At 38.7% G+C, this 72,089-nt stretch overlaps 2 protein-coding genes and 1 pseudogene across 2 annotated transcripts in view; 2 read left to right on the forward strand and 1 right to left on the reverse strand.

Annotated features, from left to right (window-relative positions):
- The first annotated feature begins 19,191 nt into the window (after positions 1–19,191).
- LOC148864752 (ELMO/CED-12 family protein) lies at positions 19,192–54,927 on the forward strand. The gene is made up of 10 exons (XM_088978163.1): positions 19,192–19,533; positions 21,470–21,642; positions 21,782–21,884; positions 35,370–35,482; positions 40,908–40,976; positions 42,289–42,404; positions 42,489–42,543; positions 51,226–51,346; positions 54,366–54,508; positions 54,600–54,927. The coding sequence occupies exons 2-10, from the start codon at positions 21,502–21,504 to the stop codon at positions 54,699–54,701; spliced, it is 963 nt and encodes a 320-aa protein (XP_088834289.1). The 5' UTR covers positions 19,192–19,533; positions 21,470–21,501; the 3' UTR covers positions 54,702–54,927.
- Positions 54,928–59,089: 4,162 nt separating this feature from the next.
- Positions 59,090–60,555, forward strand: LOC148864753 (tyrosine decarboxylase-like; annotated as a pseudogene).
- A 3,107-nt stretch (positions 60,556–63,662) lies between these two features.
- LOC148864754 (ER membrane protein complex subunit 8/9 homolog) overlaps positions 63,663–72,089 on the reverse strand; it is a 14,289-nt gene continuing 5,862 nt past the window's right edge. Inside the window, exons 4-5 of the mRNA XM_088977236.1 lie at positions 64,180–64,346; positions 63,663–64,056 (exon numbers count right to left, since the gene is read on the reverse strand). Of these exons, the coding sequence (XP_088833362.1) occupies positions 64,026–64,056; positions 64,180–64,346 (198 nt within the window). The 3' untranslated portion in view covers positions 63,663–64,025. The remainder of the gene's footprint in view (positions 64,057–64,179; positions 64,347–72,089) is intronic.

Below are 72,089 nucleotides of genomic sequence, written 5' to 3' on the forward strand. Positions count from 1 at the left end.
TCACGTATGGGGCGTCTTTGATCGTCATTAAGATCTCGGTCCGCCTTGTGTTTAATGGCGTGTAATCCGTCCGAACTACTAGGGGAGCTCGGAATGACTGGTTCGGCTTCGGCTCCCGGGCTGGGTTTTTTCTGTCGACCGGGTTGGAGAGCTCGCCTTCCCTTTTTCTTTTCTCGTTTCCGCCTTTGGTTCATTGGTTGATTTCTTCCTTTGTCCTAATGAACTTGTCCGCGAGCTTGAGGAATTCGGCCATGGTTGCGGGCTGGTTAGCCACCATGTGCCATTTGAATTCTTTGTGCGTTACCCCTCTTTTGGTCGCCGCGAGCTGCACTGCGGGGTCCAACCGCGGTATCTGCAAGCATGCTTCGTTGAATCGCTTGATGTAGCCCCGGATGGATTCTCCTTCCCTTTGGACTACTCCGAAGATGCTTTCCTCTGTTCTGGGGCACCGTTGGCTGGTGACAAAGTGTGCGGTGAAGACCTGCACGAACTGGGCCCAGTACTTTATTGACCCGGGGAACAGGTACCAAGTGCGGGCTACCCCCCTGAGGGTGGTGGTGAAGGCCACGCACATGCACGATTCGCTGGCCCTGGCGAGGTGCATTTGGGACTGGAAAGTGTCAACGTGGTCGTTGGGGTCGAAGGACCTGTCGTACTTGTCCAGAGGTGGGTGCTTGAAGTTTCTGGGTAAGGGGACCGCCAGGAGTTCTAATGCGAGGTGGGAAGGAACCGAGAGAATCGGGGCAGCTCCTACCTCGTCCGAGCTCGTCTCTTTGCCTCTGAGCTCTGACAAGACACGGGTGGCGGTTCGGCGACTTCGCCAGCGCTTTCGTTGTTGAGTGGGCCTTGTACTGGCGCTGCTGGCTTCCGTGTTACCGAGCTCGATGGGCCCGGAATGCTGGTAGTCTGCCGCCAGGGTGCCGAATCGGTTCTCCGTGAGCGGGAACTCGGGCTTGGAGCGCCGGGGTGCCGATCTCGCGGGCGAGGTTCTCGACCCGCCTGCGAGTTGCGAGGCGGGGATGATATTGTTCTCTCTTCGGCCTGGGGATGAGGCCTGGCTGTTAGGGGGGTTCTGGGGCCAGGAGGCCTTTCCCTGGTGGGGGCGTCCATCCTGCAAGGAGGCCTTGACCGGCCTCGGAGCGGGGTGGCGAGGTGGAAGTAGTGGTTGGTTCAGTGGCAGTTGAGGAAACTGCTGTTGATAGTGATACTGGGAGATGTTGTGCAATACTTGGTGCTGGTGAAGCTGGTGCTACTGGAACTGTTGCATTTGGGCTTGCATTGCCCGCATGCACTGCATCAGGTCGTCCAACCGGTTTTGGCTGGCTGCCAGGGGGACAGCAGTCGGTTCAGTAAATGTTGTCCCAATAGGGGGAGGAAAGGGGATGCTTGTGGTAGGAAGGTTTACGGGCGCCACTGCTTGTGGCGCGTTCAAGCTGGGGATCCCATCCACCGAAAGGGGGATGGTGAACTGTCCAACGCACACCACGGGGACTTAAAGTTGTTCCCCAGTGGTGTTTGTCTCCGTGCCACGTTCGGTGTTGCTGGAGGAGGCCATGAGTGTTGGGTTTTTTGAAGAAAAGGGGTTATGGAAGTTTGGAGGGAGGCTTTTTGAAGCGTTCCCACAGACGGCGCCAATTGATGAAGCGCGATCCGGTCGGTCTTAGCTGTCAACCACCTTGTTTCTGAACTGGGTAGCAGGGAACCTGAAACGGAGGAGATGAGGAAGCTCCGGGGGGGAACCCGGTGTAGCGGCTCCGAAGCTCAAGTTAGAATCCTTCAAAAGCAAGATAACACCAGATAGCGCAAAGTTTGCATACCTTCTTTGTTGGGGGGCAGGGGGCTCTTATAATCACTTTGAGCACTCGCTCCGAGGCCCTTGTCAGGTCGAGTATGATTACCCTTGCGCTTGTCAATTCGGTCGTCGTCCTTTCTACTGGGACAGAACTGTCACTGCCTAACCGTCTCTCTAACTGGAGATGGCGGTGTCAGTGGCGGTGGCAGGTGGCCGTTTAGAGTGTGGCTGCCAAGCATCAGATCCCAAGTCAGTCAGGTGCGGCACCCTCGGGCACAGACTTCCTCAGTGTCAGGCATGGTACGACTTGCTTGGTTTTGGTGCCCAGAAGGTGATGCGGAGTGGTGAGCGAGGCGAAGTCTTGAGTTCGGAGGTATCTATAGGGCAAGTCAGTTCGGCGAGGTATATCTCGAGTTGTTACAAGGTCAGTTCGGCGAGGTATATCTCGAGTTGTTACAAGGTTGGTCAGTTCGGCGAGGTATATCCCGAGCTGTTATAAGGTTGACCAGTTTGGCGAGGTATATCCCAAGCTGTTACAAGGTTGGTCAGTTCGGATTACTCTGGTTTTGGGTCAAGGGTGAGTTCGGGCCCCCCGTAGGGACTTCGGTCCGCTGGTGTCCCCTTATTCACGCCTTAGGTTTAACTCTTTTGCCGAGCTGTTGTTTCTGCCACGTGTCGCATAACTGTAAAGTCAGGCCAAATCTTCCTTCATCACTAATAAACCGCTTTATGGCTTTGTTATGGCAGATGGATGGATTCAATGGAAGACGAAGAAACGCCGGAAGATGTAAGAATGCAAGAGAGCCACATCGAACAAGATGCGTTGGCGCATAACATTAACCCCCAACTGTTGCATGGGTTCAGGTCCCACAATAACCTGAAGAGACGTCGGCCACCTCTTTAAATGTTATTCAGACTACTGAATTGGGTTATTTTGGAATGGTAATCCAATTGGAATCTTAGAACGACTAGGTGTAAAAACCTGCGCCAAGAAGTTAATAACCCGCCATGTCCATCCATGAAAATGTTATTTTGGAATGCCCACGATGCGGGTAATGATAACTTCAAGAGAGATTTTCTTGACATTACAAGAATCCATAAGCCAACTATCGTCATTATAGTCGAAACTAGAATAAATAACAAGAGCTCCTCAGCAATTGTATCTAAATTGGGGTATTCGGGTTCTTATAGTTATTGATCCGAAGGGTTTTTCTAGAGACCTATGGCTTCTATGGAAAAGTGAGGATGTTGCTAGCAAGGCCACTAGCAGCTCAAACCAGTGCAAAACAACAATGAGAAGCACGGTGGTAGACCCCTAAATATTCAGAAAATGGAGGCTTTCAAAAACATTCAAGCTTGTAACATGATGGACTTGGGCTATTGTGGCCAATACTTTATGTGGACTAACAACCATGGTTTTTAAAAACGAAGCAGTGATCGAACCGGTCAGGGGTTTGGTTATTGGTTCGAATAGTCTGATTCGATCTGAACGGCCAGCCCATTCTGACAAAAAAATATAAAAAAATTTAAAAATTAGAAAACAATCAAAACCGTTTAAAAGATTCAAACAATTAACCGCCCGGTTCAATGGTTTGTTGACCAAAATCAATGATTTTAGAAGAAAACGGATGACTGGTTCCCATTTTTCCGGTCCAACCATCCGGTCCGGTTTTGAAAACAGTGCTAACAACCAACAACGTTTGAGAAACGTGAAAGCTAGGCTAGACTGAGCAATGGCAAATCATGAGTGGCGTACTATCTCCCCAAATGCAAAAGTTGTCCACCTCCCCATAACCTCCTCGGACCATTGCCTGTTATTGTTGGACATCTCAAGTATGCCCTCGAAGCCAACTCCTTTGTTTCGCATTGAACACATGTGGCTTACTAAATATTCTTTCTTAGAGGTGGTAAGAGAGGCACGGGGATTTCCTTCGGTTATTTCGATTAAAACCAAATTTTATTAATATTATATCAATACATATTATATATATATATTATAATATATATTATATTATGTATATAATAAATTTCAGTTAATTTAATTTTTTCGATTAACTGAATTTCTAATCTTAAAAACCAAAATCAATTTTTTTAAAATCAAATTAATCAAATCAAAATAATCAAAAGCCGAGAAAATGAACCAAATAAACCGAAACAAAAAATTTCAATTTATTTTTTGGTTTTAACCTAACAATGCTCGTCCATCCCTAGGGATAAAAACTCTCTTGCATCCTATCATTGACAATATCCCTAGGAATTCTAACATCCGGTTCCACCAGATTTCAGACCAAGAAATCAAACAAACAAACAATCTGGTCCCTCCCAAACAACAAGAGTCCAGGACCAGGTGGTATTACGGCTGAATTCCTCTAGAAATATTGGAACATAGTTGGACCTTCCTTGGGGCTGTTAACGAATGTTTCGAAAGTGGCGAAATTCCAGTTGGCTTTAACCAAACATCCCTTGTACATATTCCCAAAATCTCCAATCCCAAATCCATGAGTCAATTTCGGCCCATTAGACTTTGTAATTCAACTTACAAAGTTATTACAAAAATAATAGTAGCAAGGTTGAAGCCGTTATTACCCCAAATAATTTCCCCAAAGCAAACCAGCTTCATCCTCGACAGAAGACTCAGGGATAATGTAATAATTCACATGAAATTCTGCACTCCTTTAAAAAGAGGAATGCCAATGATAGTTATTTGGGTACGAAGCTGGATTTTGAAAAGGCATATGAAAAAATTAAATGGCCTTTCATTTATGAAACTCACAAAAAAGTTGGAATTCCCTCCTCTTTAGAGCAAACTAATCATGAACTGCATCACCTCCCCATCTATCGCTGTTAGGTTCAATGGTTCAAGTCTTTACCCTCTTAAAGGGGCCTTCGACAGGAAAGACCCCCTCTCTCCCTATATTTTTTCTATTGTTCCTCGAATCCTTATCTGGCCTCCCTAATCAAGAGGCTCAGATGGGTCGGACGAATCACTCCCCTCAACACCTTCTAATCTTTAACTCGAGGGTAGATGGAAACACCTTTAAACTTCTAGTGGATCAGATGAATCAAAATTGGCGGGATGGAAGGTCTCCTCTCTAAATCTAGCAAGTAGACATACACCGGTTCAAGCAACCCTTTCCTCCAATGCAGATCTTTCACATACCTAATGCCACTTGCAAGAACTTGATAAAATTATAAGAGACTTTTTATGGGGCTCTAATCAACTCAAGAAAAAAGTTCACTTGGTAGCCTGGAATAACCTCATTCAACCTAAAAGTTTCAGCGGCTTGGGTATCAAGTGTTGGGGAAAATGGGGTCACTGTAGCTTTGGAGGAGAAGCTCTGAGGCGCGTTTGAAGACACTGTCTTTAAAACGTTATTTGTCCCCACTCAGTTTTACTGAGTTTGCTGTTGGGTTACAGGCAAATTCGTTCCCAAAATACAACAGAGCCTTGGGCGAAAATTTGCAACCAGCAAAGTTGAAGAGTCTCCAAATAAGCCTTCTATGAGACTGTAGCAGACCGGACTGAGAGAGAGAGAGAGAGAGAGAGATAGTGAATTTCGAAATTGTATATTTTGAAATCCGATTCATGCTCCTTAAATAATTTGTGAAGAGGTATGAAAAAAAGGTAGGTGCTAGTTTAGAGAAGGCACCTTGAACAGTCACAATTTCAACCATTGTGACTGTTTAAAAAGTTGTTAACAGTTGGTGACTGTTAACTTTGAATTGTGCCTCTTGATCACACCCGATCGAATCATGACCGTTGATCTCATCAACGGTGATCAACGGTCATCAACGCACCAAAACAAGAGCCGCTCATCGCGAGCCACGCGGGTGTGCGCGAATTGCAAGCAAAGTGCGCCTTTAAAGCGCCTCATTGCGCCACACACACGCACACACATGCGTACGCGCGCGTTGCGCGATATCGAATCCCCATACTCTCCTCTACTAATTCTAAGGAGTGTAAATCAGCTCCTATTGAAATACTGAAAACAAACCTTGTAATTATCCAATGTGGGACAAGTTCAAAACTGTGTTTTTTTTTGTAAGAGAAAAACTGATTTTTCAACCAAGTGTGCAGGTGCAATTTCTCATGTAATTGACCAATCAAACCCATTGGATTTAATCTCTTATGAGATTAAAATCCAACAGTCCCCCACATTGATTGATCAATTACATAGTTCTCTCTCAATCCAAACTACTATGACACAGTTATGCATACAAAAGGTGTTTATCAACTTAAACCTCTTGTTAGTATAGTTATCTCAGAGCCTTGTCAAAGTTATTGGTGGTAAGACCTTAAACCAACTACTCTCAAGACAGACCGGAGACACTTATACACATAAAAATGTTCATTCTCTGTAAGAGTTTCAAATTTTGCTCAGCACTATTATGACCATGTGCTTCTTTCATGGTTTCATGAACAATCCCGAGAGCAAACTCAAACCCTCATGAGAAGCGGCACCACTTCTATTTTCACATAGGTGAAGTTCCACTATGTGCTCCGTTATTTGACACATTTCAAAACTTCATTAAGAGTTTATCTCAACCTCTCATCATAATGGACAACATTATTTATGTTGTGATGGGAAATTTCTCAATGTCAGTGCTAACAGTCACATTGTTGTAACTTGTTGTTACCCATTAAACCCAATACTGATGGCTTTTCAGTTTAGGTTGGGTTACCATTACAGGTGACTAAGTAAAGGGTTTTAATCTCATCTCTTTGGTTGTCATTCTTACCAATTCTCTGGCTAAACCCTTGTAAGAGGATCAACCAAGTTTTTAATTGACCTCACATAGGTTATAGTGATGACTCCATCTTGAATAAGTTGCCTAACAAATTCATGTCTCAGTCTTATATGTCTGGACTTACCATTGTAGGTACCACTGTAGGCCCTTAACAGAGTTGCATCACTATCACAGTAAATGGAAATTTGAGGCATAGGACTAGGCCAAAGTTTTATATCCAATAATAAATTCTTAATCCATTCAGCCTCCTTTCTAGCAGTCGCTAAGGCTATGAATTCGGATTCCATGGTCGAGTGAGATATACAAGTTTGTCTCTTGGATGCCCAAGAGATCACACCCCCACCAAGGACAAAAATCCATCCAGATGTGGACTTGTTATCTCCATTATCGGTAATCCAACTTGCATCAGTGTACCCTTCTAGTACAGCGGGATAATCACAATAAAACAAGTCAAGTTCCAAGGTTCTCTTGAGATACCCAAAACTCTCCCAATTGCCTTTTAGTGCTCTGCACCGGGATTACTTGTAAACCGATTGAGTTTACTTACTACAAATGCAATATCAGGTCTGGTATAAAGCATAGCGTACATCAAGCTCCCTACTACACTAGCATACTCAAATTGTGCAATTGCTCTACCAGTATTTTCTACTAACTTTATACTAGAATCATATGGCGTGCTATATTCTTTAAACCCTAAATGCTTAAATTTTTCAAATAATTTCTCAATATAATGTGATTGGCTTAGTGAATAGCCCCTACTATGCTTTTTAACTTTTATTCCCAAAATGGTATCTATTTCTCCTAAATCTTTCATCTTGAAAACAGAGGATAAATAGTTTTTAGTTTCGTTTATGCCAACCATATTTGTACCCACAATAAGCATATCATACACATAAAGACACACAATTACTCCATAATTTTCAATGAATTTTGAATAGATGCATCTATCAGCACTATTATGTTTAAAACCAAAAGTTAGAATGCAAGAATCAAATTTCTCATGCCACTGTTTAGGTACTTGTTTTAATCTATATAGTGATTTAACCAGTTTACAGACTTTCTTATCGTTTCCAAAAAGAACAAATCCTTCTGGTTGTTTCATGTAAACCTCTTCATTTAAATCACTATTTAAGAAAACAGTTTTAGCATCCATTTGGTGAATAAATAAGTGATAAATGGATGCTAATGCTATAAGTGTTCTAATATAAGTTGTTCTAGCCACTGATGCATAGGTGTCAAAGTAATTAATCCATTCCTTTTGACTAAATCCTTTGACTACCAATCTAGCCTTAAAAGTTTGCACAATTCCATCAGTGTTGTATTTTCTTCTAAACACCCATTTACATTTTATTGGTTTTGATCATAGAGGCAGATCTACTAGTATCCATGTGTTATTTGACATTATTGAATCCATTTCATCATTTATATCTTCCTTCCAAAAGGCAACATCTCTAGAGGTCATGGCCTCACTATAGGTTTTTGGATCATTTTCAATATTTAGGACAATGGGTATTTTATTTAAAATCTTATCTCTATTAGCTTCAACCAAAAATACAATTGACAAAGTAGAGATAAAATATGAACCTAAGTGTTTCTCTGTTCTTTGTCATTGACTTCTTCTAAATCCTATTGTAGGTGTTATAGTTGTTTCATTTATTCTTTCAGTCTCATTATTATCAACAGGTATTGAGATCTGAGTTTCTCTATCATTTTCTGTGGATTCATTTTCTACAGATTCAGAACATAGTTTATTTTCAAAGAATTCAAATCTCTAGTTTCAACTATTATGTTGGACTCTAAGTCTTGAAGCCTATAGGCCTTGCTATGTTCTGCATATCCAACAAACATACTTTTCTTAGTTTTGAGTCATAATTTGGTTATTTTAGGATCTGGAACTCTATAATATGCTAAGCACCCCCACACTTTTAGATATGCTAAATTAGGTTTTCTTCCTATCCATAATTCATATAGGCATTTGTTATTAACTCTAGAAACAATTTTGTTATGTAAATGGCAGGCTGTTAGGAGTGTTTCCCCCCACAAGTTTATGGGTGCATTAGCTTTTAACAACATGCAGTTTATCATTTCTGTAAGTGTTCTATTTTTCCTTCCAGCCAGGCCATTCTGCTGAGGGGTATAGGGAGCAGAACACTGATGTATTATTCCAAATTCTTCACAGAAAGAATTAAACTCATATTTAAAGTATTCAGCACCCCTATCACTTCTAAGGATTTTAATTTTCTTTTCTAGTTGATTTTCAACTTCAGTCTTATATAATTTAAACATGTCAAAGTCTTCATCCTTAATTCTCATAAAGTAGACATAGGTGTACCTAGAAAAGTCATCTATAAATATTATGAAGTATCTCTTGCCTCCTCTCGTTAATACACCATTGAGTTCACAAATGTCAGAATGGATTAGTTTTAGAAGTTGAGAATTTCTCTCAACACTAGGGAAAGATTTCTTAGCCATTTTAGATTTTACACATATTTCACATTTTTCAGTTGATTCATTACTGTAAGCAATTATACATAGTTTGCTCATGTTCTTTATGGATTTAAAATTCAAGTGTGCTAATCTATCATGCCATAAAGAGAAAGAATCAACAATATAAGCAGAAATTTTTCATTCATTAATACTTAATTTGAACATACCATTACAACCATATCCCTTTCCAACAAACATCCCATTCTTGGATATGATTAGTTTGTCGGATTCAAAGACAACTTTGAATCCCCTCTTACAAACAAGACTTACTGAGACCAAGTTCTTTCTAATGTCATGAACACGGAAAACGTTCAGGAGAGTCAGTGTCTTTCCGGAGGTGAAGTTCAACTCTATGTTGCCTCTTCCAGCAACTTTGGCACATGTTTGGTTTCTCATCTGTACCTCCTGGCCATCAGTCACTTCTTCATATGTCTTGAATAAGGACTTATCTTTACAAACATGGACTGTGGCGCCTGAATCAAACCACAATCCAGAAGACGATTCTGCCATGTTGACTTCAGTAATCATGGCCATGAGATTGTCTTTTACCATGTTTGCAGACTTGGTTCCGCTTTTCCGATGTCGACAGACTCGAGCATAATGCCCCTTCTTTCCACAAACATAGCATGATCATTTATTATTGTTGCTCTTTTTGAAGTTCTCATCCTTCTTCTTTACTTGTAATGCAGGGTTAGTCTTCTTCGATCCGTTTTTCACAAAATTTACCTTAGAGTTCAGCAAACCGGTCAGGGTCTTATCCCTATTGTTTCTAATTCGAGACTCTTCTTCAATACGAAGGTATTACTGAATTTGCTCCAAGGTAAGTTCTTCAGCTTTGTGCAGAAGCTTCTTCCTGTAATCCTTACAAGAGGGTGGAAGTTTGGCAATGATTGCTCCCACTTAGAAAGATTCAGGAATGATGATGTTAAGGGATCAAATTTTATTGACTATCACCTGTAGTTCATGAACTTGCTCCAGTATAGGTTTATGGTCGTTCATGGTAAAGTCAAAGTATTATGCAAAAAGATACTTATTTAAACTTGCTTTTTGCACCTTATATTTGAATTACAGGGCTTTCCAGATTTCTTTTGGAGATGTAAGTTCCTTGTAGAAGTTGTAGAGCCGGTTTGATAAGGCATTCGGACCCATTGGATTTAATCTCTTATGAGATTAAAATCCAACATCAAGGATTTGGGTATAACCAATATAACCTTTCTAGCTAAATGGCTTGGGACATATTTGAAAACCAAACAGCTATGTGGACCAAAGTAATGCTCTGCAAATACAAAAGAAATCGGCATTTGTTGGATCCTGTTTCCAAAAATGGTGATTCATGGGTTCAGAAAGGTATGATTAAAGGTTTTGAGGTGCTAAAGGAGAGATTAGTAAAGGCCATTGGTAATGGTGAAAATACGAAGCTTTGGGAAGACCACCGGATTGGTAGAAGGGCTTTGAATGAGGTTAGATTACCTAGGACCCTCCTCCAATTAAACTCGGCTAGGGTTAGTGACATTTTGTCCAACAAAGTGGATTGGGATTTAAGTAGTATTGAGTCTATAATCCCCCAAATTTACAAAGACCTAATTTTTTTGGCCCCAATTAGTGTGAGTAATCAAAGAGAAGACTATTGGGTGTGGCCTGACACTAGAGGTGTAAATTGGGCTATGCCACCCGCTGCCCGGCCCGATTTTGAGCTGGCCTGGCCCGATGGTTCACGGGACATGCTATGGCACGACACGATTGTATGAGTCGTGTCGAGCTTGGGGTTTCAAGTCTGCAAGGTAGTGTATAATATATTAATAAAATAAAAAATTGTATATATCAAAATTCATATAAAATAAAAATTTTAAGATTTTTTTTCAATTTTTAAATAAATAGCTTTAGCCCGGTCCACGGCCCAACCTGGCCTAAGGCTCGGCCCATGGACTTGCCTAAATATCCCAGGGGAGGGAGGCATGGCCCGTGGGCCGGGATAGCCCAGGCCGCAAGCGGGCCATGCCATGTTGGCCTAGCACATCCTGTATTATAGCATTACCTGACACAAAAAATGGCAAGGTATATTCCAAATCTATTTATAAGTTTTTAGTTAACTCAAATCTAAGCCCTTCCAACACTGCCTTTAAACCCACTAGTAAATAAACACGTGCTTTGTACGTGAAAAGTTTTTTTTTATTTTTTTGCGATGATGATGATGATGTTAGTAAAAAATATGTTTCCAAAAATTTTCACAATTTTTTTATATTTCCATATCTATAAAATTTATTTTTATTTGTCACATGATGAAATATTTTTTACATTTTTTTGTATTTTTTATACTTTTGTGTGTTTTCATATTTTTAAAATTTTTATTATTACTTAACTATGACATGAAAGGTTGACATATTTTGATCGAAAAGGTTGAACTTTTGATTCTCCACCAAATAAGAAATATTCCACTTTTAGGTTAGTTTTAAATTTGTATTTTATTTTATCACCAATAAAACAATTATTCTTTATCACACATATTTTTCTTTAATATGGTTAATTAATATAAGACTTAATGAAAGGAAGTTGAATGAGGAAAAATGTAGTAGTTCAAATTATATTTTGTGCCCTCATAATTAGAGAGTAGTATAAAATTTAAATATAAGGGCATTCTAGTCAAGAATAATATTAATGATTGTTAATAGGAGTTAATACCTTAAATATAAGACTTAATTATAGAGATTTGAATAAGGATAAAAGTGCTTGAATTACATTTGTGTACTTACAATTATAGAGGAACCAAATTAAAAAATTAGGTTGTTTTAGTCAAACAAAAGTTTTACACACTCATAATTAACATTTTTAATAGTAAGTGTGCATGTGCTTTACACGTGACAATTCTAGATGATGATGATAATGTATCCAAAACTTTTTATAAACTTTATGTATTTTTTATTTTTTTGTTTTTTTGTTTTTATGTTTTTTCTTATTAATTAGAAGCAAAATGCACAATCCAAGTGTAATTACATATACATCTCATCAAAATATGTGATAATCAAATTGAGTTCTAAAGTTTCAAGTATCATTGACAAGTCTTGCTTGGTTAAACTCTTCCTTTTGTAATATTTTATCTTTTTAGTATATTTTTGTTGTTCATTTATAAAAAAAAGTAAGATTTAAATAAAGGGAATTGAATTTGGTGAACAGTGGTAGTTTAATTTACAATTTAAACCTCCCAATTAAAAAGGGAGTAAATTTAAAAATGAGTACTTTAGTCAAAAGAAAGCTCTGCATTCTTATTCATATATTTGATAGTAGTGTAAATATAGAATTAAAGATGTATTCATTTTTGTCTATAATTTTTTTGTATTTCTGTGTGTAAAAATAATTCCGATATGTCACACTTACTTTTTGTTTATAAATATATGATATTATACATGTTTTTGAATTTTTTCTTTGCAAAATTTATGCATTATTTTCATTTTTATACTTTTATATTTTATTAATTTTTATTATTTATTTATGACCTCAAAGGTTAACACATTTGACCCAAATTTTGAACTATTGATCTTTGCCAAATCGTAAAATAATTTTATTTTTGGTCAGTTATAAAATATGTATTTCATTTTCATTATCAATAAAAATAATTCTTGTTTATTACACTTATTTTTATTTTATTAATAAAAATATCATAGATGTGTCTAACTTTTCTATTTTTTGTAATTATTTTATATTTATTTCTATTTAAAAAATTTTGTTATTTAACTATGACTTTATAATTTGATCAATTTGTTTGGGATGGTTGGTTTGGTTAGCCACCACTTGGATAAAAATTGGTTTTGTTTTTTAGTCAACTTTGAAACTTATGGAATTATATTATAAAAAATATTGACATAGATCTAATTAGTAGCATTTATTAGTGAAAATAAATTTTAATAAGAGAAAATGGAATTTAACACCTTAAAAATAAGACTTAATGAGAGGGGATTAAATGAGGTGAAAAGTAATAATTTAAGTTACATTTTTCATCCCTTACAACTAGACATGGACTAAATACACAATTATAGGCATTTTATTAACCATTAAAGCTACCATTAAAAATATAATAAAATGACTTTTATAACCTTTCTCAAACAAAGAAATATAGGATAATTTTAGTCCAAAAAAAGTTTCACATTGTATACACACATATATAGATTTGGTAAATCCCTTGCTAATCAAGAGTCAAATTCTTCCTTGGTAAAATTTGAGTAAGAGATAAACTTGTAAAGAGAGGTCTAGCGATCCCTACAAACTGTGAGTTTTGCACTCATAACGTGGAAACTTTAGAACACATGTTCAGAAGTTGTGGATGTAGCATACACATCTAGATGGAGTTTGCTAGCAGGGGCGCTTTTTAGGACCGGTTTTCAAAAAAAAAAAGCCCATGCCTGTTAATCCGTTTTTCACAAATAAACACCATCTTATGTTTGGTATTGTTTCTGCCATGTAGGTAGTAAACAAAGCTTTTTAAGCGTAAATGATGTTTGGTAAGGTGATTTCCATCACCATTTTTCGTGTATGTGCACACATTAGTAAGCACATTAACTTTATTCAAGACCCCCCTTTAAGTCTTAATCTTCATCAACTTAGAACTAGTGATCTTTCTATCTTTTGTTATGTTATCTAGTTAATCTAGAATTCAAGGAACTAGAAAAAATTTTAATAGCAAATTTACAAGGCATATTGATTTGATATCTCTTGCAATCTCTTATGTTGATAAATAGACTACGTCTTTAGACTCTAATAATTTTATTGAGAATAGTGCTACCAACAAAGTCTGGAAAAGATATCAGGTGGAAACCTCTAGAAGACCACTAGGTTAAACTCAACACTGATGATGCTGCCAAAGGCAACAATGGAGTTCCGGTCAGTGGTGTCCTTCGTAATCAGCTGGGGAAGTGGAAAGAAATCTTCATTGCCTACATCGGCAGCGCTACCAATGATAAGGCTGAATTTTGGGCTATCCGTGAAGGTCTTAAGCTAGCTTGAAATCTAGGGCATAAGAAAGTCATTATGGAATTTGACTATCTTTCCATAACAACCCAACTCCTCAACCACACCGACAATTTGCCTTGGAGCTTAACCAGCCTTTAAGGAGGATGTGGACAATCTGCTTCAAAGATTGTCTGAATGCATCCCAGCTAGACCACCCGCCACTTGAGCACCACCTTGCATGAGAGTCTCACATGTAGCCTACCACCTTGCATGAGGGAATGTTTTCTGTTACAGGAGACCAAATTGGTTAAGAGTAGAATATTCTGTGATTCTCCACTACTAGTTGTAACGGATTGGGTTATATAAACACTTTCATCTAAGAATAATAGTATGCAGTGAATTGATATCCAAATTTATCGTCTAATCTTATCTCCTCTGTGAACAGTGCCGAGCACCATTGCTCGGGGAAATAAGAAGTTCCCTTCTCTTATCAAATATCATTTTGGTATCAAAGCCACTGAATCCTCGGCAACCAAAAATGGGGGATGTGGAACTTCGGCTCAGCAGCATCAAAAAGAGCCGGGAAGATCTAAGGCGGAGATTGGATGAGGTCATCCAGAAGCTCTATCTCCTGACCTCAGGCAAAGGTGGATCTAGACGGAGTGCTCCAGAAGCCTTGCAGACCCAAGACGGGGAGAATGATGGGGGTGGAAGCTCTCACGACGGCTTTCAGAGGCGACTTAAGTTGGACCTTCCCCGATTTAATGGTACAAACTTGGACGGGTGGCTCCTCCAGATTTGCCAATACTTTGAAAATTCAAAAAGTTTATGAGGAACAGTGGATAGAAGTGGCATGTTTGAGTTTTGAAGGAAAGGTGATGGAATGGTATTGTTGGTTCCGAAATCTCCATCCCTCACCCACTTGGAGACAATTTGTCGAGGCATTGAACAAGAGGTTCAACGGTCCCATGGGATTGAACTGCGCTGGTAGGCTATCCAAAATCACTAGGTGACCAGAGTTTAGGAGTATCTGGAGTATCTGGAGGACTTCCAGAGGTTGTCAAGCCACATGAAGGGGCTATCGGAGGAGTTCCTCGTTGACTGTTTTGTGGGAGGACTCCGAGGCGACCTTAGAGCTGGTGTCTAGAAATTCGAGCCCGTCACCTTGTCCCAGGCCATACGACTTGCTCTTCTCGAGGAAGAGGAGTGCAATGCGAGGAGAATCCGCCGGATAAAGTTCCAGAAACCCAAGGCTCCTGTAGCCAGTCCAACCACTACCAAGGCTCCTTGAAGGGGGAGTTGAACCCATAAATGTTCATCCATACAGGTACCCCCACTTCCAGAAGAAAGAAATTGGGGATCTTATTAAAAAGATGCTTTGTGAAGGTATAATCTGCCCTAATACTAGTCCAGTTCCAATGCTTTTGGTTTGGAAGAAGGATGGGTCTTGGAGATTATGCGTGGACTATCAGGCCCTGAGTAGGGTGACCATTCCCAATAGATTTCCCATCATGGTAGTGGATGAACTGATTGATGAGTTGCAGGGAGCATGCATTTTCACCATACTAGACTTAAGCTCTGATTATCACTAGATCCAAATCAAATACGACGAGGAGCACAAAACCGCTTTCAGAACTCACGAAGGGCACTACGAGTTTCTTGTGATGTCGTTTAAGCGTTAATGAATGAGATTTTCAGTGAGTACCTCCGACAGTTTGTTCTGTTTCTTTTTTTTTTATGATATATTTGTTTCCAGCAGATCCTACACTGAGCACATAGCCCACTTGAGACTAACCTTGGGAGTTTTGAGGAAAAATAAATTGTATGCCAGGATGAAGAAGTGCAGGTTTGCCATAGACCGAGTTGAGTACCTAGGATACATCATATCAGCAACGGGGTGAGCATGGATCCATACAAGATACAAAGCATTCAGAACTAACCCAAGCCTGAGACACAAAAAAAGATAAGGGGGTTTCTGGGTCTTATAGGGTACTATCACAAGTTTATCAAGGGGTATGGGCTTCTAGAAAGGCCACTTACCTAGTTGCTTAAGAAGGGAGGTTTGGGCTTGGGCAACCGAGGCTGATCTGGCTTTTCAAGGGTTGAATATGGCAATGACCACAACACCCCTACTGTCCCTTCTAGACTTTTCAGTTTGTTTCACCAGTGAATGTGATGCATCAGGAAATAGAATTGGGGTGGTACTCTCCCATAATGGTTGACCCTTGTCCTATTTCATTAAAGCTCTACAGGGTCAAGCTCTCTCACTCTCAACTTATGACAAGGAACTCCTAGTTGTGATGGCCATTTAGAAATGGAGGTCATATTTGTTGGGGAAGAAATTCACTATCCGGATTAACCACCGTAGCTTAGTTTATTTGTTGGAACAAAAAATCCACACACCAGCCCAACAAAAGCTCATAAGCAAATTGATGGGCTTTGATTTTGAGGTACAATACAAGAAGGGGAGAGAGAACCTTGCTGCAGACGCCCTATCGAGATGCCACTCTGAAGCTCTTCATGCCCTCTTAAAACCAATTCCTAAATGGATTGAAGCACTCAAAGAGGAGGTAGCCACTGATCTAGACCTATAAGTTCTCAAGGAGGGTATCCTTATGGGAGACAAATCAGGCCCAAGATATGAAGTGAAGCATGAGCTTGCATGGAAAAATGGGTGGGTGATGATAAGCCCAAATTCTTAGTTCAGGATCAAACTCTTTGAAGAAGCCCACTGTTCTTCTACAGGTGGACACTCGGGGTATCAGAATACACTACACCGCCTCAAGCGGGTTTGTTATTGGAAAGGTTATAGGAAGGAAATACAGGCATGGGTCCAAGATTGTGATGTTTGTTAGCGACACAAGGTAGAGAACCTCCCAACCCTGGGACTACTCTAACCTCTGCCTATTCTTGGAAAGGAGTGGATTGAAATCTCCATGGATTTCTTTGAAGGTCTTTCGACTTCAAACCGCAAGTCAGTCATCATGGTGATAGTAGACAGATTGAATAAGTACGAGCATTTTCTTCCTTTGTCTTACCCATATGGCCCAGGATGTTGCTCAAGCGTTTGTAGACGGGTTATTCAAATTGCATGGTATGCCAATATCTATAGTAAGTGATCGAGACCCGACCTTCACTAGCCAATTCTAAAAGGAATTCTTCAAGCTTTAGGGGACTAAGCTTTGTATGAGCTTAGCATACCACCCCCAAATTGATGGACAAACCAAGGTACTGAACCAGACCCTTGAGACATACCTCCAGTGCTTTACCAGTTCTCTTCCCCATCATTGGTCCAAATGGCTCTCTCTAGCTGAGTGGTGGTACAATACCACACACCACTCCTCAACCAAGAGTTATCCGTTTGAAATTGTTCACAGATATCCATCACCAACACTGCTATCATATGTGCTAGACACTACTAAGGTATAGTCAAGGGATGGATAATTGAGAGAGAGAGAGAGAGAGAGAGAGAGAGGCTATCCTAGCTAAGCTTAGAGACAACTTGAGGCTATCCCATGAACAGATGAAGTGTTTTGCAAACCAACACCAGACTGAGAGAGTATTTGAGATTGAGGACTGGGTTTACTTACGCTTGCAACCATACCACCAAAGCAACATATCCACAAGGAAATCCCAAAAGTTATCCGCCCGTTTCTTTGGACCATTCAAAGTCCTGGAGAGGATAGGCCCAATAGATTATCGCCTAGAGCTGCCTGAAGGATGTAAACTACACCCAATATTTCATGTTTCGTGGGTGAAAAAGAAACTGGGGGCCCATGTACACCCCATTGTCACCTTGCCACCATTGACAGCTGAAGGCACTCTCCTTCCCAGCTTAATAGCGGTAATGGATCAACACATCATCAAGAGGGGAAATCAAGCAGCCATGGAATTTCTAATCCAATGGTAGGGGACTCCCCCAACAGATGCCACGTGGGAACTCTGGTCGGATCTCCTGAAGTGATACTCAGGTACCCATCTTGAGGACAAGACAAGTTCTAGGGGTGGGGAGATGATATGGATCCCAGATCTTGCTCCGAATGCATCCCAGCTAGACCACCCGCCACCCGAGAACCACCTTGCATAAGAGTCTCACATACAACCTACCACCTTGCATGAGGGAATATTTCCGGTTACAGGAGATCAAATCGATTAAGAGTAGAATATTCGGTGATTATCCACTACTAGTTGTAACAAATTGGGTTATATAAACACCTCGGTCTGAGAATAATAATATATAGTGAATTAATATCCAAATTTGTTGTTTGATCTTATCTCCTCTATGAGCGGTGCCGAGCACCATTGCTCGGGGAAAAAAGATCAGAGAAGAGATCGATACCACAAACATTGCTATAGAGAAGACAATCGATGTACAGACTTCATGGCGAACTTAGCATAGGAATTAAAAGAGAGATTCAAGTCTTTTGACTCTCCACCGTCGGGGATTAATCAACTTCTTTTAGTTGATGCTATGGGGAATCTTTACCCTAGGACTCGTGTTTTAGACTACTAGACTTTATGCCTTTTGTTTAGTTTGTTTTTCCTTGGATCTATCAGATGCATCAAAAAGAAAAAAGAAAAAGCTTACAATCAATCAACTGGCCCTAACATGTTCTTGGTCACGTTCACCCCACCCGCACATATAGAATATCAGTTGTATGTAGTCATTAATATTCCTAACATGTAACTGGATGAGCATGTCCATCAATGTATTGTATTCAACATATCCAAATTCTCATAAAAGAAGTAACCAATCAAAAAAGTATTCATCAAAATTTACGATAGTGCTTTGATTGATCAAGGATCTTGGGGTATCATACCTTTCGAGTTCACATCTCCGCTTCACAATGACCCACAACACATTTCTGCCATATATTGAGAACATCTCTCGTACCAAAACTAATGATGTCATCATCGGAAATGTTCTAAATACACGACGAGAATGCGCTGTGGACGTTGTGGGGCGGAGATGTGCACTCGTGTATTTCCATTATCATAAAATTTCCCTTAAACCCAAAAAGATATCGTCTAACCAAGATGTTATTTTTAACAAATCACTCCTTACACCAACCTCACAGTATGTTCCGAATACACGGTCAATTGTGTTTGTGAGGGCGCTGTAAAGAGCGCTTGACTGTGGAACAGTTGTCGTGAATCGAATCACTAGGTCAGGTGGGCCCGCAATTGTTAAACCGTGGACGGTGAATCCGATTCGGTTTTCTAAGCTACACGAAAAACGTCTCTAATAAAGCTTATAAAGAGGAGTAGAGGACAAACAACGTGAAGGAAGAAACGAGAGTAGAAGTATAAACTTGCTTCTCAATCGTCCTTCACTTCGGTGTTCTGTTTACAGTTGCCGTAACCTTGCGCTGCAAGGAAATCTCATTGTTAGGTTTTTTAATTGGATTTCATACAGTTTCTGAATTCGTGCAAGCCGATTCTGTAATTCGTCCTGCTCGAATCAGATTTATTTCGACTTCAGAATTTCGGATCTTCAAAAGTGCAGAGCAGAGAACGAATGCTATTGGGCAAAGGTTGAATATATGAAAATCTAGACTCTAGAGGTAATAGTTTCCTGCTCAAACCTTTGTTCATTATTTTTTTTTCTAATAAACTCAAACGGAATTCACAAACAAAAAACAAGAAAAGACCGAAATTCTCTTTAGTATATTGAATATATTCTCCGGATCTACTTTTGTAATCCAGTAAAAATGGTTCACTGGGAACAATTCTTCAAAAGGGGATTCTACGAAGGTTAGCCAAATCGTTTGAAATATAAGATATTGCTCAATTGCATTTCTGTAAAGCAAGGGGATTCTTAATTGGTTACTGTCCAAGAAAGACTGGTTTAATGGCTCGAGATTTGATGGATTTGGGCAAAGGGGAAAATATCCTTTAATGCAATGGAGTCTATGGCGGGATTCATGGCCACAATCATTTGCACTTGTAATTCTGTTTACTTGGAGGAAGTGCTGTTGTTAAACTCTCGTCAAGTTTAACTCTCATGAAATCTCATTATGTGTTATTGTATTAAGAAGGCGAAGAAGGCAAATTGGTTGGCCTTTGGGAGTTTGGGTGTAAGTAGCTTTATTGACCTCTTGGTTATATAACTTGTTGTCTTACCCTGATCATTTGCAAAATTATAGTTAGGGAAAGCTGGTAAACTTAAGCACATGAAGAATAGCTTAGCTACCACATTTGTTGGTTGGTTACTATTTTTTCATTGCACATATAGTTCTATCTTCATAGAGTCTAACTTATCCCATCTCATCAATTATAAGAACATTGACTTAATTGGCATTCTTAGAAGGTATTGTGTTCTCTTTATTTTTGGTCATTACTCATTAGGATGTCTATTAGATATTTATCTGGGGTTTTGGGAAGAGTGGACCCGATCGGTCCTAACCTCTGGCACACTCTCAGACTTGAACCCATAATCTCACATTTGTCAGCATGAGATTTTAACATCTTTTTTTTTTTTTTTTTCTTTTCTTTTTTGAGAATGGTTAACTGAGAATTTATTAAAAGTTAACTGAGAAAAGTTAACAAGTACAGGAGCCTTAGGAGGCAGGAGCAGAATTTCACAGGGAAAGAAGTATCAGCAACATAGAATCTCTATGGGCTTAGATTTGGCTAAGCTGTTAGCTACAGAGTTTAGTTCCCTAGGAATCCAAACCAACTTCACATTCAGAGAATCCAAAAAATATATCTAGCTTCAGTCAGCAGGTAAGCAAGCCTCCTAGGTCTTCTGCTCTTCTGCCTTAGCCATTTTATCGTATTAGCAGAATCACCTTCAATGGATAGGGAAGAAAGGCCTAACATTTTGACATAACAGAGGCCTGTGAGAACAGCTAAGATCTCTGCCTTGGTAGTGCCAGCTCTCCCAATCGGCCCACTGAAAGCCCAAAAGATGTTCCCCCCTCTCCCATGGATTACTCCCCCAATTCCTCATTGACCTATGGATCCTTGAGCACTACCATCAAAGCTTAGAGTTATCAGATCCTCCTCCCTAGAATGAATTGTTTGAGTAAAACCATTTTCAGGAGAGTAGTGGAGGACTTCTGCTAAATTTCTTTGAAGGTCATTTAGGGATATACCTTTGAAAGCTTCAAAATTGATAGCCCAAATGTTGCATAAGGAGGTAATATGAGAGATCAGGTCTTCGATATTCCTGGTTTTGTTTTACCATCTTACCAAACAATCTTCTAAGTTGTGCAAATTTAATCTTCTGTTACTTCATTTTATTGGACTATGATTAGTGAAAAACAGCAAAAGTTGCATCCAACGTTAAATCTGATGAGATCAAGGTGGGACTCAACTTACTTCATGAATATTTAGTGCATATTGTAGTTTGTATTTCTGGTGAACCTATCTCTTGGTGAAATGTAAAATAGATTTTTTATTTAATGTTTTTTTTTTTTAAATTTTTTATTCATCAAAGTTCTTAGCTCACCAATTTGAAACATCATTGATAACAAATCCTTGCTACATTTATCATAGGAATCATTACTGACGATTAATAAGCCTACCTCATGACGTCAAGAACTTTGAGGAGAAGACTCCATCATCGTGATGTTGATGGGAAAAATCATGAGCATTATGAGGCATCGCAGTTCAATGACTTGAATGAACCTCTTTTAGGGAATCATAAATATGATGATAGCTTCTCTCAAGTAAGGTTTCCTGATTTGCTATCCTCTTTTTTCCCATCACTTGTAAAATCTTCTTTTTTCCTATAATTGGTGGATCAAAAGTTGGAAGTTCTGTGGTTAAACATTCTTACTTTGTTCTGTTGATATGTTAATTACACAGGAAAAAACCCCTGAAGATCTTTGGGATGATGAACAAAGAAAAGAACACCTACACTGGACATTTTATTTCTCACAATTAATTGCTCAGTGGGCACAGTGGTTAGGTAAGCAGTTTGGTTTTAATAGGTTCTTTGTTCTAAGTGTTCATGAATATATTGGTTCTTTCCTTACTTGTATTAAAGTTTCCATTATTGGTGGTAGTTCATTTAGTTGGTCATCCACCTCCCATGTTGTACATCCTAAACCCAATATTTCAAGTACCATTTTTGCTGTATGTTTTGGTAGTAGTTGGAGAAGTTACTGCAAAGTTTGAATTAGGTGGTATTGGAGCCTGAGTTTTCTCTCAGACATGAACCACAATAATGTTTCCAACGAAGGGTTTGAGATTCTTTCAGCCACTAGAGAGTAACAGTAGCAACAAGCTGCATCCTTTCAAGGTTTAGAAGCTGCTATTAGGCAATTGACTGAAGCAATCATTAGGACCAATTTCAGCCACCTAGTACAACTCCAACACAAGAAGAAACTAGTGTTTGCTTGCTGTTCCAGAAAGGAGAATAGATCATGGGAATCAGTTTCAGCCATGAGGGGTGACTCAGCCCTAAGAAGAACAATGTTTCCAAGCCCTAGCAACAGCCTTTGATTTAGTGATGAAGAGGGACACTGATGATTTTGAAGATGAAAATTAGGGTATGGGAAGGACAATTGATGCTAAAAAACAATCTAGATGAAGAAATAATGCTGATAGGGATTACAAGATGAAGATTGAGATGCCGACTTTCAGTAGACAGTTGCATATTGAAGACTTCCTTGATTGGATTATTGAGGTGGAGGAATTCTTTGATTTTGCAAAGGCAACAAAAAACAAGGTGAAATTTGTCTTCTTATAAGCTGAAAGGGGGAGCTTCCGCTTGGTGGGATCAAAATTAGATGGAGAGAATTAGATCTGGAAAGCAACCTATTAGGACATGGCCAAGAATGAAGCAGCTACTTTGGGTTCAATTTCTTCCACATGATTATGACCAATACTTGTTACAACAATACCAGAGTTATGTGCAAGGTATACGTGGGTTAGGAAGTATCCATCTGAATTTTTCACGCTTTTAGTTTGTAATGAGTTGATTGAAACTTCATCACAAAGGGATACTCGGTTTATTGGGGGTCTCAAACCAATCATACAAGAAAGAGTTGCTGGCCAAGATGTACGGGATTTAAATGAGGCTATTCATTTAGCTATTGATGCTGAAAGGAATTTCGAATGATACCCAATTAGAAACCAAACCTTAGGAAGAGACTACTTAGGTGAGACATTTAGGGTCGAGACTATTGTTGAGAAGGGAAAATCAGCTGTTACGGAGTACCAACACCCTCCCTTGAATGCTTCTAAGGCTGGAATGCCCACTGCTCCATTCCATAACACTTTTCAACAAAAGAACGATCCTAGAGGGCAGCCAATTTGGCCTCAAATGCAACTAAGTCAACTTGTTTAGCAAGGTAATGCGCTTATAAACAACAATCCTTATGCATATCCTTTTGGGAGTAAATGCTATAGGTGTGGGAAAAGTGGGTCATACTTCTAGTTCTTGCCCACAAACACGCACCAGAGTAAATATGATTAAACAAGTTGAAGACAACCCTTTTCAACCTCAAAATGAAGAGTCTATTGTTCATAATGAAGAAGATGTTTTAGGAGATGATGATCATTGGACTTTTCCAAAAGAAGTGAGATCTTTTGGTGTGGTTAAGCATATTCTTATGTAGCCAAGCAACCAATACTTGACACACAAGAGAAGAAAGCCTTCAAGACATGATGTAGAATAAAAGATATGGTGTGTGACTTCATCATTGATAGTGGGGCAGAGGCAAATGCCATTGACAAATCAATTGTATAGCAGTTGGGCTTGCCAACCAAACCTAGCACCGATTTGTTCATTGCTGGTTGGGTGAAGAAGATTCAGCTGGAAAAGGTTTCACAATAGTGCAAGGTGGTCTTCTCTATTGTTAATGTATATGTTGATGAATAACTATTTGATTTTAGCCACATTATTTTGGAAAGACCTTGGCAATTTTGTTATAATGTCACTTATAGGGGCAAAGATAACCTTTATTTTTTCACTAAAGATAAACAAAATTTTGTTCTTGCAACTTTGGGAATGAAGGAACAGTCCAAAACTTCTCAAGTGGAGGGGCATACCCTTCTTACTCAAAGATTCTTGGAAGAATCTAAGGAGATTGGGAAAATCCATGCTATTGTTTCCAAGGGCGAAGGTCTCCCACCTACCATTGTATTTGTGCCATGGAATCATTATTTGAAGAATATAAAAGTGTTTTCTCCAAGGAATTACTTAGTAGATTTCGTCCTATGAGGGAAATATAGTATGCTATTGATTTGATTCTGGGGGCTAGTTTACCAAATTTGCCACACTATAGAATGAGCCTAAGGAGCATGAGATACCCCAAGGGCAAGTGGATGAACTTATAAGGAAAGAGATAATGCAAATTGGTATTTACCCTTGTGTTTTTCTAGCCTTACACCAAAGAAGGATGGGAGGTGGAGAATGTGTATGGAAGTAGGGCCATCAATAAAATAACTGCTCGATATTGGTATCTAATCCCTAGGTTGGATGATACGTTAGATATACTTCATAGGGCAACAACGTTTTCTAAGATTGATATGAAGATTGGTTATCATTAAGTCAAAATCTTCCTTGTAGATGAATGGAAATCGGCTTTCAAGACCAAAGAAGGGTTGTATGAGCGGAAAGTTATGCCTTTTAGAATTTCTAATGTCCCTCGCACATACATGAGTCTGATGAACCATGTCTTGAAGCAATTTATTGGCAGGTACGTATGTAGTATGTTTTGATGATATCCTAGTGTATAGAATGGATGAGGAAGAACAACTACAACATGTGCGGGAAGTATTTGAGATTCTCCACCAAAATCAGCTTTATGCCAACGTTAAAAAGTTCAGTTTTATGGCCAAACAACTTGTGTTTCTTGGGCATGTGATCAGTGGTTCAGGCATTATGGTTGATGAGGAAAAGGTTAAAGCTATTACAGATTGGCCTACATATAAAAATTTACATCAGGTTTGATATTTCCATGGTTTGGCCATAACCCACAGGTCCCAGGATCGGAACCTGGCTCTGATACCACTGAAGGGTTGAGAGATCCATCACATGGACGCCCAAAGATTGCGGAATAAGGGGCGAATTTCAAAAATTTTTCTCTCCCTTCAACTGGGAATCACATTCCCTATTTAGAAAATCACATTTTCAAGGATAAATCTTGAACCTTAAACTGAACCAGATCTGAACCAAAAGGAATGGGAGAGAATGATACCTGATACGGAGAAGCAATATCTCCCAACGAAGGTGTTCACGCCCAAGGAAGGATCCAAAGACTGCTCCCACTGAAGATGGCGCAGTGCAGGATGGAGCAGAATCCGCAGTGTTCTTCCCCAAGAACTCTGTCCTTCGCAAGAAACAACAGGATGGAACGTGAGCACAACTTCCTTTTCAATCATTTCTCAAAGAATTGATGTCAAGATCCAATCTTGACTTCTCCCACAGTTGGAGATCGAACTGGCAAACAGGGCGGCAAGAGCAGGGATGCGACAAGAGAGTATGCGCAGGGTGCAGAATTCTCTTTTCTTGATTTCAGCACTAAAGAGGATCTGATGTGTTTCTTGGTCTCTCTCAAGGCTGCCGCCCCCTCCTTCCTTTTGTTAACTTGAAAAGATCAGCTCCTAATCCCATTAGGAGGTGCTTATCCAAATCATATTTGGATCAGCCTTCTCTTCTAGTGATAAGGATAAACCCTTATCTTATCTGTAGATTTGATTAGCTTTATCTTAATCTTATTAGGAGGTTTCTAGATTTGAATCACATTCAGATCTGGACTCTCTGAGTGGATAGGATCAAGACCCTATCCTAACTGCTAATCCATCTCAGAATTCGCCCCTTTAATTAACTAAATTAATAGCCCAGTTCGAAATGGGCTTTAGGCCCATTAAGCTTATGCGCTCACTTAACCTTCCTAACTGCTGCCCAGTTGGGCTTCCTTGTATGGCGTGGGACCCAAGCATTGATCTACACATCAGCCACATGGGTTCGGCCCAGCATTTGTTACAAGGCCTAGTCGAATACACTGTTAAAGACAGTGCACCCCCTGAAACCCATCGAATGGGCTCTATGGGCCCAACACTTACCCTAAGTGGTCCCTGGGCCAAGCCACCTTGTAACATCCAGGGACTGTGGGCAGATGCAAGATTAGCCCATCAGGTATTATCCTCAATGGTCTTACACTTAACCTCTCAGCCCATAATGATCATACACTGCCCGACAAGAGAGGACCTCTCCCTCGGCTGCAAGGAACAGTGTTGCACTCTCCACTTATATGGATCCCGGGAATTAAAACCTTTTGCAAACATTTTAGAAACCATAATATATATACTTTTATATCTCATATAAAATATATTTTGCAAAACAAATTTCAATGGTTGAAATCGGCTGCCGACAGTCTTGGTTTCCAACAGTGAAAGTGCATCCCCGATCATTACCTTTGTCCGACAAAGGGGCTGATCCTGTCACTATGATCACCCACTCAGATGAATTCTCGGATTGTCCCAACATACCCAGGTTTTGACCCCCGCTAAGGATCTCACTGATTGGTACATCAAAGACAGCCCGATCCGACACCTAGTGCAGTATCATAATCGAGTCTAGGGGTCGGGTGTAACTTTCCAGTTTTGCCATCAATCTCCAAGGTCCAAGGCAATACTGGAAATCTGGTCCAGTTCAAAGATTCAATTAATCCCACAATGTATGTGCCTAGGGTCTCACCCCGGTAGCTGAGACAAGCCACCCCAACCGACTTGGTGGCACCACAGTGTCAGCCTTGTCAGGATAGGTCTCCCCAGACTGACCCACTGGCTGTGAACATTCAAAACTAACATGAGTCTCAATAAGTGTCCAGTTTAAGGGTAATACACAGAAACATACCAAGGGAACATGAATCAAATATGTACTTTTATTTATTTACAATAAACTCATAAAGTACATCAATTTTGATTGAAGCTAAGGGCATACAAAGCTGTCTAACAGGTTTGGCTACTTACTTTTCCCAACTTTGATAAGCTATTTGAGGTGGAATGTGATGCTTCTATGATAGGTATAGGTACTGTAATTGTCTCAGGAAAATCAACCTATGGCCTTTTATAGAGAAAAGTTAAATGAAGCAAGAGGGAAATGGTCTATCTACAAGCAAGAGCTATATGCAGTAGTCCAGGCTTTGAATTGGAAGCATTATTTGGTCCAATCATCAAGCTTTGAAGTATATTAATAACACCAACACTACTTACCGTATGCATGCCAGATGGATAGCCTTCTTACAAGAGTTTTTACTCTCAAGCATAAATCAAGAGAATAAAATAAAGCAGCAGATGCTTTTAGCAGGAGGATTTTCTTTGAAGTCATAAGGTTCAAATGCCTAAGAACTCAATGCTATAGATGAAGACTTTCAAGTTGAATGGGAAATACTCCAAAATGGACAACATAATGAATTTGTCTTGCATGATGGTTTTCTCTTTCTAAGAGCTCGATTACGCAGTCCTAAATGATCCTTAAGGGAGAAAATGATTAATGAATTGCATAATGGGGGTCATTTGGGCAGAGACATGACCATTGAAACGGTGGAGAGGTGTTACTATTGGTCACATCTTAGGAGAGATGTTGAGAGGTTTATACAAGGTTGCTATGTTTCCTAGACATCTAACGGGCATACCTAAAACAGGGGTTTGTACATGCCATTGCGTATTTTGGATGGTCCTTGGAAGGATCTTTCCATGGACTTTGTACTTTGGTTGCCTTATAACTTAGAGGCAACAAGATATGATGTTTGTAGTAGTGGATCACTTCTTGAAGATGGCTCATTCCATTCCTTGCAGGAAGACAATTGATGCAACATGTGTAGCCAGCCTATGGATCATGGCATAAAATTCCTTAGTCACTTTTGGAGGACTTTATGGTCTCGATTTGACTTCGAACTACAATTTAGAAGCACTTGTCATCTTCAAACCGATACGTAGACAAAGGTGGTGAATAGGACTTTTGGCAGTATGATACGCAGTCTATCCAGTGGGAAACCTAAACAATGGGATTTAGCTCTTGCACAAGCAAAGCTTGCCTATAATAACATGGTGAACAGATCTACTGGAAAATCTTCATTTGATATTGTATTTGGGTGCACTTCTAGAAATACTTTGGATTTGGTGCCACTTCCAAAATTGCTGTGATATAGTGTTGTGGTTGACCATTTTGTTGATAAGATCATATCAACTCTTGAAACAACTAGAAGAGGCCAATGCTAAGTATAAGGAAGCGACTGGCCAGCATAGTTGTTAAGGTGTACAGGCGATTCTATGCGATAAGAATTTTATAATATAAGGAAGTAATTTTTGGCTAGTTCCCTAGTTTTATATACCATTCAGCATGCATATTAATTGAAAAAAATAGCAATTTTCTTTATTAAAAGCATTAAGTTTCCTTTGAAAATGTGGAAAATCATCATAACTAAAAGATAAAAAATCTTTTAAATATATTAGTTTCATTAATTTTTAATTTTTTTTTTGATAAAAGACAAGGTAAAATTTTATTCAAATAAGACAAAAATGGCAGATTATAACAAAGGCCCCTAAGACAAGGAGCCAAAACTCACTTTAACAACTACAACATCATAACTCAAGAAAATTCCTAGATCTTAGCTGAGAACAGAGGACTGAAGCTTGAAGGTCCTTTGCTGCAGCCACCCAGAAAACTAGCTTGCCAAAATAATACTACTATGCTGACCAGCATACGCAACCAGCCAAGGATGCCTAGTCACTCGGCTGGTTGGGCTAAAAACATCATGTCAGCACCTTGGAAGCTCAAATTTATCTACAGAGAAATTGACACACTTGCAAGGAGGTTCAACTCTCAGTTTGGTTGGGCCAGAAGGACTGCAAATGGGTTGGTGGATACCCTAGCAAAACAGGGGGCAAATAGATCTACCTTGTACTGGGCTGAACTGTAACTGTCTTGTATGTGTTTGTAGATTGGGTTAATGCATTACTGCAACCTATATCTATTGTAATTCAATATTTCTCTGTTATTAATAAAATTCTTTCTTCTGATAAAAAAAAAGCCAAGCCCGAGCCTGGCCCATGAACAGGTCTATCTTAAGAAAGCTGTTTTTTTTTTCTTTTTTCTTTGTCCACTCTATTTTCTTAATTTATGTTGAATTCTCAATCAGTTTGGGTGATTTTTGCTGTAAGAAACACTATAACAGATCTGCTAGGTCTATTCTCTTTCACTAGTTCCTGTCTTAGTTTTTACTTGATTAATTTGTGCTTTCTTTTTCACTCATTCCTGCTTCTATATTTCTGTTGTCATTTTTATTTGTTCACCAGACTTTTTGCCACTTAAAAAATTGATAAGCATATGAAGAGGTGAAACTTGTGGATTCTATGAGATGATATTCCTATACAGCAGAAGATAGTTTTCTTTCATGTCCTTTAAATCTTTTGGAAGTTTCACAACTAATAGCTTCCCAAGTTTAGATGACTTGAAAATTTTCTCTTCCAAGGAATTAAAGAAACTTTTCTCTGTTTTGTTTAATGAAATTTAGAAGTGTTTCGCCTGCAAATTCTTTATCCATCTTACTGCTTTTAAACAAATCTTTGTTTTGCAATATGTAATAAAGAAATTCCTTCACAGATCACTACCTTTTTAGAATCAAATTTGTACATAACTCTTTTTTTTTAATCGGTAAAATGATTTAATTCATTCATTTAGATTAGAGCAAATTACATATTGATGTTGATACAAGTGATGCATTCCTTTTACAAGCTACACAAACCCATTTACAACTCAGCCCAAACAGTTGTTTCCTATACACCCCTTGTTTAGCCAAGAAGTTGGCCATCCCATTTTTTGTCCTCTTTAACCATCTAAAAATAGCTCCCAACACCCTGGCTATGCTCTTTCTCTCTTTTAGAGAGTTAGAGCCCCAGAATTTCTGTTATTAATCCAAGACAATACCAATTTTGATTCCCTTTCTATCTATATCTGTTGGAAACCACATTGCTTTGCTATCCTCGTTCCTTGGAGTAGTGCTATCTCATATTCTCTGAGTGACTCCCACACTCCCAATGGACCTGAATATATGGTTACCTATGTACCCCTTGCATTCCTGAAAACACCTCCAATTCCTGGGTTACCCAAGGAGCTGCCATCAAAATTCAGCTTCATTCTATTGTTTGGAGGAGGTTTTCACTCCATGACAATTTTGTCTTTTATCACAGTAGAATGTGCTACTTCCTTCCAACTTGGTAAAATATCATCTACCGAGACCAATTGGAACTTTATAAAATTTTTACATAGCTCCCTTGCTCCTGCTTCTAAACTATTTGTAAGGAGGATTCATTAAAAGTTATCTTAACTATGGTAAGGGCATCTTGAAGGCAAGTTGAGAAAAATTCGCTTGATTTCATTAATAAAACTTTGGCTATGGTTATGAAGTTAAAGTATATAAAGGGTGATAGGTTTAATGTATTTGGTTGTCTATAATGGAGAAAGATATAGATTATGGGTCATCGTCGTTGTCATCATCATCATCTACGTCTTTTCCCAACTATATGGGGTCAACTACATGAATCCTGTTTTGCCATTCCGTTCTGTTTAATGCTATATCTGTGGTAAGATTATGAGCGTTCAAATCATTTCTTTTCACAGGTGCTATTGGTGGTCTTCTATGCACATAACCACACAATCTCTATCTACTTTCTCTCATTTTATCACCTAGGTTCCATTGAATGATTTCATTTCTAACCCTATTCTTTCTAGTTTTCCACTCATCTGTCTTAGCATATGCATTTCTTCCACACTCATTTTTTGGACATAATGTTTCTTGACTGGCCAATACTTTGCTCCATACAACATAGCTGGTCTTACAACTGTTTTATTGAATTTTCCTTTCAATCTAAGTGGTATTTACCTATCACATAAGACCTGAAATGTTTTCCTCCATTTTGTTCATCATGCTCTAATTCTATGGGTGTTGTACTTCTCAATCTCCACCTTGTTATGAGTTATCAAACCAAGGTATTAGAAAAGGTCATGTTGAGTTATTAGATTTACATGCCATATATACTATTTTAGTCCTACTTATTTTAGTACCTCTTGTTTCTAAGGTATTTGTCCATTAATTTAATTTTGCGTTTAATCCTTCATTGGTTTCATCAATTAAAATAATGCCATCAGCAAACAACAAGCACCATGAAACCTCCTCTTGCATATGTTTAGTCAATTTATCTATGATCAGTGGAAAAAAATAAGGGCCAAGTGCTGAAATTTGGTGAAGGCCCACCTTAGTTGTTTCATCCTCATACATATCATTAATTAGGTCTACATGCCTATTTGGAACCCCTTTCTTTTTCATGACCCACCATATTATTACTTTAGGCACTTTTTCATATGCTTTCTCTAGATCAGTGAGATCTGTTTTTTTATCTCTAAACTTTTTTATCAATTATCCCAAAAGAAAGATATCTTCCATGGTTGATCTCCCTGTCATAAACACACATTGGTTCTTTGATTTATTTGTTTCACGTTGTAACCTTTGATCAATATTCTCTCCCAAAATTTCATAATGTGTCTCATGACTTTAATCCCTCAGTAGTTATTACAAATTTGTATATTACCTTCATTCTTACATATAGGCACCATAAGCTCTTTCCCCATTCATCAAGCATCTTCTTTTCTTTCATTATCTTAGGCAGCGTTTGGCAAGTCTTTCCGTGTAGTTTTTTGGGCTTCGGCAAGCTTGAAAGACTGAAAATCAGTCTTTTTTTGTTTGGTAACCAAAAGCCGGAAAGATGAGAAGATGTGTGCATGGAAAGACCCAAAAAGACTGAAAATGCCAAATTTTGGGAAGCTTCAAATGAAGCTTTCTGGTCTTTCTACGTGATATATAACCTCTAAACACATTTTTAAAAGCCCAGTAGACTGAGCTGCTTACCAAACGGTCTTTGTCTTTAAAGACAGGGCCCCAAAAGATCACTATGTCTTTTAGCCATCTGGGTTGTTGGAAGATCTTTCTAAAAATACTTGCCAAACGGCACCTTATTAAACAACTTAGTTAGCCATAATAAGCCCACCTTTCTCATACCTTTCCAATGCAGTCCTAATGCCTTTCCTTTCTTCATCTCATTTAGCATCTCCTTTGTTTCAGTAATTCTAATTTTATGAATATAGATGTTATTTAACACTACTAGAGTTACTAATCTCTTCTCCATTAACACCCTCTACATGTTCATTTAATAAATTTCCAAAACAAATTTCCATCTTTCCTTGTTTTTCTCATCTTTTACCAATTTCCTCTTTAATGCACCTAACATGGTTTAAGTCTCTGACTTTCCTTCCTCTCATCTTTGTTAGTTTGTAAATTCAGTTTTCTTCCTCCTTAGTGCCTAATTTATGATAGAGCTCATTATATGTCTTAAATTTAACTTCACTTGTTTTTCTTAATTTCCTTACTTATGCTTTTATATTTTTTCTTAGTTTTCTCCATTTTTAATCTTTTGCCCATCTTTATAAGGGGCATGGTTGGGGAATGACAGAGGGTTTCAGAATTGGTCGTGGAGATTTATCCATCACCATCTTCAGTTTGTAGATGATACACTGATTTTCTTGAATGCTTCAATTGAACAAGTGTTAAGGTTAAGGGCTATTCTCAAATGTTTTGAGGTGCTAGCTGGTCAGAAAATCAATTTGAATAAGAGTTTTATGATTGGGGTTGGAGATATTTCTTAGTCATTATTAGTGGGTTGGAGATATTTCTCAAATGTTTTGAGGTGTTGTGGGAGAATTTCCATTTATGTATTTGCCTATTTAGGCTTACCAATAGGTGCAAAAGCTTTTGTTTCTTCTACTTAGCAACTGATGTTAGACAGAATTGATTAGGGATTGGCAGGGTAGAAAGGGAAGTATTTATTATTTGGGGGAAGGATTACTTTGATAGAGTGTTCTTTCTAATCGTCTAGTATATTATTTGTCATTACTCAAAGTTTCAACTTAGTGGCAGAGTCAATTGAGAAGATGCAAAGGGATTTTCTATGGAGTGTTGAAGGGAAAGAAAAAAGTATCATTTGGTGAAATGGGATTGTGTATGTAGGCTTAGAAGGATGGAGGAATATGAATTAGAAAGGTGAGGATATTCAACAGGGCGTTGGGAAAATGGTTGTGGGTTTTCAGTGGGATTCAATTGTGATAGGTGTACCTGAAACTATTCCTATAATAGGATCACCCTTGGTATAGAAAATCCAGATTATAGATGTTTATAATCAACTCTACAGTGGGACTAAGCTTGAACATGAGCTTATGTCCCGTGAAACTTCTCTTTTTTTGGCTTCTTGGTTTAGGGCTGCACATGGTAATATCATCCACAGGATATGATACCAAGAAATTAACAACATAAATCCAGTAGCCCAAACAAGATGTCCAAGAAGGAATATCCATGCCTAGACTGATAAATTATTCGTACCAAAAGGGTTATATCCATTGACAATTTGTGAAACGTTTAACCATAGATAATCTCTTAACCATTACATTTTTTGGTAGATGCTTAGGATTTATTTAAAGTCTGACATAAGCCAGCGTGAAGTTGAGTGGATACATCAAAGAAAGTCAAGCTAGTTCTAATCTTTGATTTCATGGGTAATGAGATCCATAATCATGTTTAATCTATGCATCCTCCTGTATCCACTCAGAATAGGTAATTTTGGCTTTTTATTAGTCAAATTATTAACCACTCACTTGGTTGAGCACTGCATGGCAATTTGTTAGAAATCATTTGAGTGGATAGGAAATCAAGGTAAAGTGTTACAGACACAGATGACTTAGAATCTATCTTTATTTACCACTTGGTTGAACACAATATTTAACACCAAAATCTGGTATTCTATCATCACAAGTATTAAAGTCACAGATTCATCAGCACCATCTCAGCACGTAAAGATCAGTCATTAACCTTCCCAAGAGAATCCACAGCTCCAAGAATTTACCAACTACACTTTCCTTCCATTGTGGATCACAGAACCAAGAGTAGGAACTGAATAATCATCACTTCACAACTTTCACCCCTCGCATTCTGCATTATCATTGCCTTGACTCATAATCAACATATCATACTTGATCAGCTTGATTTCTCCTTGTCTTGCAGTTCAGCATCACAAAACTTGAGAAAGGAGAAAGAAACATCAAGAGAAATAATGAAGAGGAGGCAGACCTAAATTCCCCTCAATATTTCTCAAGGAAAAGAAAAACTGAAATAAAGCGAGAAGTGAACTCTGACCCGATCTGATAACAAACCTTGCTCTGATACTATGAATATGGTATAGTTTATGTGAACAAAAGAAGAGAAGATAAAGAGGGGAAGAGAAATAAAGGGAGCACTCGTGCTGGAGATGGAGTCTGCTGATTGATGTGAAAAGCAAGTATCCGAATTGTACAGTGCAAGGTTACAAATATAACCTTGAGTAATAATACAGAACTGCCCATAATACCCTTACTAAAAGTCACAAAACTGAATGGACTAATATAACCCATTCTAAACAAGTAACGGTAATTAGAAACAAATCTGTATTACCACTCCCCCCCCCCCCCCCCTAGTTCTTCTGCTGTCAGCACTGAAGAGATGCATGCAGTATGTGGGAGTTCATGCACCTCAGCGTTTTTTTTTGTGTGTTAACACAGTATCAAGATGCCTATTACACTTCAAAAACAGAGACCTGGATTGCATAACATGCTTAGGGTACATGTGTACAAGATGCATAGTTACACATAAAGTTGATTGTCCTTTTGAAATGGGTTTGAAAGAAAAACATACAAGGTGAGATGACACATTGGTGATTTTTTTTTTCTATTGACTTTCTTTTTCCTGTTCCCTATCTCATGGAGTATGAAAGACTACTTTGGATTGCCAGAGGCTTGAAAGAAGACATAACTACCTAAAAAGATAATACAATGATCTTAGTGTAGATCTGATCACATCAACCTCATGGCTGTCAGATAGTCAGTAGAATAGCTCTAGAGCATAATTCTTTTCTTTGTTGAAAGACATGATGTGGTCTTTCTTTAGTATGGAATTTTTATTGAGTCATATGCATTAAAGATTAACTAAGTTACCATGTTGAGGTAAAAAGAAGGAAAATAAGGGAGGGGAACATTGATCCATAAGACATGGAAAAGGATTTGCAAGAAGCCAGTGAACAATCTGATAAGAAAAAGAACTCATTGAGCTACATGTCGTGCTTTGTATTTCAGAGATTAATTGTATCGTATGGATTCTTTTTTTTTTTTTTATATATTAGAATGGACTATGTTGAATCTTTTCATTAAGTAACTCAATATTAATCAATCATCGTGTCACATCACCATTTCCAATCATGGCTGTAAGTCTATTATATAACATATTATTTGCTTGGATACTTTTCAGTACCTTCCACAGAGTGGTTCTTTCCATAAATTGATTGTTCATCTTGTTCTTTGCAGCAAACATTGTCCTTGGATCTGGATCAATGCTTGGAAGGATTTTACCTCTTCCTTCCAACATTAATTCTAGACAAGATAAGAGGAATGTTCCACTTTTTCTTAGTCCTTTACAAGTAAGACCGACTGGCTCATAGTTGATGCTTTACATTAAGAGTATTCTTTTTTTCTTCCTGCTGTTCTATCTTCTATTTCAGTGTTATCCGATTGTCTCTGTCTTGTATGTTTTAGTGAGGAGCATTTTCTTTCATTTTGTGCTATCTGTGTTAAAAATTGTCTAACAAAGGAACAGAGTATTTGTGCATCCATCATGAGGATCCCCAACCTTTCCTATGCAATCTCAACTACCCTACCATTTAACCCTAAACTTTCCTGTGGTTATTTATTTATTTATTGTAATCGTAAGGAAGATAAACAGGTTAAAATACCAAAACTATAATGTGTCTTTTCCTTGTTCTTATCACAACTGTGTTTCTGAAAGCATAACAAAGTAGTGCCAAAACTATTATTTTCCAAGTTGCAGCTCTGTCAATACATGGAAGTATGATGTAAACAAGATGTTTTCCTTGCTTTTTTTTGATCAATAACAGAATTTCATTAGATTAATAAGAAATAGGTACAGAAATCCAGAGAGAGTTAAAAAGACTTAACTCTCTACAAGAGAGCAAAATAACATCTCACAATACAGCCCAGTACAATTGTTCCCTACCCACTCCCTGCTTTGCCAAAGCATCTGCAAACACATTTGCTGTTCTTTTCAGCCACTGAAATTGGATGTCCATCTCCCTAGTTAGCCATTTGATTTCCTTTCTTTCATTAGCAAACTTCGAAAGACCGCTTCCTGCTTTGCCCAGTACAATTGTTCCCTATCCACTCCCTGCTTTTCAAAGCATCTGCAAACACATTTGCTGTTCTTTTCACCCACTGAAATTGGATGTTCATCCCCCTAGTTAGCCATTTGATTTCCTTTCTTTCATTAGCAAACTTCGAAAGACTGCTTCCCCTCTGTAACCAGATTAACACCAACTTTGAGTCCCCTTCAATAATTAACTTCTGTATATTCAGTTCCTTACTCTTTCTAATACCCTCCAGTACAGTGTAGATCTCAGCTCTAAGAGAGTCCCCAACCCCAATGGAGCACGAATACATTGCTAACACCTTCCCCTCCTCATCTCTGAAGACACCTAGCTTCACTACTCCCATCAAAATTTAACTTTATAAATCCATTGACAGGAGGTGACCACACAGGAGCAGCAGAAAATCGAGCTGATGCAGAGTCAGCCACTTCTATTCAGTTGTTCAACAGCATAGCCATAGAAACATCATCAAGTAGCTGTACAGAATTTATCCAATGCACCACCCTAACTGTTATGACCTCAATAATACCTTCTTTACTTCTTTCCTTTTCAGAAAAAAGCAAGTCAGCCCTCACATGTCTCCACATAATCCTTCCCCTTCTCTTTGGACATCTAAGGAACGATGAGCTAAACAAGCTTTGGATGTTTGACCGGGGGGGGGGTTCTACCTGCAACCAAAAAGAGAAAGAAAACCAATCCCAAATAACAAAAGCAAAATGACAAGAAATTAATAAGTGGTGGGAGCTTTCACCATTAGCCTTGCAGAGAATGCACCAACTAGGAGATAAGCACCAAAGCACCAATAAGGCCTTTTCTTTTGGAGTAAATCACAAGTATTAAATCTTTCCAAGAAAACTTCCCAATAGAAAGCTCCAACCCTCGGAGGAATTGGCTTACTCCAATCTTCCTTAACTGGGAAATTTTGTGCAAAATTACTGGTAGAATGCAAAAGGGAATTAAAGAAGGAAGCACAAGAGAATGTCCTGGAGGGAGTTAGAGTCCACAGTCTCTTATCCCTCTTAGAGGGATCCAACACCACCCGATTTAGGATTTGAATAAGATTCGTTGCATTTTCAGCTTCCGAATCCCTTAGGCCTCTCCTGAACCCCAGATCCATATCAAACCCAAAGTTGGACTGAGAAGAACCTGGAAACTAGACACAAACTTGCCCTAATACCGAGAAAGTGAGAAGAGAAGAGAAGGAAATTGGTCTTTCAAAGGTAAAATCACCAACCCAAATGTGCTCTCAAAATTTTACCTGATTCCCATAACAAAGGCCATACTTGATGTGTTGTAGGAAGGAAGGTAAAAATGGCATGAATGGATTTCCAAGGAGAAGCTCTAGTTGACCTTGCCAAAGACCTTGTATCCCAACCATCCTTTGCCTGACCATAAATACTGAAAATAACTCTATTCCACAGCTTCCCCCTCTCACCTTCCAACCTCCATAGCCATTTCCCCAACAAAGCCTCATTTTTCTTTCGAACATTACCTAGTCCTAACCCTCCACCAGCCCTACTTTTAGAGACCGAATCCCAATTTACCTTGTGATCATTCTTCTCCTTCCTTGGTTCCCACAAGAAGTCCCTCATCAACTTTTCCAGCAACTTACTTATCTTCACTGGGATTCTAAAAATTGATAAGTAATACACAGGCAAACTTGCCAATGTAGACTTAATCAATGTGATTCTGCCTCCCAGAGATACATAGTTCTTCTTCCAAGTGGCTAGCTTCTTTTGATACGTATCAATTATAGGGTTCCAAAAACTTTCTTTCTTCGGGATGTCACCTAAGGGCATCCCCAAATAGTTCATAGGCCACTGAGCCATCACACACTCCAAAGCTTCAGCCCTTTCCCTTATAGCTCTTTCTTCCATATTAATCCCCATCACACAACTCTTATCAAAATTCATCTTCATATTAGACATCTGCTCAAATACTTGAACCACCAACCTCAAGTTTCTAGCCCATCTTACATCCTCCCCCTCACAAAACAGGATAGTATCATCAGCAAATTGTAAGTGAGTAATAGGCATACTATCTTTTCCAACCCTCCATCCCCTCACTAGACCTCACTAATATGCTCTCTCAATTAACCTCCCCAACACTTCTGCAATCAAGGTGAAAAGGAAAGGAGAAAGGGGGTCCCGCTGTCTAATTCCCCTTAAAGCTGGAAAGTGATCCACTACAGTTCCATTCACTAGGATAGAATAATGAAGTCTCAATACAGCCCAGTATTCATTTGCACCATTTCTTCCCGAAGCCAAAGCAATCCAACACTTGCATCAAAAAAGACCAATCAACCATATCAATCATAAGCCTTCTCTAGGTCCAACTTGCATACAATCCCTTTCTTCCTTGTTCTCTTCAGATCCTCCACACATTCATTGGCAATTAAAATTTGATCCACAATCTGTCTATTTCCTACAAAGGTTCCTTGATTTTCTGAGGTTAAATCTGGAAGCACCTCTCTAATTCTTATAGACATGACCTTGGCAATTATCTTATATAAGCTATTCACCAAACTGATGTTTCTAAAGTCTCTCGGTTGACTTGCTCCCACTTTCTTTGGGACCAAAGCTTTAAAGGTTGAATTTAGTCCCGGATTTATCACCCCCTCTGGTGGAACTCATTGAATACTTTCATGATATCCTGTTTTAGAATCTCCCAGCAGTCCTGGTAAAAATCCATGGTGAATCCATCAGGTCCAGGTTCTTTAGATCTAACCATTGAGAAGATTGCTTCCCTAATTTCCACCATCTCAAACTCTCTTTCCAGCCACCTCTTTTTCTCCTCCGACAGTTTCGGCCAGTCTAAACCTTCTAACCTTCTAACTAGATGTTTCCCTTGTTATATTAGAGCAGTTTGCTATACTCTACGTATTTATAATATCCTTTTTGGTTTGTGATTGAAGAGGAAGCAATATAATGAACAAGGAGATTATATGAAGTTATGAACTAGTCTGTATGATGTTTGGCAATTAGGTAGCCTATCATCAAGGTAATAAACGAGAACCGTTAACTGGTAACAACTGCATCAACAAAAACTTTTATCAACAATCAAAAGGATAAGGAAGTAGTGGATATTCTCACTCCCAAAATGGGGGAAGAAAGAGGAAACCTCACAACCTCTCACTGGGCAGTTAATATTTAGGGGTGTAAGTTGGGCTGGATTAGGGTCAATCCTAGCTAAACCTGAGGACTGGAACACCCAACCCAACTTTCAACCTGATGTAGTCAAACCCTAACCTAGTCAGACCTGGAGTTCTTCAATCCCTGCATTACCCAACCCAACCTGAAGTTGAAATCAGGTTAGGTTGGGTTGCAGTTGGTCCACTTTCTTCAAATTTTTCTTTTAGTTGGTGGTTTCTTCACTTCTTCTGCATTTAAAAATGATCTTCTCACTTCTCAGATTGAGGGTTAACCAGTTACGGTTGGCTTACTATACACAAAAAATCCTAGTCTTTGAACTTAGAATTGTTGATGCATATATTTGTTAACTTGGGAGCTCATCCAGGTATATTGATGTCATAGTATCTACCTTCATTCACATGTCTAGTTTCAGCCAGCAGCCCACCCCTACCATGTGGGAATTTTTAAATACTACAAGAGTTTTTCAGTGGCCAATGTTTCTAAGGCAGAGATCCAATAAATGCAGGTGACTAGGGCTGTCTTGCACTGGGGGTGTGTGCACATGGCCAATCCAAAATGGTTCCCCTATTTGATGGATAGTCTAAGTTATTTTTTTTTGGGACTTCTTTGCCTGTGCCTTTGGGCATCTGCGTGTGTGGTTGGGGGAATGTTTCATAATAGGATTACTTAAGCTTGCCCTAACAGACCCACTCAGTTTCTGGAACTGAAGATATGATGTGGCCAGTCTGAACTATTCATCACTCCATTTGTTCACTCACCCACTGAACATTTCCCTATAGACTGTACTCTCCATTTATCGAAGCTCTTTTCTCCATTTAAAGTATCAATAATTAAAAAAAGATAAAAGGATTTTTAGGAAGACACCTAAAGCCCTTTTGGGCTCCTAACCATGCTGCCACAACAAACTGGGTTGTTTTTCAGACTTCTAAATTAAATGGTTCAACTAGTGAAAAAGATGCAAGAAAATGTCTTAAGATAGATTTGACAAAGATAACTTTTAATGTCTTGAAAAGCACAATATGTTATAGAAAGTGAACGAAATTAAAAAGGAACAATTTGAAGTCTCAATATTATAATGTGAATCATATTTTCAACTAATACATGATCTTGAACACCCTCTGTAAAGGGGTTATGCTTGATATGAGACATACTTTTGAGGTCTAAGTAAGGTTGCATCTTGAGGCATGCCCAAGAGGTGTTAAGCCTACATTCTCTTTTAAATATTTGGTGCCTATGGATAGTAGATGCATATATTTGATTAGTTTATTGCATGATCCTATATTGGTTTGTTGCCTTGGATAATGAGTATATAAGGGCTGGATACTATCAAAATAAAGAAAACGTACTTTCTTTTGATTCATTCTAGGAGCGAATTATTAATATTTTCCACTTTGCCTATTATCTACTTTCTATTTTTTATAGGATTTGGCTTGTTATCTTTTTTCTATGTCTGCTGATGTTTTGATAAAATGACACATCCTTATTGTTACAATGTATTTAACATATTATGCTTTGGTTTGATATCTTTCTAGGAAGAAAGGCTCAGAAATCTACAGCATAGGTTGGAAGTGCCTTTTGATGGTTCTTGTGTGGAACACCAAGTAATCCTTTGTCCAACTTAATCTCCAAAATTCTGATATTGTCTATTAAGATCTGAGTTGAAAATGTCCTTGTTCCCTTGGTACTGAATTTATTATACTGCATTTTGTTTCTTATTGAAAAAGAACAAAATTTTACCTGGGCATTGACAAAATTAAGAACAGAAACTTAATAAATGTGAACATAGGCTATTGATTTTATTCCATCACAAGCTGTTTAACTTCTATTATAATAAGGTTGAGCTGCATGCCTTGTATCATAGTATTTTCTACTAGCGGGGATCCGTGCGATGCATGGGCTTTGGTAAGCGAAAGTGAAACAACAGAAACACATAAGAGTAGACAATTTTTTATATTTTAATGTTTTAAATAATTATAATTATTTATGTTATATACTACTTTTAACAAATTTTTTTATAGTACAAAAGTAACAATAATTTATTTCAGCTAAATTAATAGTCTAATCTTTAATAAATAACAATAGTTTTTTTTGGTATTTAGTGATATGCACCAGACTAATATACCCCCCCCCCCCCCAAAAAAAAAAAAAAAAGTTGGTTGTTGCGGGAATCTAATCCGTGTCTATTCTGGAACAAACCAGCTAACCTACCAAGCCACCTCTTAGTTGGCTAATAAATAACAATAGGTTAATCTCCAATAATCATTGAAAATTTATAGAAAAATAATAATTACTGAAAAATAAATTTATAACAAAAATACAATAAATATTGAAAATATATTAAATTAATCAATAAATAGTGTAATCTGCAATAATTTTAATCTCTAATAAATTTTAATCAATATATTATAATGAAAATACATAATTACTGAAAATAAATTTATAACAAAAATACAGTAAATCCAACAAGTACAATAAATTAATATATTACTCTCTTTCGTTTGTCACCAATTAATAAAATGTGAAATTAATAATCAAAAGAAAAATGTTGTTGGGGAAAAGGTTCAGTAATTCATCATGTAGTTGTGTCTAGAGTGATGCAGTTTGTGCATTGAAGATGTGGTTAATCTAGTGGATCCCCTATGTGATCAACATTCTGTGGTCTTGGGAGTGGAAAACTAGATAACTTCTGGCTTTGTTTTGCACAAAGTTGCTGCTCTTGCATAGCAAAAATGGAAAATTTTATGATGAAGAGTTGGGTGGAGAATCTTCACCCATGCACACACATATGCTGTGTCTGTGTGTGGTATTTGTTTCCATTACATTATGATAAAACACTAGCATGCAAACCAATTTCTATAACCCATTCCCCCCATGATACCCATGATAGTGATCTGAAATGGCATTTGGTTGCAGGATGCACTCAAAGAACTGTGGGAATTGGCTTATCCCAATAGAGAACTCCCATCTCTAAAATCAGAGCTTTGGAAGGAGATGGGCTGGCAAGGTTCAGATCCTTCAACAGATTTTAGGTGTAATAGCTTGGCTTGAAATGCTACCTTTCATATGCTCATCTTTTGAAGACATCATATCTGAATGTTATGTTTTCTCCTCAGGGGTGGTGGATTTATATCACTGGAGAATCTTATCTTTTTTGCCAAAAAATATCCGGTGAGCAATCTGTCTTTGTATTTCTTTTAAGTTCTAGCAAAATGCATTTGGAAGCTAACTATTCAAAAATTCAGAAACTGTGCTTGTAAAATGTAGTCTAAGAATCATGGTAACTTTCATTTTTTTCCCATAATGTAGTCATCATTAAAGGAATATAAATCATTTTTGCTCTTTTTCTGAAGGTGTGGTTTCTGTGGTTTTTGTGGCTTTAGCAATGCCACTGTGCCTAGCCAACTCCATATAGTTGGAAGTTGGGATGAGGCTTAGATGATCATGATGAGCATGATGAGCACTGTCACTGTGCCATTGACTGCAAGTTGTCATTTTTTTTTTCAGTAAAATTAAAAAATTCTTGTACTAAAATCCAATCCAATACTCAACTTAACTAGCCTTAATCCCAACTACTTAGGGTTGACTAATAAAATTCAATCCAATCATATTTCCAATATCTGCACAAAGCCTTAAATGATCCTTAATGTGACTCCATAAATCTTTTGTCTTCTTACTTTGAATATTAGGCCCAAAGAAAATCATCAAGGATCGTATCATTTTTTAATAATGGGTGTTTAACATCTTTTTCATTGCTCTTGCACATATAACATAAATTTGTTTAGTGAGAATTTCCTCTCTTTTTGGTGATCCATTGTAAGAGTACCGTCAAGTGCCACCAGCCATGCAAATGGTTCCACTCTAGTGGGGTGGAATTATGCCAAATACCTTTACCTGATTGCATATAAATGTATGTAAAATGATTTTATAGTAAAATGTCCATTTGTTGATTACTTCCACTCATCTTGCATCTGAGAATTCTGAAGAGAGATTCTCATCTTTAAGTTTTATGGGAAGGGGTGGGGGATCCAAGAAGTTCCATCTGGTAAAATGTGGAAAGGTATGTGAGCCAAAGCCCGGGGGGGGGTTAGGGCTGAGAAAGATAAAAATGTTTAATAAAGCATTGTTAGGGAAATGGCTGTGGAGGTTTTGGCAAGAGAGAGAAAAGGAAGCCTTATGGAGGAGTGAGGCTTGGGTGGGAGCCAAGAGAAGTAAGGAGCTCCTTATGGAGTAAGTGTTTGGAAAGGAATTATGAGGTTTAATCAGGAGTTCAGGGGCTTGGTTAGATTCAAAGTGGGGGATGGATATAGGGTTAGGCTCTGGGAAGATGAATGGACTGAAATAGGAAAACTGTGTGAGGTTTGCCCAAGGTTATGCAGGCTGACTGAACAACAAGTTACAATTGATCAGTGTTGTGAGAGGAGAGGGGGGCAGTTGATCTGGAATCCAAAATTCAGAAGACCTTTATTGGACCATGAAGTGGAAGAGTGTATTATGCTGCTGGAAAAACTAGAAGGAATAAATATTTCAATTGCCAGAAAGATGGTTTGTGGTGGAAAGAGAGCAAAGATGGAAGATTCTCAGTAAAGTCATTATACAAGACATTAGTAAGAGAGCCTAGAGTCAGGTCAGATAAAAGGAGTGTGGGGTAACCCGGTACCCCCAAGAGTGGAGGCCTTTTGCTTGGTTGGTAGCCCATGACAGCATTCTCACTATGGATCACTTGAAGGATAGAGGATTTAAAATGGCGAGCTACTGTTATTTGTCACATGGAGGAGGAGATGGTTCTTCATTTGTTTTTCTCCTGTATTATGGCAAACTTTATTTGGAAATTCTACTTCTTTCTGTTTGGAGAAAGTTTGTTTCAACCTTCTTCTCCAGAAGAACTATTCTCTTAAAGACCAAAACTCAAAGGGAGCAAGAAAGCCAGGATCCTGTGGAGCTGTGTCCCGTTTGCAGTCTGCTGGTCACTTTGGAATGAGAGGAATAGAAGAGTATTTGAGGGCAGGTCAAAGAGCATTGGTGTTCTGGTAGCAACAGTGGGTAAACTTGTGTATCAGATTGGGTTCATCTTCGAGATTTCGATCAAGTGAAAAGAACTGATCTGTTAGAGAATTTCTGGAGTACACTAGATTTGCGTCCTTGTAACTAGGGATGCAAATGGATTGGACACCATTTTTTTGGTAGTAATTAAAAAGAAAATGAATTCTTGCATAATCTGTAGAGCCTAAGGTATACCTTGCATAATCTTCCAACTCCACAACACTCATCTTCCTAGAAATGAATTCTAGAACCTTCCCCCACCTTGAACTTTGTGAAATACAAAAACACATGGAAACGCGTAATCGCTTTCCAAACACTCTGTACTGAATCAAGCCTCTCTTGAATCCCGGTCATGGTTCAAGTATTGATACTCATAGTACACAAAAATTGTGTATTGTGAGTTTTCAAATAGTGATTTTTTTTTGGTCCAGTGTTTCAAGGATAAATATGTTAGGAGGGATTCTAATGTTAAACATATAGAAACCTCCTAAATATTAGTATGTAGTGTTTTAGTGACCCTGAAAATTGATATGTATTGTACGATATGGGTATGATATGTATCTGTTTCGAATGAAGCTACAGTAACCCGAACCGGGAGAGAAGGAAGAAGAAGATGAAGAAGAAGAAAAGAGAAAGAGAGAACAGAAGGGTTTAGTCAAAAATAATTCGTTCATTGTTCATTCGACCTCCTAATGTTTATTAGGTTCTAATAACCTTTACAAAGACTAAACTGCCCTTAAGTGTGGGCAGAGTATCTCTAATAAAACTGCCACATAAGCAAGGTACTTAACAAACATGAGATGACTAAACTACCCCTATTTGGCTCACTTTAACGCTTCCCCTCAAGCTGGAGAATATATGTCATATAATCCCAGCTTGTTACATAGATAGTTCACTTTCCCTGAGCTTAGAGATTTTGTAAACAAACCTGCCCATTGATCATTCGAGCCCACATGTTCAGTGTTTATCTCTCTAGCAAGGACCTTCTCCCTCACAAAGTGGCAATCAACCTCTATGTGCTTTGTTCTCTCATGAAATACAGGATTAGATGAGATATGGAGTGCAACTTGGTTGTCACAATACAGTCTCATAGGTTTATCCATGTGAAACCCAATTTCTTGTAGAAGATTCCTCAACCACACTAATTCACAGGTAGTATGTGCCATGACCCTATACTCAGCTTCAGCACTTCTGGTCACAATTGTCTGCTTTTTACTCTTCCACGTCACAAGATTTCCTCCAAGGAATGTGCAATAGCTTGTAGTAGATCTTCTATCATTCACTGAGCCTGCCCAGTTTGCATCTGTATACTCCACTACTTCAAATTTTCCTCCTGGTTTATACAATAGTCCACGACCTGGAGTTCATTTCAGATACCTTACAATTCTAAGAACTGCATCTCAGTGAGGTATATGAGGGTTCTGCATGAATTGGCTCACCACACTGACTGCAAAGGATATGTCAGGTCTCGTGATAGTCAGATAGTTCAGCTTCCCCACTAGTCGTCTATACCTTCCAGGATCTTCAAATACTTCTCCTGTTTCACTGCTCAACTTAACATTTGGTTCCATAGGGGTCTCAGCCGGTTTTGCACCTAACAGTCCTGTTTCTTCCAATAGATCAAGAACATATTTTCTTTGGCACAGATTTACACATTGTTTTGACCTGGCAACTTCTATTCCCAAGAAATACTTTAATGTTCCAAGATCTTTTGTTTGGAAATGATTTTGCAGAAATACCTTTAGTTTGCTAATCCCTAATTTATCACTGCCAATAATGACAATATCATCCACATAGACCACTAATAGGATCTTCCCAGCTTCTGAGTCATAGCTGAATACTGAGTGATCAACCTGGCATTGCTTCATTCCAAAACTCTTCACCACCTCACTGAACTTCCCGAACCAAGTACGCGGCGATTGTTTCAACCCATAAATTGCCTTCTTCAATCTGCATACCTTACCATCCTCCCCCTGAGCAACAAACCCAGGTGGTTGCTCCCTATATACCTCCTCCACAAGATCACCATGGAGGAAGGCATTCTTTATATCAAGCTGAAACAGAGGCCAATCATACATAACTGCCAGGGAAATTAGTACACGAACAGAACCAATCTTAGCCACCAGAGAGAATGCCTCCATGTAGTCCACTCCATACAACTGTGAGTAACCTTTAGCAACAAGTCTGGCCTTCAGACGCTCCACACTACCATCTGGCAAGTATTTCACAGTATACACCCATTTACAACCCACAGCATGCTTACCAGGTGGGAGAGTAGTAAGTTCCCACGTTTGAGTATGTTGAAGAGCAGAAAGTTCCTACTCCATTGCCCGCCGCCACCCAGGTGAACTAAGAGCTTCTTGAACATTGTTAGGTATGGAAATAGAGAACAAAAGTGAAACAAACTGGCGATGTGAGGTAGAAAGACGAGATAATGAAACAAAATTGGAAATGGGATGGAGGGTAGAACTACATTTACCTTTCCATAAGGCAATGGGTAGGTCAAGGTCTGAAGGTTCAACAATAGGAGCCATGAGAGGATCCGCAGATGAGGTAGAAGCTGGAGGAGGGGCCGGTGTTGTTCGACGTGTATACACTTGCCGGATTGGTGGTCGTTCGGTGGTGATCTGCACTGGATGAGGTGATGAGTCTACTCCAACAACAACATCTGGAACTGGATCACTGACAGGAAGAGGAAGAGGAAGTACGGGTGGAGACGAAGGTGCTTCAAGACTTGAGAAGAAGGGGACAAACTCAAAAAAGGTGACATCAGGGCAGACATAGCACTTCTGGGTAATGGGATTATAACACTTGTACCCTTTTTGAGTCCGTGAGTAGCCAAGGAAGACACATTTAATTGAGCGTGCATCTAACTTGACTATTCCAGGACTCAGATTGTGGACAAAGCACACACAACCAAAGACACGAGGAGTTAATGGGAATGGAGATAAAGTGGGAAACAAGATAGAGAAGGGGGACCGACCATGAAGGATGAAAGAGGGCATCCGATTAATGAGAAAACATGCAGTGAGTACAACATCACTCCAAAACCGTTTAGGAACATTCATGTGATGAAGAATAGACCGAGCAGTTTCAAGAAGTTGACGGTTCTTCCGTTCAGCTACCCCATTTTGTTGAGGGGTGAATGCACATGAGGTCTGATGAATAATGCCATGTTATTCTAAATACTGTTGAAATGAAGTAAGAAAGTATTCATGACTATTATCTGAATGGAGAATTTTGATTGGAACACCAAATTGTGTGTGTATTTCAGCATGGAATTTTTAAAAAATGGAAAACAATTCACTTCTTTATTTCATTAAGTAAATCCATGTCATTCTTTAACAATCATCAATAAAGGAGACAAAATACTTGTACCCATTATAAGACTCTATTTTGATTGGACCCCAAACATCTGAATGAACCAAAGAAAAATGACTCAACGTACGACTCTCAACTCTTGGACTGAAGGACACACGACAATGTTTCCCAAACTGACATGACTCACATTGCAAAACTGACAAATGACTCAATGATGGGACCAAAATCTTGAGAGCCTTGAGAGATGGATGTCCCAGTCGGCAATGCCATTGTAGAGGAGTAAGTGAAGTCTGAAGAGCAATTGAAGATCCACCACTGTCAAGATAATACAATCCACCAGCTTCATGCCCCCCACCAATCTTCTTCCTTGTCTTGAGATCCTGAAAAACACAAGTGGAAGGAAAGAAGGTAACAGAACAATTAAGAGCTTTGGTTATTTTACTAATAGACATAAGATTGAATGGAAACGTAGGTACATATAAAACAGATGATAAGGGCACAAAAGCCATGTCAACATTACCAACACCATAGATGGGAGATGAGGACCCATTGGCAAGTGTAACAGTTTGTGATGTGGAGGTTTCAGAAAGAGAAGAGAACACACCTGGAGTCCCGGTCATATGATCTGAGGCTCCAGAGTCAATAATCCAGGGAGGGGTTTTAGATGACATGCAAGTAATACCTGATTGGGCAAGCGTGGCAGTGGTATGCTGTGAAGTAGTTTGAAGGAACCGTTCATACTCATCACGCGGTACACTCACCATCTCCCTCCCAGAAGTAGATGTAGATGTGGGTGGAGTTCGGTCTGCCTGTTTACTGTCACTGATATCAACATCACCTGATACAGCATGATTAGCCCATTTAGAGGGAGGGCCATGTAGGTCATAACAGAAATTCACAGTGTGTCCTTCCCTACCACAATGAGTACACTTCCTTGTAGAGTTATTCTTCCCTTTGCCACGGCCTCCCCCTGAGTCATGACCACCCCGACCAATCATGGAACTGCCACGGCCTTCTCGGGAGCATGACCTCCCCCTCTTGTACTATGTCCACCTCCTCTAGCTGTCACAAGTGCTGATCTATCAGACTGTGTGGAGTTCTCTGTCTGTCCCAAAGAAATTCTACGAAGCCTTGAGAATACTTCCTCAAGTGTAGGAAGAGAAGAGCCCCCTAATATTTGGGCTCTAACTGGTTCATACTCCGACTTCAACTCCACTAAAAATCTTGTAACATCTAGTTGTTCCCTTTGTTGTTGCTGAACTTTAATATCTGGAGTGAGGGAATGATAGGCATTGAGTTCATTCCTTATATTCTTCATGTAGGCATAGTACTCTTCTAATGTTTTGGTTCCTTGTTGTAAATCAAAGTACTCCTGATAAAGCTGATATACTCTTGTTGTGTTATCTTGTCCAGAATATAGCTTCTTAGCATGCTCCCATATATCTTTAGCCGTATCAAGGAACATGAAGTTGGCACTAATTTTGGGCTCCATACTATTCCACAACCAAGCCATGATTTGAGCATCTTCTTGTTCTCAATCATCAAACCCTGGAGAGTCAGCCGGTGGCTTCTCATCTTTTACATGCTTCACTTTCCTCTTTGCCTTGAGAAAAAACTTCCATAGATTTAGCCCATGGAACGTAGTTTTCCCCATTCAGTTTATTTGAGGTCATCTGTACCCCTAGGTAGTCGGGGGAAACCACCACACTAGGTTTCTGATCATTGTACCCATCTCCTATTGCTGCCATTGTACTCTTTCACAGTTGCCTCTAACCTGACTTCTCAGCTACAAGCTGACTAATATTATTCACAGTCTGATATTTCAGCACCTATTGCAGCCCCTAAACACAACTGTGAGAGCCCACGCCTTGTTCTTATTCACACTACTGTTGTCTTCACAAACCCACGAACCACATAAGCATCAATTTAGCACTCACTAATCACATGTAGGCCCTCTTACAACCACTCAATAGAAGTTGTGCACCACAAGCTCCATAACACAGTCAAATCTGCTACACCCAGTTCAGACTTGTTTAACACATTTAAGAGGGCATTACACAACCACAAAGAACTCAGCTAGGTCACTGCATTACACCTTACACCCCTCGGCCACTTGCAGCAGCCCTAACCCACTCAACCACTTACAGCAGCCCCTACACCATTCGGCTACTGTACACAGCCCGTTCTAGGGAAACAATGAACCTAGTTCTCTAGGTTCTAATCAGTACTAACTGATTCTTGGAGGGTTTCTACCCAGAAATACCAGCAACACAAAAGGACTAGATAACCAACCTTCCTTTGAGAGTATCAATCAACCATTCACTGCTGAAATCACTTTTCTTGATGAAGAAGACTGTGCGCAGCAGAGAGAACGAGCTGTGATGTCTCAGACCTAGGGCGAACCAGTTCTCTCCATTAACTAACCAGAAAAAGAAGAAGGTGTCATGAACACAGCTGAGATGCTTTACAAACTGAAGCAGGTCAGGAACCTCGCTCTGATGCCATATTTCGAATGCAGCTACAGTAACCCGAACTAGGAGAGAAGGAAGAAGAAGATGAAGAAGAAGAAAAGAGAAAGAGAGAGCAGGAGGGTTTAGTCAAAACTAATTCGTTCACTGTTCATTCGACCCCCTAATGTTTATTAGGTTCTAATAACCTTTACAAAGACTAAACTGCCCTTAAGTGTGGGCAGAGTATCTCTAATAAAACTGCCACATAAGCAAGGTACTTAACAAATATGAGATGACTAAACTACCCCTATTCGGCTCACTTTAACAGTATCAATACTTTCCCAAAGTAATAACCTTCTTGCAAAGTGCTCTTTTATTTGCTAACCTCCAAAGTCATTTCCCAAGTAGTGATTTATTGTAAAGTCTCAAAGTGTCAAATTGGATTTGTATTGGATTCTTTGTATTAAATTAGTGTCTTTTCATTTAATAAATGGGTTTGTGTTTGTCCATGAATTCAACCTTTGGCTTTACCTTTAAATTTTCAAGTAACCTGAAAATCTGTTAACCATTAAGATTGAAGGTTAATCCTTAAGTTATTTCCTCTTTTCCAAACAGTGATCTTCCTGAGTTTCCAATCTGCAGTTGCATGCCTGTGCTTTGGCTCTACATGTTTTTGCTGAAGTTTACTTATTTCTACTTCAAGTTTTATCTACTTTCCAGTGTCCTAAGTCAAATCAAAGCTTTTGTCCATTTATTTTTTTGATCAATAACAGAAACTTTTATTAATAATTTTTTATCTATTTATCAGTTAGAATGTTTTAATAGTCCTTTTTTTATACTTTAATACAAGTTTATGCTATATTATGCCTGCAACTTTTGAAGTGGTCCTGAAAAAAATGAGAAATATAATTCTTCTAATTGAGAAGACAATGTTTTAAATTATTATTTTTTGTGACTGTTATAGTAAAGTATTTTTTTCACATAAACAGGAGAAGATTAAAACCTAGAATATATTTTCTTGTTTTCTGTCCTTGTGCAGGATTCGTTCCAGAGTCTAGTACACAAGAAAGAAGGGAGGAGATCTGAGTGGGAGTATCCCTTTGCTGTGGCTGGTATCAATGTATCTTTCATGTTGGTACAAATGTTGGACCTACACTCAGGTATACAGAACAGATTGTGCCTTTGTCTCATTCACTGCATGTTGTTCAAGAACTTTGTTGCTTGAGTTGTATGTACACAAAATAATGAAAAAAAAGAGTTGTATGTACACTCCTGTGACATGTTGATTTTGAAGTGATGAAGACCTTGTTCATTAACAAATTTCACCTTTCATTCTTATTTTATACCCATCATATCTGAAAATTAAGAGATTGGACTTTACTGCATGGCTTAAAAGATTAGCATATTTTTCTAATATTTCAATGAAACATTTTTATTTCATGAGTTCCAATATGACATATTACTCAATATCTTGAATTATTCTCCAGTGCTTTATTATCTTTTGCATTGTTTTAACATGTTTACATATACATAGATATCGTCCATAAATGTATTTTAACTTTATCTATTCTTTTGCAAGTTTACCATTATAGACAACTCCTTATTTTATTGTTGTGAAATATTTTTAACTGTACAGAATTTAATTAAATATGGTTGATTTTTAATATTTTAAACTCCTATAAAAGGTCAAACATATAATAGCATAAGTATTATACATATTTACATATCAACAAATTTTTTTTTGTATAGTGTATAATAGGATATAGTGGTATAATGATTTTTAAACCCTTAAATCCCTTCTAGTGGAGAAAGAGACCATAAAAGTAATATGAACATTACTTTTATCACTTTATAGTGAAAGTTTGTTTAAAAGAGTATGCACTTTTACGATTCCAAACAATAATAACAAATGTTTTCAAAGATTAAGGGGGTGTTCTTATAGTGGTTCAGAAAAAGGGTGGTTGTGTTTCAGAACAATACTTCCTCTTTTTGAAAATGAAAATATTGGTCTTGAACTAGCATAGGCATTTTGTTATGTATGGTTGTGTTGTGTTCTGAATCACATAGAACCACGACCACTGTTCTGTTCGTGGTTCATTTATTGGACTCAACAGACTGTCAGCTTTTCTGTGTGACTCACATGTATAGAAGCAATTCATCTATCGTAGTTCACTTTTGGTTATACAACTATTTGCTTATCATATGTGAACAATAATATATGGCATGTTAAAAGTATAATATAATATAATATGTAAAAGTACATATAATTTGTTAACAAGTATATATAATCATAATCTTTTTTTTCACATGTATAAAATATATATTGCATTTTATACAATATAAAAATATGGTTTGAGATACATAGAATCACTTGGCCACATCAGCCTTCTTTTTAAACCATGTGGTTGTTTTCAAAAAGCTATCCTTCGTAGTGTTCAAAAAATGGGGATTTTGCTGGTTCTGAACCCATGGTTTACTGGTTCTAGAACCAGCAACAAAATGCAAATGCCTTCCAGAATGTTGGTTGTATTTGTGAGCCAAATGAAACACGAATACAACCATGAAAAGAACACCCCCTGATATAACATTCTAAAATCTTTACAATAATTCAAAGTGAAATTTCTGATAGTTTCTGCATTTTTTATTTATTTTTAAGGGTCAGCATTTTCACTAAAACTGGCATTTTAAACCTTTCTTTAGTGTCGTAGTTGACCAAATTGTAGGTTGAAACCTAGTGGCACATCGAAGCAGAAAATTTCTAACATGCAACAATAGGCTTCGGTTACAAGTATTAACAAGCAAATAAAGAAGAGACAATAGAAAAGGAAGCAAGAATTAAGTTCTACTATAGCTGCTTGCTATGGTGGAAACAGAAAAATTCTTTATTCAGCCCTTAGTAGGGGGAAAACAATTGAATAGGATAGGTTGTTCTCCATAAGATATGTTGACACTCTTTTATTGATCTAAAATAGCAACTTTCAATTTCCTACTTGGACTCTTAAGACTCTCAACTCCTACTTGTATTCAAACTACAAAAAAAGGAAGAAACTTCCTTTTCAAACTAGGACACTGACTCTCTAGTTGATTAGTTCCACTAAACATAAGAAACTTGATATTACTAAAAATAATAAGTCATCTTTAACTGTAATTAGTAATGACGACAAGTACTATAAATGCTAATATGATCTACTGGTCAACTTGTTGATTAGGACCTTGACCATGACTCGCAGAACCCAAAAACCAACCAACTTGAAGACTTTAGTTGGGGCACTTCCACATATTGGACTGAGCTAAAATTTTATAGTATTGGAGTACTATAAGTGTACTTTAATGCCACCAATTTTCAGCCAAATCAAACAAGGTTTGACTGGTCTGCTATTTGACCCTTCTTCAATTTCTTTTCTTTGAGACTTGCTTAAAATTTTTTTATAAGCACTTAATCACACATTAATCCATTATTATGATTTTTTTACTTGTTATATTGTAATGTAATTTCCATTGAAATATCAATAGCATTTGTTCATAAAATTGTTCTCACCTGCTTTAACGTATTCATAAAGTTGTTGTTTCTTGGAAATTTTCACATATTTAAAAAGTTAAAGAGAAACAAAAAGAAAGAGAAGGATAAAAAAGAAAGTTACATAGTTGTCAAGGCACTAAATTGAGGCAGGGTGACAATGGAGTTCCCTGTTACTTAGGTTTAGTTTGGAAAGAGTACAAATACAAATATGTAGTGTGCAAAACCTTGTATTTAGTATTATTTTGTATGTATTTGCACTGTACATATTTGTATTTGTACTCTTTCCAAACTGAGCCTTAGGAAACATCAAGGTGAGATACAAGTCATTCCCAAAAAACACCTTACACCTAAGCATATGAGCATCAACTTGACAACTATTTGAGGTTTAGACCTGCAAAGATAAAATTTAGCAAGGCCCCCCTCATGAGACGGATTAATCCCTAATCAAAATCTAGTCGACACCCATTCCCCTTGTATTGTCATATGTGAAATGTCTCTTACAAAAGTCTACTCTCTCTCTCTCTCTCACACACACACACAGGTGATCAATTGTTCAATCAGGTGTCTAAAATATTCTAGAAAAAATAAATAAAATGTAGAGAATCTAGGAAAGAAACTTTTACTGGAAAAGAAAACTTATGGTAGTCCTTTCTTTGCAGGAAAACCAGCTTCTGTGGCTGGAATCCGGTTCTTAGAGCTGCTAAGAGAAGATGAAATGGCTTTTGATAACCTGTACTGTGTAGCATTTCAAATGTTGGATGCTCAATGGCTTGCAAAGCGTGCTTCTTATATGGAATTCAATGTAAATTGATCAACTCATGGGTTCCTTCACTTCAATGCTATATTATGGCCATACCTTGCCTGATCTTTTTATCCCTTGGTTTTTTTTATAGGAGGTTCTGAAGTCTACGAGAACGCAGTTGGAGCGTGAACTTGCACTTGAAGATGTCTCCAGTGTGAAGGAATTACCGGCATACAACCTGTTAAAGAGATAGCCGAATCCACGTTGGTGAAATCCATCGTCAATCTGCTCTATAAAGGTTTGCATAAATTCCTTATAGATACATGATATCTCGTAGCAAATTATATTTATAACAAAGTGAAGTTGTAGAAAAGAAGAGGTTGAATTCTCTAACCCTACATTCCCTTTGTTCACTATTAACCATCCTTTAATTATCGTGTCTAAACATATATATGGATATCATATCTCCCTTGGACGCCCTTCAAGTCTCCTATTTGGGATATCCTGCCATTAAGACTCTCTTTACCTTAAAAGTGGATTCTGGGGTGAAACCCGCTTATACCAAGTAATATCACTTTCTCTATGTGGAGATGACTCCCAGAATCACTTAAAAGTCTTATAGCTTTTGTACTTGGTATATGCTAAGGTGAGAGTTACATCATTTCACTACTCACTAGCTAAATAGGACTAATCAGTCAGTCTTACCTTTTTGAGTTGATTATTGTAAATGTTCTTCTATAACTAGTGTAAGGGCACGTCTTAACACGTGTGTGTGCATGCGCACACAAATAAAAGGTAAAGGTACTAGTTAATATTATATAATCAAATTCAACTTTTATGACCTGCACCAAAAGGCAAGTATTAGGAGTACAACTTGGGTGGGCTCAATCTGACCTTGGACCGAACCAGCTTATAATTTTACATGGGCTAGGCTTGGAATTTTGGTTCTTGGGCTGGGTCTGATTGCAAAAGTTTGGACTTTTAAAGTTTTTGGGCTGGGTTTGGGCCCTAGCCTTGAGTAGCCCAAACCTGGCCCAAGGCCGGCCCAATCATATACATGTATATATGCATCTATAGACATGTTTGCATGCATACATACAAATCTGAATAATTTTCTTAATAAGCCATGCATATACACATACACATACATATATACACATGTATATCAATTTTTAGTTTCGGCTAATTGACCGACCCAAGTCTGGCTTAACCTTTAAGCCTGAGCCCAACTTGAGTGCATCAAATTTTAGTACGAGCTGGGCTCGTGTTGAATAGTTTAGACTTGACATTGGGCTCAGGTTCAAGGCTCAATTCTTAGGGTAGGGCTTGGGTTGAGCTAAAACCTAGCTCAGCCCATCCGACTTGCACCCCCTACAAGTATCTGTTTTTATATGGTAATAAGATATTAAGAGTGTAACTGTATAAACTGTATCATGGAACAAAAATGTGAACCAATCACATTAAACATGTTACATGTCTATTTGCATTTTCAAAATTCACATTATCTTTTCATATGTTCATATTTTTGCTTCACTGTGCAAAAATTGCACCATAGCATTTGTCCTCCAAATTCTAACTTGGCTTTTCCTTCATCCCAACCACCATTTGGGATTTTGGCTACGCCAACATGAGAAGTACTAGGTACGGCAATACCTAAATCGTATATATACACATCCTACAAAATAATCAGAGGTAAACAGAACAAAGTAATATCAACATCTAATGTTGTGTGTAATTAAAAATGTATACTTTATTTTGATAGAACAGTTAAGGTTCATCAAACCGACCAACCCAACCCAATCTCGGTTTAGTTTTTACTAGTTTTTATGCTAACGCAAGAGGTTGGGTCAGTTTCGGTTGATCATTTGTAAGTTGACCAATACCAACCTGATCTGACTATATATATAATATGGGAAAGTGAAAAATATTTCTACATTTTTTAGTTTAAAATATTTTATATTGTAAATTTTGTTTTTTTAAATCTACTTTTTAAAATACCAATATAATTTTTTTAATTTAAATTTGTTGAATCGACCAACCAATCCAAATCGATATAATCTGAGTTGGTTGATTTTTAACATTTATTGGCCGGTTTTGGATGACTAATTTTTCAATTTGACCAGGTCAACTCAGTTGGCCAAATATCTTAAAACCAAACCGAATCAACCTATGAACACCCTAAGCATAGTTTCGTATTAACGGCCAATATATGGTGTATCAGATTTAAGGGGCTAGTACGGATGGAACGCTGGTTTATCTACGCAATTCCACTTATGTCGCATGCATGGTATTAATTGGCTTGTATTGTATCACGGGAGTATCAGGCCTTCAGCCGTGTATTGCCTGATACCAAGACGCATTTTTTTTTTTAAATAATTTTTTAACACAATGATACAGTGAAATGAACAGGAGACAACGTGACACGCTAGGGAACTCATGTAAAGAAGGTATAAACATAAGAAATAAGCATTTTTAAAGTTTGTGAAAGTGTGTGCTATCAGGATAAACTTAGAGAAATAGTGGAAGAATTAAATATACATGGTTATTCATAGGAAATAAATATAATCTAATTGACATGAAAAAACAAAATTTAATAGTGAATTGATTTTTTTATTTGTTTACCTTTTCTGTTTTGGTTTTCTGGATAATACAAGTATTGGGTTATGTCGGCTGATACTCTTATGAGTATTCGTGGACTAGTGCTCCTTTAATGTTACAAGTCTTGGGCCAGACAAGAAGCCTGAATGCTCACTGGTTCATGCCTTCATGGTTTTATTGTTAACCGGTTTGTTAGTTCATTCAAAGCATGAAAGCTGTTTTTTAACAGGGGAATCAAAAAGGCCACCGGGCCACCTGTTCAACTGTCTGGTCCGGTTGGTCTTACAACACTTCTCTTCACCACCATGTGTGTCACAATATGTATTGGCTTTATTATATCAATATTTTAAACTTGGCTCTGTCCTTTACTTTGGATCATATTACTAATTCAACCAGAAAATCTTCTATTCCCTTGAATACGTTATAATCTCAACAAGAAATCTTCTTTGGGGCCGGCTTAGTCACACAGCTCACATGAAGTTCATGGAGAAAGCTCCTAGCTGCATATCCTAGGAGCAACCCTGAAACCAAACCCAAGTAGGGGTGTTCACCATTTGGTCAACTGAACCGTGCGACATTTTTTGAACCGTAAACTGATTGATATATATATATATGGGGTCGACTCTGATACGGAAAAGATATGATATCTGAAAAACTTCTGACCAATCAACTGGAATCATAAGCGTGATAGTCAATCAGGTGTTATTTATCAAAATTCATGGGTGGATTTTGATCAGTTAAAACTCTTTCCATACCATATCTTTTTCACATCATAGATTTCCCATATATATATATATATATATAGTAGTTAGTAGTTAGGTAGGTAAATAGGTAGATAGATAAAAGAAAAAACAATTACTATTAAGTAAAAGAAGAAATACAAGCAAGGTCCAAAAAAGGAGGGGACAACCAGACCACCTCTCGAACAAAAGACAGCTTTACAAGGTATCAAATGAGCTAAACCATTATGTTTCCGATTAACATGACAAAAAACTACAGTCCCCAGTTTAGAAGAAAGAAAAGTATCCAAAAGAGTACTAAAAGTCCACGGAATAGAAGAAGAGACCCCATTGAAGACTGAGACATCCATCGACGAGTCAGATTTAACAACTACAGAGCTAATGTTTTTATCCACGGCCCATTGCAAAGCACACTTAATTGCAAAAAGTTCAGCTTCAAATGGGCCATGCTTTATCAAACACTATCCTCCTATGGCAAACAAAAATTCAGAATTAGTATTATGAAAGCCTATAATCCCATAAGATCCAAGAGATCACAAAAGGTGATTGCAAAATGATTCATTGAAGGAGGAATACAAAAAGATGTATAAGACCCCAAAGCAGATAGAGTCGAGTCAAAATCTAGAACAGAGATACAATCAACAAAAGAACTTCTAATTCTATAAAGAAGCCTATATAAATCTACAATTCCCCCCTAAACAAGGCTGCATTTCTCATTAACCAAGGATAACAGAGACCAGATAACCAAGAGAGAAACACATCTTTCTCTTCTCTAGAGTGTAGTAAAAACACATTAACTATAATTACATCTGAAATTCAATCAGCAATATTTACAATAGACCTAAGGCCGGGAAGCAAACCAAACAGCTCGAACAGAAGGGCAAGTAAAGAAAAGATGAACCAAAGACTCTTCCTCTTGTGAACAGAAAACACAACTTTGAGATTTACTAAAACCCTTCTTATCAAGGACTTAATTGGAATTGGCAGAGGATTAGATCGAAGAGGTCAAATGGAATTAATGGCAGCATTGATCGAAAAGGACCAATTACTAGACTTGATCCAAACAAAAGGGCTACTGGGCAAAGTTCTAAAAACATGAGTGTTTAGAATAAGATCGACCCAGTGACCAGTAAAACACTCGATAATCTTATTAACATATGAAGAACCATTTTTATTCAAAAATTCCTTGGCAACCAAATCTTTATGATGCCTATCTACAGGACCCATCAGACTAGAAAAGCTACACCATCAAATATTTAGCTTTAAGAATTCTGACCCACAAGGAAGAACCACCTATTCAGAAACAACCAGGCTAACTTCCACTGAAAAACCTTGTTCACTTCAGCAGCTTTTCTTGAGCCCAACCACCTGATTTTGGAGAGCACAAATGACCCCAATTTGTCCGGGTTCGTATCTTCCCCCACAGACTTGCCCCCACAAAAACGTCCCACGAAACCTAGGCACGACGCGTGTCATGACACACGCGCACTAGGATGACTCGTGCGGTCTCTCTATTTCATGCCGTTTGTATCACGTCTGTTAATTCCTTCTCGCCCAAAAAGGTTTCTTCTCCCATTCTGGGTATTCTTTCTCCTGTTCTACTGTGAATGAAACCCTTGGCGCCCCCTTTCATAACCCACCCACTGGACATAAACTCTTTCGAGTTCCACGGGCTGACGCCGACGGCCATACAAACGGCGAGAAGGTAAGTATTCTGTAATGGAGGGAAGTAAGCGTCCTGGTTTTCTTGGCGCCCCCTAACTACTACGCTTACTTCCCTTCCCGCGGTCGTGTCGTTGGTTTTCTCGGCGAAATGCTTAGCACCGGATTTAATGTCGTTGGGTTCAACTGGATGTCGGCGCCGGCGGCCACAGAGCTGGAGTGCATAGTCATGGATTGGCTTGGCAAGGTGCTTAAGCTCCTCAAGTCTTTCCTCTTCTCTGGAAATGGTGGTGGTGTGCTACAAGGGGCTACTTGCAAAGCCATCCTGTGCACGCTCACGGCAGCCAGAGATCGGATGTTGAACAGAATTGGTAGGGAGAGCATAGGGAAGTTGGTGGTTTATGGATCAGATCAGACCCACTGTGCACTCCAGAAAGCTGCCCAGATTGCAGGCATCTTTCCAAACAACTTCCGTGCCGTTGCAACGAGTAAGGCCACCTCATTCGGGCTGGCCCCCGAGTCTCTTCGGTCTGCAATCCAAACAGATATACAAGTTGGGCTCATCCCATTATTCCTCTGTGCTACTGTTGGTACTACATCGTCGACAGCCGTCGACCCAATTGCTCTATGCACAGTGGCCAAAGAGTATGGAGTTTGGGTTCACATCGACGCAGCATACGCTGGATGTGCATGCATATGTCCTGAGTTCAGACACTTCATCGATGGGGTAGAGGATGCAGACTCGTTTAGTTTCAATGCACACAAGTGGTTCTTCACCACTCTCGATTGCTGCTGCCTTTGGGTCAAGGACCCTAGCGCCCTTGTTAAGGCCTGTCAACCAGTCCTGAGTATTTGAGGAACAAAGCTACTGAATCAAAGCAAGTGATAGACTACAAAGACTGGAAAATAGCCCTTAGTCGCCGATTCCGAGCCATGAAGATCTGGATGGTGCTTTGGAGCTACGGTGTGGCCAACCTAAGAAATTTCCTTCGGACCCACGTGAAAATGGCTAAGCACTTCTAAGAGAAGGTAACCGATGTAATCGTTCCTGCTTACTTAATTTTTTTGTGATGTATTTGGCCAAGTACCTTGTAGTGACGTCCGTTCCCAAATGGCCTGTGACTCAGAGACTGTGACTCAGAGACTGAAGTGGAGCTCGCTGTCTGGTGGCGAGCTACCTAGCGGCGAACTACCTTGCAGTGAACTACCTTGATGAGCTATTTGGTGGTGAGCTAACTGGTGGCAAACTGCCTGGTGGCAAGCTACCTGTGAAGTGCCAAGCTGGGCAGGTTAGGTGACGAGCTTCCTTGCTTTTTAGAGTCTCGCAAGGAACCAAACGTCAGAGGACCCGAGGTGGCTAACCCGGCGATGTCGCTCCGATGCTTAAGTCAGTACTCTCATAGTAGATGCGAGCTAAAAATCATAAAGTATAAGAGCTAGAATATGCTTACTTGCTTACTTGCTCTCCCCTTGCCCTTGGGGTTAGTGCCTTTATATAGGTATTGTTTGGCGTGGGCTTCACGCACCATATCCGAGATTTCTGCGAGGTCGTCTAAGTGGTTCGAGATTCCTGGAAGTAATTGCCATGCATGTTAATCACCCTCTAGGTCATTCGGCACGTGGACCAACTTCCAAAGATCATGGGAGTGTTAGGATATGCACGTCGAATTCGTCGGCGAGCACGTCTTGTATGTCGCTAGGTCGACGCCTGGGCCAGGTTGCCAGCTCATGCTTGTGCCAGGTCGCGCTTGTGCCAGCTCGTGCCTGTGCTAGGTTGTGCTTGTGACAGCTCGTGCCTATGCCAGGTTGCGCCTATGCCAACTCGTGTCTGTGCCAGGTCGCGCCTGTGCCATGTCGCGCCTGTGCCAGCTCATGCTTGTGCCATGTCGCGCCTGTGCCAGGCCGCCAGGTGGGACACCATCAACTTGGCTAAGTCAATTTGTTGGTAAAGTGGTCTCGGATGTCATCTAGTTGTTCTGAGATGCTATATGTCACAATATAATTGGAGGGTCAAATCCGCCCTCATCACTAACCAAGGTTTGAGATTGTGGTGCCGAGGAGTTTTGTGATGGTATGCTTCCGGCTGCTACCGCCGCCGGTGAAGGATCACGAGGATGAACGTGCAAACGAGATCAACCGTAAGTTGCTGGAGTCGATCAACTCGGCTGGTTGCATATACATGACGCATGCGGTGGTTGGGGGCGTTTACATGATCAGGTTCGCTGTTGGTGCAAGCCTTACGGAGGACCGCCATGTGAACTTGGCATGGAAGGTAGTGTAGGAACATACAGAGGTCATTCTCAAAGCGTGCTGATTAAGGTGGCGACTTGCGACCACCACTCCGTATTCGTGGAGTTGAGGGTTTAATTCAAACTTACGAAAATAAAGAGTAAGACCTAGGTAAAAAAATAAAAGAAATTAATTACTTGGGTTCATTAACTTTTTTCGTATTCATCATCTATAATTTTTTCTCTTAAATTTCTTCTGTATCTATTCAATCATCTACATTGAATTGTTTCTACTGTGAAATTATCAAATTATTATCGATTTTACAACAACGATTCTTAATACTCTCTCTCTCTTCCCTCTCTCCGTTTGTATGGCCGTTGGCGTCAGCCGGCGGAACTCAAAAGAGTTTATCTCCAGTGGATGGGTTACGAAAGGGGGCACCAAGGGTTTCAGTTTACAGTAGAATAGGAGAAAAATGCCCAGAATGGGAGAAGAAACCCTTTTGGCAAAACAGAATTGACGGACATGATACAAACGGCGTAAAATAGACTGCACGAGTCATCCTAGCGCGTGTGTCATGACATGTGTCGCGCTTAGGTTTCGTGGGACGTTTCTGGGGGACAAGTCTGTAGGGGGCAGATGCGAACCAATTTGTCCACCTAAAAGCACTAATTCTTACCAAAACCCCACCAGAAATTCCTCCGAATTTTGTCAACGGAATTATTAATCAAGGAAGGTAACTGGAACAAAAATATAGCATGATATTGGACACAGACTACAACACAAACTTCAAAAGAACCAGTTTACCGGTAACCGGCTTGTGACAGATTAAATACTCTCCACCCATTAAGCTTATTCCTCAACTTATCCAAAATATAGGCCTAAAGAATGAGCCTTATTAGGAGCCCAAAACAAAGGAACACCCAAATATTTCGATTGACAATCCAAGTTCCCCATTCTTAACTGCCTTCTCAAAAGCTTTTCACTCTTATGATATTAGTACTTATACAAAAAAAGATCCAATTTACTGCAATTAATCAATTGACTCGACATAGACTTAAATTGATCAATCACATCTAACAAATAAGCCACTTCCTATCTAGAAGCTTTGGGAAAAATAAACATCATCAGAAAAAAAAAGAAAAATAAAAACAATTGAGAGATGGGAGAATCCCTACAGACCTTAATCTCATGAATAAGACCAGAATTTTCAGCAGGAACTAAGTGTAGAAAAGCCTTCCATAGCCGAAATAAACAAATAAGAAGTGAGAGAATCTCCCATGTTTCAAGCCACGAGTGAAACTTCTCATACTACATCCGTTCGGTAACTAAATTATTCAGTTTGGCTTTTCGATTTTTGATAATCAGCGGTTCACCCCAAACTAAAGGACAATTTTATTCTCTCAATTGACAATTCCTTATTTTTTCCCCCTCAATTGTATGCAACCATCAATAAATTGATTTTTGGAAGCCAATTATGCTACCAAATTAGTTGAACATCACTCATGTCACAGATAAGTAGCAGAAATATGATCTTAAGGGGGAAAAACAGGCTTACTATCATTAACTAATCGTTTAGACAAGATTTGATGTGTTTTAGCCAAAAGATGAGGTAACAATTCTAAGGACACGGTTTACATTCACACGAGCACTGTCATATCACCATTGACGGGGAACAAAGAATTGGGCCTATATACGTGTGTACGATGATTGGATATGATAATAATATTCAATACGGCTTCAAGCCTTCAACTTTCCAGATTTCCTTGCAAACGCTTTACCAATAAAAGTATAAAACCAAACTACACCAGTTGGGCAATATCCGGCATCCAACAGTTTAAATGGGGGATTATTTGAACTGGGGAAACCTCCACTCCCAAGTCTTACACACGACACGAGAGATACGCTTGACAAAATAGACAAAGTGTTGAAATTGTAGATCCAGGGTCCAGAGCCGATTAAAGCCCACAGCAAACAGCAGCATAGGTGACGTAACAACATTCTACGATTGCATTTATTTTCGCGTCTATGACTCAAATAACACTAGGCTTTTCAAAATAATGGGCCACCATTGTGGCTACTCTGTGTTAGGTACAGAGAAAACTAACTGCCTGGGTATACTGTTTAAAGGACTGGAAATATACAGCCAGTTCTGATCAAGACCATTCCTAGTCACCCAGGCTAAAAGTTTTTTTCTCAGCCTGTAAAAACTCCACTCTTGCTTTGTGAGCAATCACCATGTCTTCCCAACCCAGCACAAGCAAGTCCAGGTAACAAACAATAATTCCAAGGGCTGATTATAAGAAACAGTAACAGGCACCAAAAATAGCTCAGAACTATCTGAAAATCTACTTGAAAAGATCCGGATTCAACCAATCCCTGCACACACAGACGAGATGGTAATAATCAAACTTTGAAGCAATGAAAAGCATAAATGCAATTGAGACAATGGTACCGACTTATGGAAAGAGCAACGAATAGAGAGAAAGAGGTGGTTCTTACTTGCCAATGTCATCAAGGTGATCATCAAAATCTACAATGCCCTTCCACTTCTCAGACAAGATATAATCCAACAAAACTATGTTTGCTGAGGGTTCCTTAATGGTTAATCGGCTATTTCCATCTGATCCAGTTTGCTTCCAACTCCTGGTTGCATCCCTTGTATAAAGCTGGTCCATGGGGAAAGGAAAACATAAGCTTTGTGAAAGAACACAACATCTTGCCTGGTACCATGGATTAGCTACATATTATAGTTTAAACTTTAAACGTGCTATATCATCAAACGGGAGAGAAATGAATTATTGCAAGACAAACTGTGTAATTGCGTATCTTGTGCATGAAAAGATCTCCGATATAAACCCACAGCTCATTGATCTCTTATTTATGCATAAAGCCAAAAAAAGTTGCAGGGTCTGGCATACAACTCACTACATATCCGTTTTACTTTTGGTCCTCTAAGCATTCTTCCTCTTTTTTAATTGGAAAAAACTAAAACACTGAAAGGATGGGGTGCCACTGCAATTAATGTTGTGAAACCTTGTTCATGGGGATCTCTTTTCCTTCTTCCCAGTAAAACAGTAAAGGCTCTGAAATAAAATAAATAATAATGTCTAAACATAATTGGAAAGCTATAGATAACATGAATAGCACAAGGAAAGATTTGAGTACTTGGACAGAAGATCTAGCTGTACAGACTGGAAAACTAGAATACAATTTGCATTCCAGAAAAGAAAAAAAGAAAAAGGTAGGAGGTTTGATGCTTAGGAAAATGATCGATGCAAAGAACATGAATGAGAAAATACTGCAGGAGGAAGCAGGAAACAGGTAATAGAAAAGGATAAAGAGGCTATTAGTGGATGGTTATGACATAGTGAAGGGGCAGTGATAAGATACGATCAAATCACCTTGACGAGACATTAAATTGCAACCAGAGATGACAATGAATTAGTTCAGGATGGAAAAATGCCCATCCCAAACTGAAAATGACCATTAGCTGGGTTGACGTGCAGGTAGAAACTAGCACTTCATATTAATTAAAAAATTAAAATACAAAATATTGGGTGGATTTACATTGCGTCAATAGGTTAGATTGATACTTGTTCAACCAGATGTTAACACAATCATTTATTGGGTTTGGAGTCTTTTTTATAAACCAGTGAATGGATTGTATTAATGCAAACAGTGTAAAGCAGGATAATGCAAGTAGAAATGTCTGAAGCTCAAATTAGAAGGAAAACCAAGTCTTTTAAATATGAACCATTCAAAACGTTGAAGGGTATCCTGCACATGCATCTCCACATGACCTTTCTTCCAATAATAAAAAGTTCAGAAACAGTTATAGGGTGACTTTTAAGCATATTGAACATATATAGCTTGATCTAGCTTCACCTTTTTTTTTTTATCAATAACAATGAATTTAATTAAGGACTGGGAAATTACATAGAAGAGGAGCCAAAGAATCTTAACTCCCTACTACACCAATGTGCACCCAAACCATGAAACAATTACAAAACAGCCCAAAAGAGAGAGTTTCTGTTCACCCCTTGCCTAGCTAAATCATCAGCCAATGAATTTGCACCTCTCTTTATCCATGTATTCAATGTCCTTAGTCTGCCACTTGAATTTCCTCTTTTAATTGCTGTTATTCCAGAGCTTAGAGTTGTCATCTTTTAGCCAATTCTATGATCAATTTTTTAATATGCATGTCCTTGACCCTTTGTATCCCTTCAAGAGCTCCTAGTATCTCAGCCCTCAAGGAATCTCCCACCCCAACTGGACTAGAATACATAGCTAACAGATTCCCTTTTTCATCTCTTATCACTCCCCCTATTCCGGAGGGCCCTGAATTGCCCATGCTGCTGCCATCAAAATTCAGTTTGGTAAACCCATGAGGTGGAGGTGTCTAGCAAGAACTTGAAATCTTCTAAATTGAAGCTGAATCTACAATCTCCTTCCAATTTCTAATCATCTCATCAATTGAGAAATCTGTAAACAATTCCAAAATTTTCAACCAATGTATCACCCTAATGTGAATAGTCGCCAAAATTACTTCCAAGCTTCTCTCCTTATCTGAAAAAATCTGTGAATTTCTCTCCTCCCAAACAATCCAACATACTGCAGCCCTAACACATCTCCACATGATCTTGGCCCTTTTTGTTGGCCAGTTAGGCATGGAGGTGAATAAACTTTGCACGTTTAGGGGGGTGGTCCATCTGCACCCAAACAAAGAAGCAAACCATTCCCAAATAACTTTAACAAATTGACAAGAAATTAGTAAATGGTATCCAGACTCACCATCAGATTTACAGAGGACACACCGGTGAGGAGACATACAACTATTGGGTCTTTTTCTTTGAAGTAAATCCCCTTGTATTAACTCTTTCCAGAAAGGCTTCCCAACAGAAACTCCCAAACTTTGGAGGTATAGGTTGACACAACACCTCTTTAACAGGGAAGGGCAATCCAACAGAAGGAGGAAGTAAAAGGGCCTTAAAGAAAGAGGCACAAGTGTACAAACCCGAGGGAGTGAGTGTCCAGATTCTATTATCTGCCATTGTTGGTTCAAGGAAAACCCCTTCAAGAATGAATAATAAGGCTAAAATGCAGTCTAACTCTGTGTCCCTGATATATCTCTTCTCAAACCCAGGTTCCCACTGAATCCAGAAAGTGAATTAGAAGGTACAAGGAAAGAGGAAACCGGTTCATTTTTAAGGGTAGAGATATCAAAAAGAGCTGGAAATTGATCTTTCAAAGAGGAATCCCCAACCCAAACATGTTCCCAGACCAGAATTTAATGAGGTTGCCTGAGTGCAAGTCATACCTGATCTAGGAAGAGAACATGGGCAAAATAGATTGAATAGCTTTCCAAGGAGATGCTCTTGTAGTCCTTGCTAGAATCCCAGAGTCCCATCCATTGTCTGCCACCCCATGAATACTTTCCACTAGCTTCACCTTTTTCTTTTGAGCTTAGATGTTTAAATTTACTTTAAAGGCCTAACTGCCTAAGAACCATTAAAGACATTGAATGATTCTTCAATACTGGTGATTCAGTTTCTTTCCTCCTCAAAGAAAATGGTGTCATCTACATACTGGAGAAGATAAACGGATAAACCCTACCTTCTTATCCTATACCTTCTTCTCTAAACTACTAGATTAGTAGTCTATTTAGAGCATCCCCAAGGGCCCCAACTACAGTGAACAAGAATGAGAACAAATGATCTCCTTGTCTTAAACCAAAGCTGTTAAATGATCCATTCAGAAAAAAAAAAAGAAAAAAAAAAGAAAAATTGAAGGATGCCACCATATACATGCATGTCCACATGACCCCTTTTTCTCCAGGAACTGAGTGTCTAGAAACAGAATTGAGTGATTGCTCTAGCATACTGAAGATGTTTAGAATCTTTAGATTGATCATTTGATCTAGATTCACTTTTTCTAAGTATTATACTTTTCATTGACACGATGTAAAAAATTACAATGAACCATGTACACTGAAGATCTGTACATTGGGGATATACATTCAACCCTATGCATCAATGAAAAAATCTGTTCACGAATAAACCTCCTATTTCAAAAGAAATTGCCAATATCTCCTCAGAACTGCTTTTATGCTCGAAAATCCAAGCATTCATTTCACCCCAGAAGGTCCAAACAAATGGTAGGGGTATCATTTTCCTCAATTTATCTCTGAAAGAATGGATAACGATCCGGTGCTCCGCTGCCCCAACAATTGCCCTAAGAGTCAAGTCCAATCGGACAACCATCTTAAAAAAAAAAAAAACTCTGAAAGAATCCTTCAACCCCAAACAGACAAAGATACCTCACCCATAAATTTCTGGCCCCTTGAAAGTGCAAGAACAGATGATTCACTGATTGTGGTTGGGTTGCACATAGACCACCAACTTCATCATCCAGTCCCATGTTTCTGCTATTATTTTCCCTTGTTAAGTACTTTTGCAGTCCAAGTCAGAAAAGCCATCTTCCATGGCACACCTAAATGTCAAATATATATTTTTTGAGATAAAAGAATAACTTTCATTAAAAACAGGGGATCTACATGAGAAGATGTACAAAGCAAAAGCCAAGACAAAACAGCCCAAAAAAGAATCCCAAGGATTTACAGAGGCATTGAGGAGTCACTTTGCAAAAAATCCCTCACCACCCCAGATTTGGCTAGAGAATCGGCCACTGTATTCAGCTCTCTAGGAATCCATCTAAAATGGCAAAAAGCCGAGGACAACAGATGCCTAAATGCCAAAAAGTGAAGCTAAGAAATTGATTTCTCTCCATTGGATCCAAATTTTTGAAAAAAAAAAAACTCAGTAAAAGATTCTGTGTTGTCATCTTCTTCGGGCCAAGGTTTTACTCCCTGGATCAAATGGAGTAGCTCCACAAAGTCTGAATTTCCCAGCCATTTGTATATCTTCTGAACTGTAGACTCCAAGATTTCTCTCCATTGGATCCAAATTTTTGAAGAAAAAATCTCACAGTAAAAGCATGGTTTAAAATGTCCCTAAATTCCCTAATATTTCCATGATATATTTCCATTTCCATGGATAGCAACAAAAAATTTTACTGGAATTGACATATTCCCCAGTGAACACTACCAGCACCATGTGGAGTATAAGAGATAGTTTCCACAGCATATTTCCATTTCTACTTCCATTGGTAGCAACATGAAATTTTACTGGAATCAACATATTCCCTAGTGAACACTACCAGCACTATACAGAGTATAAGAGAAAGTATTATAACATAACTTGGTGACAATATTATAGATATGTGGAGTAACAACATTATTGCCCACCTAGCTTATTCTTCTTATTTACCACTTTGAGCTAGCTCAATATTCATTTTAAACATGAAATTAAAAGTTAGTATTTTTTTTTGGTGCAATAGGTTATTTGGTTGATCTATTACGACCATGTACATTTTCTCTGAGTTTAAATTTTGCTTTAACTCATTTTATCATGAAGTTTTGAATCTTAAGGTTTACAGGACAACTTCAGGACATATTCTTTTTTCTTTTTCAGAACATATTTTTTTGTCTACAAATCAGTTTGTTAACTTTGTTTAATGATTTGGAACAAAATAATAATTTAAAAAGGTGTGCCTATGCTTTTTTCATCATTTTATAAAATACCAATCTATATCTTTGCATATTTTACAATGTTTCCATCATGTCTATAATTTTTACAATATCTCCATGAGATATTTCCAACATTTCCGACAGGTTTCCTGTACTTGGATGACCAACATTTCCACCTACACTGACATTTAAAAAACCTTGAGTAAAAGATATCTGCCATCCCAAGTCCAGACTCTTATGCCCTCTTCTGCTGGCCAAGGTTAAAGTCCCTGGATCAAAGGCAGTAGCTCCACCAAAGCCTGAACTTCCCAGTCGCTCATATTTCTTCTGAACTGTGGACTCTAAGACACCTACCTCTTTGTTATCTAGAATGGAATAATCAGCCACCCTTGCAGTGTTCTCTCGTATAATTGTAAACAAGGAAGAGAAACGGTCACATAAGTTAATCACCCACCTGCAAGTCCTTCCATTTTCCAAAGCTCACCCTTCCCATTGCCAATTTGGAATCTGACCCTTTCTGGAACCGATTATATGTTTTTTTCTATTTCTTTCCACAAAATGCATCTATAAGAGGTGTTGGTCTTGCCTAGATACCACTCCAAATTCCTGGAACTACACTTAGTCATGATGATACTTTTGACTATGAGGCCTAAGATCCATAAATGTTGGAGAAGACAGATGGATACACCTTCTTAACTTAAACTTTTGAATGCCCTAAAAGAAAATGCTACTTTATCTGTAAATACTAGTCAGCTGGGCATAGGAGCTATTACTTGGTGTAATGTTAAAATCATAGGTTGGCAAGTGTGAGGATGCAGGTATAAGTGTGAGAGTGGCCACTTTGTGCAAAAGAAAATGCAAAGGTTAGGACTGCATCCAGTCTACCCCTCCCAAGACCCGTCAGCTGGGTTTAGGAGCCATTACTTGGGGTAATGTTAAAATCATAAGCTGGAAAGTATGACAATGTGGGTTTAAGAGCCATTACTTGGACCAACATTGGGTAATGGCCTTTTTTCCTAGTCATCTGGGTCTCTATTAATTACCTCCTAATACATATTAGGGTCTATTTGGTTCAAGGGAATAGGAGCCTAGAATCATAATCATAATAGCCCATTCTGATCCAACCATTTGGTTGAGCAGAATGGGAATCCCATTCCCATTCTAGGCGGAATGGATTCCCCCATACAGGGGAATGGCCATTCCCGACCCCTCCCAGGGAATATGATTCCCATTCCGGTCTAATGTATTTTTATTTTTTTGATCAGTGTCTAATGTATTTTTATTTTTTATGACAAAAACACTCCCTTCGATTTCACATCCCTAATCGCCTAAGCCTGAAAGCTCTAAGCATCTCTTTCTTGCTTCCATATCTTCCTCCATCCAACTAGCCGCCACCGCCGCCAACCCCATCTCCAACGAGGTAAAACTGCCACCGACCACTCTCCTTCCAAATCAACCACCCCTCTTCTTCCTACTATCTTCCTCCTCTAAAGATGTTTATAATTGTTTTATGACCTATAACTGTGAAAATTTGTTTTAAATGTTGTTTTGGAAGTTCTTTTAACAGGGGCAAAATTGGAAAATTTGGCTGAATCTGATTCTGGATTCTAGTTGAACCAAACAGCAACAATTGGAATCAGATTCTGATTCTGGACTGAACTAAACAGGCACCAAGAATAGGTGATTATGATTCCAATTCTGATTCCGACCTTGTTCGCAAACCAAACGGACCCTTAGTCCTGTTCATCCCTTGTTTAGCTAACAAATTTGCTAAACTGTTTTCCTCCCCTGGTATCCACCAAAGGTAAGCTCTCAACTCCCCTAGCAACTTAGTTATGTCTCTTAAGAGATTTATATATATATATATATATTGAAAAGATAAGGTAAAATTTATCCAAAAGGAAAGAAAAGTATACAAGAGGTATACAAAAGTCGAAGCCTAGAGCTCAGAGCTCAAGGGCCACAAAACAACAGAACATGCACCAACAAGGAGATTTCAAACCAACTCCTCAGCCTAGCCGAAAAACTCAAAGCCTAAGAGACCTCCAAAAGAAGAAAGAGCAAACAAACCCTCAATCTAACAGCCCAAGCTATTTCTTCCTCTACCCCTTCTACCCCTTCCCCTGATGCAACGGGCTCCTCGAGGAGGGGTAACAACCGGTAGATCATAACATCCCCTCAATAGTTTGGATTTCCCATTTCCGATCGCAGAACTGATGGTATAGAAGACACATTTGACCAGGAACTTTTTGTCTCCAAATTTGACTATGGTTCCGAGCTCCTTGCAAACTGAGGATTATGATCCTTTACATCGTAGACGAAAGAGGAAATGATCCAATCTCACAATTGAGGCTCTTGCTCTACAAAGAAGGATACCTCAGAAGCTTCCCAAAATCCAAAAAGTTCTTCACTTGACTTTGAACGATTTCCCGCTCCACACAACCTTTTTTTCTCTTGAGAGTCCATCCTAACCTCCCACACCAAGACCTCCTCTGGGTTGGAATTGCCTCTCTCCAAGGGAGGGATAAGTGGCCCATCTCTGCTAAACTTAGGCCTAGGTGAAGATTCATGGCGACTAAAGAAGCCATCCATTGTTTGCGGAGGGTTCTTAATTCCCTCCAACCTTTGCCAAATTGGTTTGAGAGGGACGACTATGTATGGGGAGTTAGGCGCCATGGGCTTTACCATTGAAGTGGCCAAGTCCAGTCCGTCATTAACTTGGCTTTCGGTCAGGTTAATGGATGTAATCGGGTTGACCCATAGAAATCTACCCGTGCCCCAACTCGAAAAAAACATTTGTTCCCACCCGCCCTCTTGCAAAGAG

Source organism: Nelumbo lutea, chromosome 3 (genome assembly GCF_056320005.1).
Source record: "Nelumbo lutea isolate HS-2025 chromosome 3, American lotus-T2T, whole genome shotgun sequence".
In the NCBI taxonomy this organism is placed as follows: domain Eukaryota; kingdom Viridiplantae; phylum Streptophyta; class Magnoliopsida; order Proteales; family Nelumbonaceae; genus Nelumbo; species Nelumbo lutea.

Coding starts and splice junctions, on each gene's coding strand:
- LOC148864752 (XM_088978163.1), top strand. CDS start 21,502: ATGACGTCAAGAACTTTGAGGAGAAGACTCCATCATCGTGATGTTGAT. Junction 21,885..35,369: donor TCAGTGGGCACAGTGGTTAG/GTAAGCAGTTTG, acceptor TGTTCTTTGCAG/CAAACATTGTCCTTGGATCT. Junction 35,483..40,907: donor TTTTTCTTAGTCCTTTACAA/GTAAGACCGACT, acceptor ATATCTTTCTAG/GAAGAAAGGCTCAGAAATCT.